The sequence below is a fragment of the Antechinus flavipes genome, chromosome 4, assembly GCF_016432865.1.
Source record: "Antechinus flavipes isolate AdamAnt ecotype Samford, QLD, Australia chromosome 4, AdamAnt_v2, whole genome shotgun sequence".
Classification (NCBI taxonomy): Eukaryota; Metazoa; Chordata; class Mammalia; order Dasyuromorphia; family Dasyuridae; genus Antechinus; species Antechinus flavipes.
Genome location: NC_067401.1, coordinates 131998704 through 132070792, shown reverse-complemented (window position 1 = coordinate 132070792; position 72089 = coordinate 131998704). Strand labels below are relative to the sequence as shown.

The 72089-nt window shown below is 39.8% G+C and overlaps 2 protein-coding genes across 3 annotated transcripts; both read right to left on the bottom strand.

Moving 5' to 3' along the window:
* Nucleotides 1-15360: 15360 nt before the first annotated feature.
* Nucleotides 15361-22682, bottom strand: KRT9 (keratin 9). Its single transcript, XM_051992098.1, has 8 exons — nucleotides 21439-22682; nucleotides 20149-20231; nucleotides 19401-19557; nucleotides 18870-19031; nucleotides 17622-17747; nucleotides 17159-17382; nucleotides 16095-16663; nucleotides 15361-15652 (listed from the first exon to the last, which is right to left on the bottom strand). Exons 1-7 carry the CDS (start codon nucleotides 22147-22149, stop codon nucleotides 16117-16119), a joined length of 2010 nt encoding a protein of 669 aa, XP_051848058.1. The 5' UTR covers nucleotides 22150-22682; the 3' UTR covers nucleotides 15361-15652; nucleotides 16095-16116.
* Nucleotides 22683-41898: 19216 nt separating this feature from the next.
* Nucleotides 41899-71273, bottom strand: LOC127560150 (keratin, type I cytoskeletal 14). 2 transcript variants are annotated; one of them, XM_051994501.1, is made up of 9 exons: nucleotides 70936-71224; nucleotides 46912-47186; nucleotides 45535-45617; nucleotides 44696-44852; nucleotides 43888-44049; nucleotides 43647-43772; nucleotides 43313-43533; nucleotides 43154-43197; nucleotides 41899-42187 (listed from the first exon to the last, which is right to left on the bottom strand). In XM_051994501.1, exons 1-9 carry the CDS (start codon nucleotides 71207-71209, stop codon nucleotides 42090-42092), a joined length of 1440 nt encoding a protein of 479 aa, XP_051850461.1. In that variant the 5' UTR covers nucleotides 71210-71224; the 3' UTR covers nucleotides 41899-42089. The 2 variants fall into 2 exon arrangements, with proteins under 2 accessions (XP_051850461.1, XP_051850462.1); XM_051994502.1 differs by lacking the exons at nucleotides 41899-42187; nucleotides 43154-43197; nucleotides 43313-43533; ... (3 more) ...; nucleotides 45535-45617; nucleotides 46912-47186 and adding exons at nucleotides 66372-66681; nucleotides 67263-67312; nucleotides 67429-67649; ... (2 more) ...; nucleotides 69456-69612; nucleotides 69781-69863 and having other exon boundaries at nucleotides 70661-71273.
* Between the last annotated feature and the right edge of the window lie 816 nt (nucleotides 71274-72089).

Here is a 72089-nt window from a genome sequence, read left to right as displayed (position 1 = left end):
CATTTCTCTCCTACCCTCCAGCAAAGTTCAGGGCAGCACCATACTACCTGGCCCCACCTTCCCCCAGCAGCTACATTCCAGACCCCCAGATGCTGAACACCAACCCAAAAGTCTCCTGCATTTAAATTGCAAAATTAATGGATAATATACTGATCTTTGGGAGCAAGAAAAATTCGCTTCAAATTCCATCTTATTAATTGTGTAACTACACAACTGTGTAACAGTGTAATTTTGGGGGAGACACTAAACATATGCCTCAGTTTCCCCATTTATAAAGTGAGGAGATTGGATTCAATGGTCTCTAAATTCCCTTCCATTTTAAAATCTATAGCCCTATGAAACCCCATTCATCTCTCCCCATCTCAGTGCCCCTTATCCTTCCTTTGCCCCTGGCACCAATATGGCTTAGTAGGATTTCTTAATACCACTTCTGGCCTACTGTTCCCCATCCCTGGGGAGAAGAGAAAGGGAGAAATTGGGCCAAGCTGGACTCAGGCTAGCCATAGGAAGGGACAAAGGCCTGCTGAATCTAGCATAGAGCTGCCTCCTACCCTCTGTGGGGGCAGGGAAGGAGAAAACAGAGTGTACCTGGTACTTCCTGGCCCTGTTTCCAAGAGCCTGTTTCCAATACTCTGCTGGGCCTCCACCAGTGACTCATCCCTCAAACAGTCCCAGGAACCCTCCCCCATTCCACATAATCAAGGATTTTTGCTGGTCGACCTTACTCTCCCCTCCACCAGACAATATCCACCCCACTAGCCCAAAGCTCTGTCTTCTTAGCTTCCTCCTCTCCACCCCCCAACACAGGCTTTGATGTGTTTCTGCAAACAGTCCCCTCCTCCCCTACTGTCAGCCAGTCCTCGGGGAGCCAGGAAGCATTGGAATTCCCAGCCTAGGCTTCAAGTGGTTCTAGGACAATGAATTAGCCAAGAATTCCTGAAGGGTCCCTGCGCCGCGTTTGGGGGGCTGTGCCCAGTATTTGTTGCTGATGGACAGTGCCTAATGGACAGGTAGATGGATCCCTGTGTGACCACTATGCACATGATCTAGCCCCTCTCCACTAGGCTTGGTCCTAGAGCAGTGGTTCTCAAACTTTTGTTTTCAGTATCTTTATCCTATTAAAAATTATTGAGGATCTCTCCAAAGCGGTTTTGTTTACCTGGGTTATAGTTATAGACATTTACCATATTGGAAATAAAAACTATTTTTGAATTTGTAGACCCTCTAAAAGGGTTTCAGAGATCCCCAGGATTCTCTAGACCATACTTTGAGAATCACTGTCCTAGAACAATAGACAGTTACTCTTTTGGCCCTCCTTCTGCTTTCACTGGCTCACTCCACCATCAGGGAAGTTAAGATCCATTTCCCTGGGAGTAAACACTAAACAAGAAATATACTCAGACTCCGGGAACAGTGTAGGAACAATTCAGTAGCCACAGCATCCCCTGGAGGCCATTTAGGGAATCACCACCAAGCCGCTGGACAGAGCTCCTTTGTTCTGATTCATTGCTTCCCTCACAAGGCAGACGGACTGGCTTGGGGATGAGAGCATTAAGGATTTTACCCAGTGCTGGTCTAGCCCTGGAGTCCAACCTTGTTGTCGTTCCACCTTCATTTTCAGAGAAACTGGAGACCTCACAATATTGCAATCTGATCAGCTATAGCTGAACAATATTGTGATATTCAACATTGTTCTTCAACACTGAACATCACAATAGGTTGATCAGAACAATACAAGTTTGCAAGTTACTACTACAGATTGGGCACAAGTAGATCATCAGAAAATTTAGATTTTTTTGCATAGCTCAACCCAGCCTGTTGCTTCCTCCTCGGATCCTGGGTCATCAAAGACTCATGGAGAAATTGGAATTCTGGGCTAGGAGATGTAGTTTATCTTTTTTTATATATTTTCCTTTTATTAAAAAAATTATGGATACCTTTTGCTTTTGTACTGTATTCATTCCAGAATTCAAGTAAGCCTTCCTTTATAATTTTTTTTTAGAAAAACAGTTTGGCATTCCATTTTTTTCTTTTTTATTATCAAGAATAACTTTTTAGAAGAGAAAGAACATAGGAATGCATTGGAAAAGCAAAGTGATGTAAAAATGAAATAAATCAATGTAATTTTTTTAAAAGAAAAAAGTTCAAAAAACTAATCAACATATTATATATGGCAGCTTATGCCACATTCTACACCCATAATTCTCTATTTCTTCAATGAAAGGAGAGAGGGAACTTTTTCTTATATCTTCTTAGTTATTATAATTACATAGTACCCAGTTCCATTTTGATGCCTACACTTTTGTAGTCATTATTAATACTGTTTTCCTGGATCTGCTGACTCTATTTCTGTAACAATTCACAAAAGTCTTTCCTTGTCTCTCTGAAGTCTTCATATTCATCATTATAATAGATTGTAAATTAATTAATAATATAAACAGATAAATAGCTCATTACATTCAAATGTCATGATCTTCACTTTGTTTCCAGTTCTTTGTGATCACAAAAAAAAAAAACTTCAATTAATATTTTGATTTTCCAGTGACTTGACCTTCTTGATGTATATGTCCAGAAGTAAGATGTCTAAGTCAAAAGAAACAGACATTTTGTCACTATTTTTCAATGAAGGCTCAACTAGAAGTATATAAATCTATCAATGATTGAATCATTGATTAAATGTGTCCTATATATAGGCATTATGCTAAATACTGGGAATACAAATTCAAAAATGAAATAACCCATTCCCCAAGGAGTTTACATTGTATTGGAGGATATAATGAGTACATACATAAGCATATAAATATATATATACATATATATCAAACAAATAAAAGATAGTTAATTTATAAGGAGAAAATGCAATAGAAGTTGAGACAGGGTAGAATCAGTTGAGGCTTCGTGGAAAAGTTGGTGTTTCAATTGAGCCTAGAAGGAATGGAGAGATCTTGTGAGGTAGAAATAAGTTAGTTTCCAGGCATAGAGAAAAGCAAATGCAGTGTATTATATGCTTATATAACAACAGACCCTCTAGGCCCATGGGTCTGTGCTTAGATGGCCATGAGGTTTAGTCCTGGAAAAGCCAGGCCTCTGAAAAAAAGAAATCGGACTTTTTCTTGCATTTTCTGACTCTTTAGGCCCTAAAACTCAAGGGAATATTAATTACAACTAAGTCTTAATGAGTACAAATAAAGGATCTTCTGAAATGTTTGAATTATTCAAATTTGCATGGCATTTTTCCCTTTAGCCAGAATCAATTATTATATTTTACATAATTATAACTTTGAAAAGTGCAAATTCAAATACATGTGACTATTCCAAAGGATTAATTATTTACATTAATTGGGACTTATCCATAAAACTTAGGTTTAGCTCAACTGTAGGGTTTCCCAAGAAAAGATTAAAGAGATACTCAATGTGCTGTGTAGATCAGATACAGGATAGCTATTTATTTCTTCCAAACACAAAAAAAAATTAAAAACACAAGACTCAAAAGCATTGTTTAATAAAATCTTAAATACACTATAGTAATCTATAATTCTTAGAAGATTCTCCTGGGAAATTGGTACTTAGAACATTAAAACATCAAGAATGTCTTAATTCCCCCATGAAACTCTCCCCCATAGGGAATCCAGGTCAGGGCTTGAGCTTATCCTTTTATCCTCCCTATCAGTGATCAACCAGTTGGGGAGAGCACCTTCCAAAACACAGTCAGCACTGACTAAGGGAACTAGTTAGATCTAGATATCCTAGATCCAACTCTCTCTCTCGGAGTTACAAAATCTCCCCAAGTGAGAAACATCCATATCAACATCGCTGTTTAATCATCTTTTCTCAAAGCAGAAGAGATAGCCAAGGAATTCAAGTGTTCACTGCAAACATCAAGCAAAAGTGTAAAATTCTGCTGAAAGTTGTTTGTTCATGATACTGAGCAAAATAAGCAGAACCTGAAAAACATTGTACAAAGCAACTATGACAGACTTGGTTCTTCTCAGCAATTCAGTGATCCAAGGCAATCCCAATAAACTTTGAATGGAAAATGACATTTGCATTTAGAACTATGGAGACTGAATGTAAATCAACATATGCTATGTTCACTGTTTTTTCTTCTGTTTTTTTTTTTTAAACTCGTGGTTTCTCCCTTTTGTTCTGATTTTTCTCTCCCAGAATAATTCATATGGAAATACGTAAAAACACATGTATAACCCAAAAAATGTTGTTTTACACATAACTTAGAGGGAAAAAAATTTTAAATGGGGAGGGAGAAAAAAGAAAGTTCTTTGTACATATCTTTTAACTACTTCTCTGTTGTTCATGGTAGAAGCCTAAGATTTGTCACCATTCCAATGGCAACAAGGATACACATATATGATGTGTACACATGCAGGTGCACGTGCACACACACACACACACACACACACACACAGTAAACTTACTCCTTCAGCTTTCTGGGAATAAAGCCAAAAAATCTGTCAAATCTTGTACTTTTCAGCAAAAAATAGGCCAAGAATAGAATAAACATCAGTCAGATTCTTTCTCCTGAGGCCCTCGCTTGCTTTCTGATACCCCAGGGCGCGGGCCTCCCATGTCATTCTCACAAAAGCTTGCTTGAGCAGTAATACCAGTCTCTAATTATCAAGATGAGAATGAGAAAACCCTGAGCTATCATGAAACCTTAGAATATTTCATGATATGGCCACAAGGGGGCAATGCAGCCACAGCAGTGGAGGGAATCAGGATCAATAACAGCAGCTTGGTGGAAAAAGTCCACCTGCCTTTATCACGGCTAGCCAATCACACTTGACCATGGAGATATTTGAAGCACACTGTATTAATGAAACCTTCATTCAGACTCTGAGTACTGGAAGAAGAAAGAGAATGAGAAGGAGAAGAAGGAAGGGGAGATGGAGGGAGGAGGAAGAGGAGGAGGAGGTGAAGGAGGAGAAGAAGAAAGAAGAGAAGGAGAAAAAGGAGGAGAAGGAAGGGGAGATGAAGGGAGGAGGAAGGGGAGGTGAAGGAGTAGAAAGAAGAGAAGGAGAAAAAGGAGAAAAAGGAAGGGGAGGAAGAGAAGGAGGAGAAGGAAATGGGAAGAAGAGGAAGAGTAGGAAGAAAATAATGAGGAGAAAGAAGAATAGGAAGAGGTGGGGGAAGAGGAGGAAAAGGAGGAGGAGGGAAAGGATGGGGAGGAAGAAGAGAAGGAGAAAGAGAATGAGAAAAAGGAAGGAGAGAGGGAAGGGGAAGAAGAAGAAAAGGAGGAGGAAGAGAAGGAAGAGAAGAATGAGGAGAAAGAAGAAGAGGAGAAGGAGAACCAGAAGAAGGAAGAGAAGAAAGAGAAGGAGGTGAAGAAGGAGAAGGAAGAGGAGAAGGAGAAAAAGGAGGAGGAGGAGGAAGAGGAGGAAAAGGAAGAGGAAGGTTATAAGCACTTTACAAATATTGTCTCACAATAACTTATCCTCCTTTTACAGTTGAGGAAACTGAACAAGGGTTAAATGAGCTACCTTAGTGTCACAATCAATAACTCTGAAACTGGATTTGAATTCAGATCTTTCTGACTCTGGATCCAGCATTCTCTTTAATTCATGACTCCTGGTCCTGTCTCCAAGACCAAACAGAACAAATCTAATTCCTTCTCCATATGCCAGTCTTTAAACATTTGAGACCATTAACTTGCCCATCCCTAACCTCCCCATTTTCTCTTCTCCAGGCTAAAGTGAGCAATTCCTTCGGTTGCTCCTATAATATGGAGTTAAAATCCTTCACTATCCTGGGTGCTCTCCTGTGGAGAGATAACTCTCTAGCTTATTAACATCTTTTTTAACTTGTAAACAGAATCTAAAACAGAAGACAAGACTTGAGATGTGACCTAGCCACAGCAAAGCTAATAAAGGGGAAAGTCTCCTTATTCATAAAGTTCTACCTTTCTTTCTACAGCGATATTTGCTCTTTTTTTGACTACTACATCACATTGTGGACCCATATCAAACTTACTACCCTCAAAAAATCCAGTGTGTCTTTTTTTTTACAAACTACTATTAATCATTCTGTATTTGTAAAATTGATCATTTGAACCTAAGTGCTAGACTTTATATTTAACTTCACTTAATTTTATTTTATTAGATCCAGCCCAGAGCTTTAATCTGCCAAGATATTTTTGGATCCTGACTCTATCCATCCAGGGTATTATGTCTCCCCTTCAGTTTTGTATCATATGGAAATTTGACACATCTGGGATCTATGCCTTTATCTAAATCACAGAAAAAAAAATGTTAAATAGCACAGAAATAGTCTTGGAAGGGGGGATACCTCCCTAGAGAGCTCTTGCTAGATTGATATTGAACCATTCTATTCTTTAAGACTTCACAAGTCAAAAAACTCTTAACCCATCTAACTATGTTTTAGCAAATGTCTTGCTATATATCTACTTAATTGACCTAATCTATTCATTTAGGGAAGGCAGGCAGGAAGGCAAGAAGGCAGGAAGGAAGGAAGGTAGGAAGGCAGGAAGGCAGGAAGGCAGGAAGGCAGGAAGGCAGGAAGGCAGGAAGGCAGGAAGGCAGGAAGGCAGGAAGGAAGGAAGGAAGGAAGGAAGGAAAGAAGGAAGGAAGGAAGGAAGGAAGGAGGGAGGGAGGGAAGGAGGGAGGGAGGGGGCAATAGTTAGACAGACATGATCTGTTCATGATGAATCTGTGCTAACTTTTTATAATTACTACTTTGTTTTTAGATGCTCATTAACCATCTCTATCTTTTTTAATTACATTGATATGTTTTGTTTGCACATTACAAATATACATAGATTGCTTCCCACTCCATTAGTGGTCTCTCATAACAAAGTAAAACAATTAAACAAAACTAACAATACAGTTACCTCATCTGAAAGTGTATATGATATTCCACATCTGTAGCACTACTCCATATCTCTCTTTTTTCAATTAAAAGAAATTTTTCATCCAACTATTTTGGAGAGCAATTTGGAACTATGCTCAAAAAGTTATCAAACTGTCCCTACCCTTTGATCCAGTAGTATTTCTACTGGGCTTATATTCCAAAGAGATCTTAAAGGAGGGAAAGGGACCCACATGTGCAAAAATGTTTATGGCAGTCCTTTTTTGTAGTGGCAAGAAACTGGAAACTGAATGGATGTACATCAATTGGAGAATGGCTAAATAAATTATGGTATATGAATGAATATTATGGAATATTATTGTTCTGTAAGAAATGATTTCAGGATGATTTCAAAGAAGCCTGGAGAGACTTATATGAACTAATGCTAAGTGAAATGAACAGAACCAGGAGATCATTATACATGGCAACAACAAGACTATATGATGATCAATTCTGATGAATAAGGCTCTCTTCAATAATGAGATGATTCAAACCAGTTCCAATGAAGAGAGCCATCTACACCCAGAGAGAGGACTGTGGGAACTTAGTGTGGTTCATAACATAGCATTTTCACTCTTTTTGTTGTTGTTTGCTTGCATTTTACTTTGCTTCTTTTTTTTTCTTATGTGGCATGATAATTGCATAAATATGTATATATATTGGATTTAACATATATTTCTACCATATTTAACATATATAACTTTATATTTATATATATATAACTTTAATTTAAAATATTTATATATATATATATAAAACTTTAATTTAAAAAAGGATTAAAAAATAAAATCCTTTAATATATACTTTAACATATTTAACATGTATTGGACTACCAGCCATCTAGAGGAAGGGATGGGAGGAAGAAGAGTAAAAGTTAGAACAGAAGGTTTTTCAAGGGTCAATGTTAAAAACAACACATATGTTTTGTAAATAAAAAGCTATAATAATAAAAAATATTTTAAAAAATAAAATCCTTATTTCTAAAGAAAGAAAGAAAGAAAAGGAAAAAATTTCTCTCCTTCCCACCTTATTGCAGGGGCAGAGTTAGGTGGGGCATTGTTTAATGATTTCAACCACATCTGATTCTTCATGATCCCATTTGGGGTTTTCTTGGCAAAGATATTGGAATGTTTTACCATTTCCTTCTTCAGCTCATTTTACAGATGAGAAAACTAAGGCAAGCAGGGCTAAGTGACTTGCCTAGAGTCACACAGCTAGTAAGTGTCTTAGTACAGATTTCAACTCAGGTCTTCCTGAATATAGGCCCAGTGCTCTGTTCAATGTGCCACCTAGCCTACTGGAAAAGAGGGAAAGAGAAAAGATGAAATATGTTACCTACTTCCTCATAGAAAGGTGATGGAATCAAATACAGATAGAGGCTTTTTAACATGGAAAGTTTGGGAATTTGTTTTGTTTAACTATATATGTTTGACTGTGCATACCCTTTGATCCAACAGTGTTTCTATTGGGCTTATACCCCAAAGAGATACTAAAAAAGGGAAGGGGACCTGTATGTGCCAAAATGTTTGTAGCAGCCCTGTTTGTAGTGGCTAGAAACTGGAAAATGAATGGATGCCCATCAATTGGAGAATGGCTGGGTAAATTGTGGTATATGAATGTTATGGAATATTATTGCTCTGTAAGGAATGACCAGCAGGATGAATACAGAGAGGCTTGGAGAGACCTACATGGACTGATGCTAAGTGAGATGAGCAGAACCAGGAGATCATTATACACTTCGACAACGATACTGTATGAGGATGTATTCTGATGGAAGTGGATTTCTCTGACAAAGAGACTTAACTGAGTTTCATTGGAGAAATGATGGACAGAAACAGCTACACCCAAAGAAGGAATACTGGGAAATGAATGTGAACTATTTGCATTTTTGATTTTCTTCCCGAGTTATTTTTACCTTCTGAATCCAATTCTCCCTGTGCAACAAGAGAACTGTTTGGTTCTGCAAATATGTATTGTATCTAGGATATACTGCAACATGTTTAGCATATATAGGACTGCTTGCCATCCTGAGGGGGGGGTGGAGGGAGGGAGGGGAAAAAACGAAACATAAGTGATTGCAAGGGATAATGTCGTGTAGAAATTATCCTGGCATGGATTCTGTCAATGCGAAGTTATTATTAAATAAAATAAAATTTATTATAAAAAAAAAAAAAAAAAAAAAAAAAAAGAAAATGGCTGGGTAAATTGTGGTATATGAATGTTATGGAATATTATTGTTCTGTAAGAAATGACCAGCAGGATGAATACAGAGAGGATTGGAGAGACTTACATGAACTGATGCTAAGTGAAATGAGCAGAACCAGGAGATCATTATATATCTCAACAATGATACTGTATGAGGATGTATTCTGATGGAAGTGGATTTCTTCGATAAAGAGAGTTAATTCAGTTTCAATTGATCAAGGATAGACAGAAGCAGCTACACCCAAAGAAAGAACACTGAGAAATGAAGGTAAACTGCTTGCATTTTTGTCTTTCTTCCCGGGTTATTTCTACCTTCTGGATCCAATTCTTCCTGTGCAACAAGTGAACTGTTCGGTTCTGCACACATATATTGTATCTAGGATACACTACGACATATTTAACTTGTATAGGACTGCTCGCCATCTGGGGGAGGGGGTGGAGGGAGGGAGGGGAAAAGTCGGAACAGGAGTGCAAGGGATAATGTTGTAAAAAAAATTACCCAGACATGGGCTCTGTCAATAAAAAGTTATTAAAAAAAAAAAAAAAAAAAAAAAAAAAAAAAAAAAAAAAAAAAAAACTATATATGTTTGAAAAGGGAATTTTCTTTCTGGAATAGGGGAGAGTGCATATTTGAACATTTGTTTTAAAATTTTTTTTTAAAGACAAGTTTCTTGTAACAAATATACCTGCTCAAGCAAAATAAATTTCTTAATTCACTGTATATAAAAATATATATGTCTCACTCAGCTCCATAAATCTTTCAGCTCTCAGTCAGTAAGCACATCATTGGTTTCATCACTGGTCCTCTGGCATTATGAAGGTCATTGTATTAATCATAATTCTTATAGCTTTCAGGATTGTTTGTTTTCACAATGTCACTAATTATTTCTTCAATTAACTATTCAAGAATTTTCTCGGGAAGGCCAACTCACTGGTCAGTTGTCTGCAAGCCTATTGTCTTTCAGCACCAGAAGATATCGTACTCCTGGGCCAGATAATGTGAATCCATAAAGGGAAGCTAGCTACTCTTTTACTATCTCCTTACTTCTTCTGAGTTTCAACTCCTGAATTGGCTATTTTTATTCTGTCTTTACTAACGAAAAGATCATTTTTCTTGACGCAGAAAACAGAGTGGGTGGGGAAGAGACAGAGAGACAGAGAAAAACAGAAACAGAGAGAGAGGGAAAAGACAGAGACAGAAACAGAGGGGGAGAGAGATAAAGAGATAGAGAGTCTGGGAGCAACAGAGAGAGAGAAGAGAGACAGTCAGAGACACAGAGAAATAGAAACACAGAGAGAGACAAAGAGAGACAGAGACAGACAGACACAGAGAGAGGAGAAATGAAAGTCAGAGACAAAAGAAGGAGGAACAGAAATAGAGAGAGAGACAAATGAAAGGAGAGGGAAACAGAAACATTTTCATCAAATGTAAAATAAGTTTCTCCCTCTCTCATTCACTTCTTTTTCTGTCTAATATTTGGATTCCTTGAGGTATATCTGGGGTCACAGATTTAGAGCAGGAAGGGACTTCAAAGGACCTCTAATCCAATCAATTCATTTGACAAATGAGAAAACTGAGGTTCAGAAATCAGGGGTCCTCAAACTTTTTAAATAGGGAGTCAGTTCACTGTCCCTCAAACTGTTGGAGGGCATGACTATAGTAAAAACAAAAATTTTATTTTGTGGGCCTTTAAATAAAGAAACTTCATAGCCTGGGTGAGGGGGATAATCATCCTCAGCTGCTACATCTGGCCCGCGGGATTTGAGGACCCCTGGAAGTGATTGGTTCAAGCTCACCCAGCTCTAAGAGACAAATCCCTAGGTTCTTGATGCTAATTTCTTCTTGTTTTCCCAGGAATTTTTCCAGTTTTCCAGTTTGGTCCTGAAATTTGGTTCTAATTGTTTTATCTGCTTTGATATAAGAAAGTTGGCATGAGAAAAATGGGAAAAGCTTGCCTAGAGATCCAGGCATTTAGCTGGAGCTTTGTGTGGTCATAGCTATGTGGGATGTAGAAGATCCTTATGCAAAATGACTACTCAGAGTCACTCAGTAGAAAGGTTGTTTATTAAATCTCCTGAGGATGAGCCATCCCATCACAAGATAAGGGAAAGAGAAAGCTTGTGGTAGGAGGGCCAAAGAAGTTGTAAAGATACACAACTTTTATACAAGAGATTACATCACAAGTAAGAGAGTATGGTGGGGGGGGGGGGGAGGGGGGAGGGGGGAGAGGCAGGGAACATCTAAGTGGTTGTTGCTATCCGGAGAGATTGAAATGGAAGGTTTCTGTTTCCCTGAAATCACCTGATTTCTAGGAAATCAGAAAATCAGGCCTTTAGGCTTCAGATAATTAAACAGACAGTAGTCAAGCTAATAGACTAAATATCGATAAATGTCAGATACTGATAAATGTCATCAGCTCAGGTTAAGTAAATATGTTTATAGCTGACCAAGGCTCAAGTAAATATGGGCCTGCATATATTACACAGATCATAGGGGAAACACAGAAATAATGAAAATAAAATATAGAAAAAGAATTCAGATTCCTGTAAGTTCTTCTTCACCTTATCTCTCTATTCCACACAATCTTCACTTAGTTAATTCCTTACAGACACAACTAAATGACTAAATGAGATGTGAAGATAACCCAGTACTAGCCCCAGGAGTCTTTAAAAAAAAAGCTTCACTCCATGGCACACCCTTCACTTTATACTCACTCCTATAGTGTGAAGGGACTGATAGGTCTTAGAGCTCTAGCTAAGAGGCTGTTCAGGCTCAGGACTACTTTCTGGTACATTAAACCAGGCTAAGTCTTCTCACAGCAGCCCTCTAGACCTATAATAGCTATATTAATTATTCTTCTTAGAGTTGGACACAACTGAAACATCAAAACAACAAAATCACTCTATCTTCAGTCTGTTCCCTCTCTAATCCATTCTTTATTTCTCTGTCTTATTTATCCCTATATCACCTCCGTACCAAAATCCTTCAGTGGCTTTCTATTGCCTCCTGAATAAAACCCAAATCCCTAGCTTTGGCATTCAAAGTCCTTCCACAATCTTGATACAACCTACCTTTCAAGTCTTATGATATAACTAACCCATTGTGTACTTTAATTTCAGCCTACTAAGCATGTTAAAACAACTAGATGGCATAGTGCCATCAGGCAATTCTAAGTTCAAATCTAGCCTTAGACTAATTGTGTCTCTCTGAGTAAGTTACTTAACCTTTCTCAGTCTGTATCCTCAACTGTAAAATAAGAATAACAGCATCTACCTTGCAATGTTGTTGGCAGAATCAAATAAGAAAATATTTATAAGGTGTTGATCACAATGCTCAGTATACAGTAAATGCTCAATAATTGTACCTTTCTATACTAAGCTACTCTCTGGCCTCCATTATAACTCTGCTCTACCTTCTCCTTGCCTTTGTTCTACCATCCTCCATGTGTGAATTGTCATCTCCATCTATGGATCTTTTCTCGAAGGCTAAAACTCAGTTACCATCTCCTCCATGAAACCTTCCCCCTCAAAGTTATCACAGTCTCCTCAAATTCTTCAGAATATTTTGTCCCTTTTCTGTGTATTTATCTTAGCTTGTCTGAGAGTCACTTATGTTCATCTTTCTATCTCCCCCAGCCCCACTGCCGCTAATAAAAAGTAATCTTTTAGTAGATACAGTTTCACATCTCTCATAATCACCTTGTATCTAACAGCATCTATCAAGCAGTAGAAACTTAATAAATGTTTTGTGTTTAAGGAAATACTTCAAATGGGGATAATTAACATCAAAGGCAAACCAGCTGTTTACTGCTCATTGAATCCTTCACCTTTGGAAAGTATCTGGAATCTCTCTGCTAACTTTTTTCTATGCAAGCCCTTCAAGTGTGATTTATCTTTTGTTAATACCTCCATTCCATCCCTCATTCAGGAGGAGAGAGCCTTTCAGAGAAGACCAGTGAACTTGCCTGAAACACCTTCTTTGAGGGTTCTTTACCAAACTTTCCCCACAACTTAAATATTAAAACTCATTTACCTGAGATTAAATTCAGTTGCTCCCTTGGGAGGTTTATTTTTTAATATTTTATTTTTCCCCAGTTACATGTCAAGAAAAATTTTAACATTTGTTTTAAAATTTTTGAGTTCCAAATTTTCTCTCTCCCTCTCTCACCTCTTTCCCTGAGACAAGAAGCAATTTGATATAGGTTATACATATTCAATCATACAAAACATATTACCATATTAGGCATTATTGTGAAAGAAGAAATAGACTCTTGGAAAGTTTATAAAAGCTAACACATAATTACTATCAATAAATGTTTTCTTCTTTGGAGCAAACCCCCAGCCAGGAGAAAGCTCGACACTTTGGATTGAGATTTAAATATGATGATAGTTTCAGTCCCTTCCAGAACAGTGCTGTCTTTCAGGAATACATTTCCCAGGAGCATGATAGTAGAGCTAGTCTCTGAAGACTTCTGTCTACAGAGCTCTGTCTCCAAAACCCTATTACATAAGAATGAATGATTCTGAGACCATCCACTTCTAACCCTAACAGACACACAATTTCTGCTACTGGTAAGTACATTATGAGGTTCAAATGAGATAATGAAAGTAAAATACTTTATAAAGTTTTGTTTTTATTATAATTATTATTTTCATTATTATTAGACTGCACACATTAGGCCTCCAGCCTGATGATGATTTCATTCCCCTAACCTCCTATTATTGTCTTGCTGAGCTATTAGGAGAGTATGTTGGTAAATGTTTAACTACCAGGCTCTAGGAGAAGGGAGATGAGGCAATGTGCACCTACAGTTGTAAATTTAATCTGCATTAATACTTTCTTAAGTCTAGATAATCAACAAAAGAAAAAATCAAGCTTGGATTCAATGGTAATTGAGAATTTCTCAAATGTAAATACTCACAATGAACTTTTAACAATGGGATCCCCAAGCCTCAAGAACACCTTTGACACACAGCAAGAGATAAGAGCAGCTGAGGATTCCCGCTGCCTCACCATACCAGCCCTACCAGCCCTATCTCTGAAAATACAAATTGTCATGGGGAAGCCTCCCTCCCCTACATTCCTCTAAGCTCTGCATTCCTACTTCTAAACCATACATTCCTAAGGGGAATCAAAGATGGAATTCCAAAAGAACAGGATTGTTGCAACAGCAAACCTTTTCATTCTGTTTCCCTTCCCCTTTGCTTCTATTTCTTCCTGTAATGGAAAAGAGGCAGCTAAACCCAGGCAATTTTTTTGACCTCCATATTTTGACCTCTGCCCTATCCCTAAAGTGTAATCCTATCTCCCTTATGCCAGCTGCTTGCCTCTTCCCCCAGGTCTCTTACAATAAGAAGGTTAATTGAACCTCAGTTTCCCCATATGTAAAATGAGGGTTTTGGACTAAGTGACCAATCAGATCTAGATCTGGACATGTACTTTTCCCCACCTGTAGGTATCCCTATGTGTGCATAATGGGGATCTTTTTCTTATCCTTTTATTTGCTATTTGATTTGATAAATCTATCTGCTATTTGACTAAATGTCCTTTGTTCAAACTAATACGTTCTTTGGCTGGGCAGTGAAATTAAATACATTTTTGGTTTGCTCATGAGATATGGTTTCCAGTCATTGGATGACATTGGACAAGCTACCAGGCAATCAATGAATCCAGATGTGGTTTCCTGTAGGAGATTTATGGAGGGCCCACATTCAGATGCTAAAATTGCATTAATCCCAAAGGATTTAGGTTGAGTTGTATGCTTCCCACCACCACCACCATTTTTGCCCAAGAGAAATTGGTTTACAAGGGAATATCACGTGAGAATAGGGTAAGAAGGAAAGAAAATTAGTCACAAAAAAGATTTATACAGCCCAAGAAGGGGTATGTGGAAGGGGAGAAGGGAGAATCCCACCACTACTAGAGAAGAATGATGAATGTTCGTTATGTATCTGGCCCTCTGGTGACTTTTTGTGTCAGTTGATAAAGTCATCTCATCCCCCTTCATGGGCTAAGTACCTTCAGTCCATGTGCCTGATGAATCAAAGCAATGTAAGGAAACACACACACACACACACAAAGTATAATGCCCTGATCTCCCCAGTTTACTATGAGCTAGGAATGATTCTGGTTAGCCCTGAAGCATCTGGTTCTAGCTATGGCCCTTCTCTTTTCTCAGTTTTGCTCTTTTCTACCTTTCTAAGGATCATCCAATGAATAGGGTTACAGATTCCAACAAAGTACTCAGAAGCCAAGTTCTAGTTTGCAATAGAAAGCTTTATTAGGAAACAAAAGTTGGGCAGAGAGTAAAACATCTCACAATTCTGCACAGAAATGTGGGTCAAGGGGAGTTCAGGGTAAACAATGGAGCAGGCAGACAGGCAGACAAGGATCCCTCTGTGGGGATCCTCAGCCACCACAGGATACTATTCCCAATGTTCTCAGTATTGTCTGCTGGTCCTGAATTCCAAATGGAATGCTATTACCTCCTCCAGGGACTGCCCAGAAGTAGCTCAAATGGAGGTAAATGAGGAATTTCTCAAGGAGTTTAATATCTCTTCTGGGACACTGGAAAAGGATAGAAAGAAAATGGTTAAGGAAAAAGAAAAGAATTGTTCTGGGTTCTTCCAGGACCCAACAAGTGGCTATGAGGGCAGGGAGAGGGTAGGGGACTTCCGAGGAGGGAAGGAAGATGACCAGGAGAAGTTTAGAAGAGGCAAAGAGGTTCACAAAAGGTTGGTAGGCAGCAAGAAAGCTCACCAGGAGATCTAGTATTTAGAATCAAAAAGGACCTTGGAGATAATTTGGTCCAAGCATCATTTTACAAATGAGTCCCAGAAAGATGGAGTCATTTATCTAAGCACAGAGAGGGCAGAATGACTGGCTAGGAGACTTTCAGAAGTAGGATGCACAGAGGTTAGCAAAAAGATCACTTCACCCTGGCCCAACTAACTAGAAAGGGCACAAAACTTTTTTTTTAAGTCCTTTTAATTCTGGTAACCATTCTTACCTTATGAATCATCACTGCCAGTCTAGGATTGGAAAATGGAAGAGCCAGATTGGGAGGACTTGACACCTCCAGAGCCGCTACCACCTCTGCTTCCGCTGCCACTCTCGCCACCATATCCACCTCCACTTCCACCACTGCTGCCACCTTTGCTTCCACTTCCACTTCCGCTTCCTCCACCATACCCACTGCCACCTCTTCCTCCACTGCCACTTTCGCCACCATATCCACCTCCACTGCCTCCACTTCCACTTCCGCTTCCTCCGCCATACCCACTGCCACCTCTTCCTCCACTGCCACTCTCGCCACCATATCCACCTCCACTGCCTCCACTTCCACTTCCACCACCATATCCACCTCCACTGCCTCCACTTCCGCTTCCACCACCATATCCACCTCCACTGCCTCCGCTTCCGCTTCCACCACCATATCCACCTCCACTGCCTCCGCTTCCGCTTCCACCACCATATCCACCTCCACTGCCTCCACTTCCACCACCATAACCACTGCCCCCTCTGCCTCCACTGCCCCCTCTGCCTCCTTGTCTCCTTCCAGATCCAGAACCTGAGTCACTAAAGAGAAAAAGAGAAAATACTGGTGAGTTTATGAATGAGACCTTCCTGTAGGAGAGAACTAGAGCTATGTATGGCATGGTCCATGAGCCCCAGTGATTCTCCCTACCTACAAGTTTCTTGATTTTAGCATCATGGGAACTAGGGCTGAAGTGCATTCAATGGTCAGTTCTTCTCATATGGATGGAAAGGAGTCATAAATTGGGACCAGTTAGATGAGACTCCTCTCAGATGAAAAAGACACACTAAGATCTCTTAAGTTTTCTTCTAATGCTAAAGGCCATGAAATCTTTCAAACTATGGTTTTCTCTCCCAGTGTTATGTCCCGTTTTCCCCAGAGAGCCCATCTGACCAGAAACAATGAGTCTTGAAGGATGGGAACAAACCCCTAACACTTTATTCTTTCCAGCCACCTAGCATCCTGAGGATCTTCCTTTCTTAGGGATAGTAAGAGAGGGAGGAGTAAAGAAATAGAATTTGTTCTGAACCACATACAAATCTTGCTGTCCTTCCTCCAGTAGATTCCGGTAGGTAGCAATTTCTTTCTCTAGTCGTGTCTTGACATCCAGCAGGTTACTGTATTCCTGGTTCTGACATTCTATCTCTCCTCGAATCTCACTCAGCTGGGCTTCCATTTCACTGATCTGGGCCTGGATCTGGGCTAGCTGGCTACAGTATTGCCCCTTCATATCCTCCAGAGTCTTCTCCAGGGCAGATTTCTAGAAAATGGAAAGGAGCCCTAATTATCAGTGGGAAGGTGAGGTAGATAGGATGGTAGAGGGATTAATGGGAGGTCAGGGCAGCATCCATTGGGATTTCAGGACAAAAAAACAAGAGCCAAAGGCACTGTTTACACCTGGTTTGAAGATGAATGTGCTTAGCCACCTCCCCTGATATCTAAGGATTGGTCATTCCTCCTTCCCAAGTTCTCTCAGGGATTAGGTTTAAAACTACTTACCATGCTGAGTTGGGACTGTAATTCTATCTCCAGGCTCTGGAAGTTATGTCGGGCTTCAGTCAATTCCTTGTTGCTGCTCTCTATCTGTTGGCTGCTGGTTGTCACTTCCTGGCTTATTTGAGTCATCTGTAAAATCCAAAGTTTAATGGAAACCATTCTTCTCAGTCACTGACTTCAAGTCCAGGATTGTGCCAAGGCTAGAGTAACCATAGCTAGAGCTAAGACCAGACTGGAAAGCCACTGAAGGGAGAGAAGGAGGGAACATCTCTTCTGAGCTGTTTCCCGATTAAAATATCTAAAATTCTACAGGAAAGAAGCATAGTATAGAAAGGGAAGGAGAGCTAGCCATCCTAGGAATCAAGAAGACCTGGGTATAAGTTTCTCCTTGACACATATAACTGGCTGCATTGTCCTGAGCAAGTCACCTAGCAGGAAAGTCTTAAGACAATAATAATAATAATAATAATAATAATAATTTATGTGAATCATCCTAAATGTTTCAGTGCAGTTTTAAACTAATAAAGCTTAAGACAGTACTAAGGCTTATGGGAAACCTTGAAGAGCACTTTTTTCCCAAAGCACTTTATTTACATTAATGTCATTTGATCCTCAAAATAACCCTATGAATTAAGGGCTACAGTTATTGTTATTCCTATTTTGCAAATAAGGGTAATATGTATTATTATCTTAACATTTCCAACAAACTGGAGCTGAGAGAGGTTAAGTGATTAAGCATCAAGTGTTAATTAAGCTAACAATAATTAAATTGATAAATGTCAGAAACAAGATACAAACTCAGAACTTTCTGATTACAAGTCATGCTTGCTCTTTTAATTGCTCAGTTACAAAAGAGCTGCCTGTTACAAAAGAGGGATAGACTTTAGTTTCCCTTTAAAAAAAAAAAAAAGAAAGAAAATAAAAATAATCATGGTGGGAGGTACATAAAGAAGGGCAAGGGAGAGCGAGGAGAAGGAGGAAGAAGAAAAAAAGGAGGAAGATGAGAAGGAAAAAGAATAGGAGGAGCTAGCACTTATATAATCCTTTAAGTTTTGCAAAGCACTTTACATATGTTGTCTCATTTGAACCTCACAACAACTGTGGGAAATAAGTGCTACTATTATCCCCATTTTACAAAAGAGGAAACTGAGGGCAAAATCCTGCCCAGGTCCAGCCTCAGAAATGCCCAAGCACAATCCTGTCCAACTTTCTCAGCCTAGGTTTGACATTCCAGCATCATGGATCACTCACCTGGGACTCAAACCGACTCTCAATATCTTTGCGGTTCTTTGATACAAGATCCTCATATTTTTCACGCATTTCATTCAGGGTCTGGGTCAGATCCACACCAGGAGTAGCGTTCATTTCTACACTGACATCACCACTATTCTGTCCAGTTAATCCATTCATCTCCTGTAAGGAAAGAAGAAAGATCAGAAAGCAGGTTGAGTAGTTTGAAAAGGACAGAGAAACACTAATTGCCTTTCTTGCTCCTTTAACTCTTCCCATTTTTATCAATTATCAACAGAGAATATCATAGAACTGGAGAGTCAATGTTCAGTCATGTTAGCTAGGGCAGATCTCGGGAGGTTAGACTGAAGTCTATCTTCTCCACCTATTTTGTCTAAAAACTCTACCTGGGGGGAGAAAGATACCGAAACTCCTTGGTTTTGAGATTGTTGAGTCCTTCCTAGGTCAGTCTCCATGTTCTCCTATTCTTTCCCCTTTCCCATAAATCCTGCTTGCTTAGCTCATCATGCTTCTGGGAGCCAGAGAGCCTACCTCTTCATGGTTCTTCTTGAGGGATTGCATTTCATCCTGTAGAGTTTCATATTGCATCTCAAGGTCAGCCTTTTGCAAGGTCAGATCATCCAGTACAGAGCGCAATCCATTGCAATCTGCTTCCACTCCTTGTCTTAGGTTCATCTCCATCTCATACCTGCAGCACAGGTGGGGAAGGTGAGCAAAACAGGGCTCAAGTAGGTTAAAGTGGAGCAAAAAGGACAGAGACCTCCACTTCAAAGATTGGGGGACACTATGGAAAGAGGAGATTCCTGCTTCTTGGTGGCCTTCCCTTTCTAGAATCATCTCTGTTTTTTTTTTTAACCTTTAAAGAAAAATCCCAGAAGAAAAAAGATCATGTTGAGAGTCACATAAAGAAGGAAGAGGGAGAAAGAAGAAGAAGAGAAAGAGGAGTAGGATGAGTAGGAGGAAGAAGAATAAAAGAAAAGGGAAGAGGTAAAGAAAGAGGGAGAAAAGCAAGTACTTATACAATCCTTTAAGCTTTGCAAAACACTTTCCATGTTATCTCATTTGATCCTTACAACAACTCTGGGAGGTAGGTGCTATTATTATTCACCATTTTACAAATGAGGAAACTAAGGCTAAAACCAGTTAAATGACTTGTCCAGGGTCACATGGTTAATAAATGAAGTTGGATTTTAACTCAGGTCTTTTTGGTTCCAAATCCAACACTATCTATTACCCATCAAATTCCCCCATTGCAGAGAGAGGTGAACAAGAATCTCACTTCATTCTGAAGTCATCAAGTGTCATGCGGGTGTTGTCCAGATCCAGGATGACTTTGTTGTTGTCTAATGTCTCATTCTGAATCTGAGAAAGAGAGGGGGAGTTAAAGGTCCTTCCTTCCTCTTCTCCCCCATTATATCCCATTCCTGGAAGGGAATAAGAACCCTAGCAGAACTGGAGACTGAGGTCTACAGTTAGTCAAGAGAGTCCAATATCCTGGACTCCTTCTAGTGCTTTCACAGGAAAAGCTCAGGGTAATCAATACCACTAGCTTTCTGGGTTTTGTCTCCTATCTGTACCTGCTCCGGTGTTGCCCCTCAACATTAAAAGAGCCATGTATAGGTCTGGATCTGCTAACTCCTTAAAGGAGAGAAAGATCCTTTTTAAGATATATGTGAATGGAACATTTTCATACCTAGCTACTAAGCTATAGGCTCCAAGCTGCTTGTACAGCCCTCCTTGGATCATACCTATAAGTCCAAATTCATCAGAGTGGGCTTTTTGGTTCTGTTACATGGAAGTGAAGGAGGTGGAGTGAAAAGATAGACTCTGGTTTGTTTCTGAAAAAAAATTCAAGTTTCTGATAGATTAGCTTCCTGGCAATGGTAAATATGGTCATTGTCAAGCCATGGAGCCTTCTCCTATGTGTCAGGTATGAAGAAGAGTGATAAAGCCATGGTCTAAACCTGAATGGTCCAATCCCCTTTTCTTATATATAAACTGAGGCTCAGAACACATGACATTCCCCTTCCTACTTCTGCACTTTGCATTTGCTCTCCCACATGGAATGTATTCTTTGATCTCTACCTCTTATTTTCCTTCAGAACTCCATTCAAACATCATCTTCAACATAAAGTTTTTCCTGCTATTTTGAGCTGCTATGCTAGTCCCTTCACCTCCAAAGTTTCCCTTGTAACTTTGTAATATATTTTGCATGAATTTATGTCCTCCTCCAAAAGAATGCAAACTCCTTGAGGAGAAGATAAAGTTTTCTCCTTGAATTTGCATCTCTAGTACCTAACAGTATGACACAGTAGATGCTGAATAAATGCTTCTTGATTAATTAACAAGCAACAGATACTCTCTATAAAGGTCCCTAAAAAATTCTACCTTTCCCCTATACTTTCTGAAAGCACAATGCTCACTTATCCTTTTCTTTCTAGTGACCATCTTCTCAGAGAACTACTATGGCAGCTACCTACTGAAACCTTCACCTCTAGAGTTGTTAGTCTCCTTACCTCAAAGTGATACATGTGAGTGCAAAGAAAAGGAGACATCATTTCCCACTCACCTGGTCCTTGAGATCATTAATGGTGTCATAGAATTGAGAATAGTCCTTTCTGGCTGACTGAGGACCATGGGTGTCATACCAATTCCGAATCTTAGCCTCCAGGTCACCATTGCTATCCTCCAAGGAACGCACCTTGTCCAGGTAGGAAGCCAGTCGATCATTGAGGTTTTGCATAGTAACCTTCTCTCCACCATTCAAGAGACCATCACCTCCTCCTGCACCACCACCATACCCCCCCATGCCACTGCTCCCCATACCGCCTCCTAGGCCACCACCAAAACCCCCTGTGCCACTACCAAAACCCCCTGTGCTACCTCCAAAGCCCCCCATGCTACTGCTCCCCATGCCACCACCAAAGCCTCCATAAGAGCCACTGCTAAAGCCCCCAGAACTCCCACCATAGCCTTTGGACATACCATATCCACTACTTGAGTGACTTCCATAGCTAGAGCCCCCCATACCACCACCATAGCCACCCCCAAAACTGGAGCTGCTTCCACTCCGCATGCCACAGGATCCCCCACCACTGCCACCACCACTGCCATAATTGCTGCCAGAAGAAAATCTTCCTCCTCCTCCCATCCCAGAAGATCCATATCGGCTTGAAGAAGATCGCATGCTGTAGCTTCCCCCTCCAGAACCTCTCATGCTTCCTCCTCCCCCACCGCTGCGGGATTGCAAGGAGTAGGATGAACTTTGTCTACAACTCATGATGCCTGCCACTAAGCTTGTGGAATACTTCTGGAGCTGCTTCCAGAATGGAAAGTACAAAGCTGCGGTCCCCTGACTTTTTATTTATACCATCAATAGTAGGTGGCACCAGCAGGGTGTTTCCCCTTCCCATGTCTGCCTCCCTCTCCCTGCCAAAAACATTCAAGCACAGCAAAATAAGTTTGGGATGTGGGAGCCAGCTGGAGCCCCAGGCAGAGCGTCCTGTGTCAGCCCAGGCCCCTGGCTTAACCTACTCTATTCTATTGTGTGGGGTTAGCTGACAGATAGGCTGTCAGGGGCACCATAAATCATATCTGTTGCCAGGGTAAAATAGGGAGATGGAAAAGGAAAGGAAAAGTAGAAAGATGACCTAAATCCCGGGATTCCCTTTCACCCTGGTCTTGGAACAGAGTACACTTGAGATTCATGGTCTTGACTAAGAATTCCTATGGTCCCAAGACTGGCTCTCTGGGTTCATCAGCTCAGTTGCCATGCCAATTGCCCCTTGAAACAGATGCTTTTCCTCATCTTCCCATTGTCCGTAGTCTCTGTAGACACATTAAATAATTAGAGAGAAGGCTATCAGGAAACCCAACCCTCAGTGAGGAGAGATACAATTTATCCAGTTTCACTTTAGAAATGGTACAATTTTACTAAGGCTAATATTCTATATTGATCCTTGCCCTCTCTACCTCCCAGCATTGTTGGGGGTTGTCTTTGTAGAGTACTTTCAGTCACATCAGACTCCTTGTGGTCTCATTTGAGATTTTCTTGGCAAAGATACTGGAATGGTTTGTCATTTCCTTCTCCAGCTTATTTGACAGATGAGGAAACTGAGGCAAACATAAAGTTACGTGCTCAGGATCACACAGTATCTGAGGCTGGATTTCAACTCATGAAATAAGTCTATGTAATTCTAGTCCCAGTTCTCTATCCACTGAGCTGCTCCTTGTTGTGGGAAGCTCTGCCCAACATAACATAGCACCTGATTTAGAGGCAGAATATGGGTCTGAATCCTGACTTGGCTACTTACTCCATGTATGACCTTCAACAAGACACTCACTCTTCCTGAGCATCAATTTCATTGTCTGCAAAATAATATAATGATAATTATATCATTATATATGGTACTTTAAAGTTTGTAAAGTACTTTACAAATAAAATCTCCTTTAATCCTCAAAACCCCTCTGGGAAGTAGTACAAATAAAAGATAACTGATTTGTCCACTATCACACAGCATGTAAGTATCTGAGACTGGATTTGAACTTGGGTCTTCTTGACTCTGAATCCTACACTCTCTTCCTGGGTCCTCTTTAATAAGGGGCTAAGTTAGATAATCCTTTCCAACTCTTAATCCCATGATGTTTATGAAATGTCACTGGTTTTGCAAAACCTTTGAAAGAGATTATGAATAGGGGAAGCTGGATGGCATGGTAGATAAAATGGTAAGTAGCTTTGGAGTCAGCAGGAACTGAGTTCAAATCTGATTTCAGAAACTTAACACTCACTAGCTGTGTGCTCTGGGCATGACACTTAACTCCAATTGCCTTGCACAGAGAGAGGAGCAGAGAGGGAGAGAGGAAAGGGATGAATTCAATTCCTATGATATACTGATAAAAGTCATGCTGTTGTTCAATCATGTCTGACTCTTCATGACTCCATTTATGTTTTCTTGGCAAAAGGTAATTTGTCTTTTCTTTTTTTTTCTTTTTGAAACAATTAGAGTAAAGTGACATGTCCCTAGGCACACAACTAGTAAGTGTCTAAGATCACATTTGAACTCATTCCCTTCTGACTCCAAACTATTGGCTATACCACTACTACTCATTATTTTCTTCTCCAGCTTATTTTGAGGAAACTGAGGCAAATAGGGTTAATTGACTTGCCTAGCATCACATAGCTAGTAAGTGTCTGAGGCCAGATTTGAACTCAGAAAGATGAGTCTTCCTCACTTCAATCCTGGCACTCTATACTCCAAGATAAGTATATAAGAAGAGTATAAAGTATCAGGAGAGCTGATGAAGACATTATTCTCAATTGAGGAAATCAAGGCAGGTCTCATGGAGACCAGTGCAATATTTGCAAAAGCAAGATGGAACTCCTTATACTTTGGGCATGCTAGAATGCCAAGCATAGGAACCAGCATGAATAAAGTCACATGTTCTGCATTGGAATGGCCATTAGAAGAGTTTGATTAGAATCTACCAGTTAAGGCTGGAAAGGATCAAAAAGCTAGAAAGGGACCTCAGATGCCTTCTTGTCCCACTTCCTTAGTTTACAGTTGAAAAAACTGAAGCTCAATAAGTTGGAGTGGCTTGCCCAAGTCTCACACAAGTAAGCATCAGAAGCAAAATTTGAACTGAGGAGTTCTGACTTCCTGACACTATACTGGACTCCCCAAGGTAGGCCCAAACCAGAATGTCATTTCTACCTCCACTACATCTCCAAAAGGATACCTTTTCTTTATTCCCACAGCCATCTTCCTTAATTTAGATCCTTACCATCCATCTCTTGAAGTACTGTAAAATCCTCTCAATTTGTCTCTCTGCCTCAAAAAATCTCCCCATTTTCAAATTCCATTCTTTACACTAGCTACACAACTGATTTTCTTAAATTCAAGACTTTGTCACTCTTCTCCTCAAGAAACTACAATGACTACATATTTCCTGTATGATCAAATATAAACTTTTCATTTTCATATTTAAAGCCATTTATAACTTGATCCAACCTGTCTTTAGATTTATTGTGTGTGACTCCATACACACATAATGTGGCCCAGCCAAATTGTTCTTCTTAACATTCTTTATACATAATACTCTATCTCCCATCTCTGCTCAGATTTACACTGGCTATACTCCATGCTTAGAACACACCCTCTCCTCACCTCTGTCTCTCAGAATTTCTTGTTTTCTTTAAGGTTCAACTCAAGCATCACCTTCTAACTGAGTCCTGGTTCTCCCCCGAAGTTATCTTGTATCTATTTTTATATATCCACATGTATATGTTGGCCCTTCCCCATCTTTCCAACCTTCTCTGCTAGAGTGTAAACCCCCTAAAGGTAGGGTCAATTTTCATTTTTGTCCTTTTATCTTCAGAACTTATCACATTTCTAGAATAAATTGAAAACTTATTGATTAGTTGATTGATTGATTGAAAATTTTTGAAGGCCATACTAAGAAGTTTGATCTTTATTCATTAGGCAATAAAGTGCTATAGATGGTCATGAGCAATGGAGTAACATAATAAGAATGCATACCAGGAAGACCAGTCTGAGTCCAGGACTAATTGTCAATGACAAAAACTAGACTGGCTGGTACAGAGATTCTTGCCTCCACTAAAGTTCCTTGACTCAGTTGCAAACATGATTTTCCTAAAAAGACATCTGCTATAGTCATTCTCAACCCTTCTCAATAAACTCTCTATTATTCTGGGATTACTTACAAACTATAATTTACTACCTGGTCTTCACAAAACAGTCTAATACAACTTTTGTTACACATTTCTCCATTTTTATGGTTCACTAAAATTGTCTTGCTCTCTGTTCTTTACACACAACATTCCATTTTTTTAATGTTAGTGCCTTTCTACCAGATATCTCCCAAGCATAGAATCCAATCCCTCTTCACCTCCAGTTTTTGGAAACCCTAGTTTCTTTCAAGTCTCAGTTCAAATTCCACTTTCTATAAGGACTTTCATAAGGACCCCCAGCTGCTTGTGACTTCCTTACATGGTTGTCTTATATTTGTGTGTGGCGTGCCTATATACATGTATATCAATCAACCTCTATTAAAATATGCTTCTTGAGACTTACATAAACTGATGCTAAGTGAAATGAGCAGAACCAGGAGATCATTATACTCAGCAACAACAAAACTAAATGATAATCAATTCTGATGGACGTGGCTCTCTTCAGCAATGAGATGATTCAAACCAGTTCCAACTGTTCAGTAATGAAGAGAACCATCTACACCCAGAGAGAGGACTGTGGGAACTGAGTGTGGACCACAACATAGCATTTTCACTCTTTTTATTGATGCTTGCTTGCATTTTATTTTGCTTCTCTTTTTGTCTGGTTTGATTTGATTTTTCTTGTGCTGCAAGATAATTGTATAAATATGTATGCATACATTGGATTTAACATATATTTCTACCATGTTTAACATGTATTGGACTGCTTCCCATCTAGGGGAGGGTGTGGGGGAAGGGGGAATTGGAACACAAGGTTTTGCAAGGACTAATGTTGAAGAATTATCCATGCATATGTTTTGAAAAATAAAAAGCTTTAATAAAGAAAAAAAGTATGCTCCTTATGAACAGAAACTGTTTCATTTTACTCTTTTTTTAAATCCAGCACCTTGAACAGTACCTGGCACATAGTGGATGTCTAATAAATAGTTGTTGATTGACTGATGGTTTGAGTCAAAGGTAATTACAAAAATGACTCTGATTGTGTGTGCCACTGACAATTATCAGGATGTCAAGATGCAGAACAGGATTTGACAGTAAAGGAGGGAACACTCTATCCTGAGGTGCCCTGGGACATCCAGTTAAAGCTATATGTTGTAGAGAAAAATCGGTCCAGCTAGAGGTGTACTGAAACCAGATACAGGCAGTTTAGGAGAACTAATTGTTAAATTTTCAGCATGAGCATTTATACTTTGCAAATTGACCTTGGTGCTGTATGGATGTTAATCCATGCTAATATGAAATATGTGAAATCCATTTTGCATGAGTTCACATGGATAATGGGTATCATATTACTTGCCTTCTCAATGGATGAGGGAAGGAAGGGAGAGAATTTGAAACTCAAATATAGAACAAATGTTTAAAAGAATTTTAAAGGAAAAAAAGACATTATCCTTATTACTCGCAGCTCATCAACATCTTGATATTGTCTGCTCCTCAGATTAGAGGGCTGAAGTATCAAACAAAGTACTCTCTCCATTTAATAATGTATCCCAGATCAACCATTTCTTCATTCCTTACCTATCTGCCCTCCATCATGTCTCCATGAAGGATACCTACTTACTTTCTCTTCTCCAGCTTTTCTCTGTGTATTTGTCTTCTCCCATTGAACTTGTAAGCTTCTTTTATTTTTATGTGTGTGTTTTTAAACAGTTCTCATTTTTTAATTAAAACTTTTTATTTACAAAATACATGCATGGGTAATTTTTCAACATTGAATCTTGCAAAGCCTTCTGTTCCAAATTATTCCCTCCTTCCTCCCACTCCTTACCCCAGATGGAAAATAGTCCAATACATGTTAAATATGTTAAAATATAGGCTAAATCCAATATATGTATTCATATTTATGCAGTTATCTTGCTGCACAAGAAAAATCAGATCAAGAAGGGAAAAAACTAGGAAAGAAAACAAAATATAAGCAAACAACAACAGAAAGAATGAGACTGCTATGTTGTGGTCCACACTCAGCTCCCACTGTCCTCTCTCTGGATGTAAATGACTCTATCAGATGTATCAAATCATTGAACAATTGGAATTATTTTGAATCATCTCATTGTTGAAAAGAGCCACGTCCATCAGAATTGATCATCATATAGTCTTGCTGTTGTCATGTGTAATGATGCCCTGGTTTTGCTCATTTTACTCAGCATCAGTTCATGTAAGTCTCTCCAGGCCTCTCTGAAATCATCCGTTGGTTGTTTCTTACAGAAAAATAACATTCCATTACATTCATATACCATAACTTATTCAGCCATTCTCCAATTGATGAGCATCCACTCAGTTTCCAGTTTCTTGCCACTACAAAAAGGGCTGCCACAAACATTTTTGCACATGTGGGTCCTTTTCCCTTCTTTAAGATCTCCTTGGTCTTTAGGCCCAGTAGAAACACTGTTGGATCAAAGGGTATGCACAGTTTGATAACTTTTTGAGCATAGTTCCAGATTGCTCTCCAGAATGGCTGGATCTATTCACAGTTCCACCAACAATGTATCAGTGTCCCAGTTTTCCCACATCCCTCCAACATTTCTCATTATCTTTTTCTGTCATCTTAGCCAATCTGACAGGTATGTAGTGGTATCTTAGAATTGTCTTAATTTGCATTTCTTTGATCAATAGTGATTCAGAGTACCTTTTCATATGACTTGTAAGCTTCTTAAAAACAGATTTTTTTTTTATTTGTAACACTTAGCACAGCATCTAGGATACAGTAGTTACTTAATAAATATTTATTTATTCCCACATTCTATGATGTAATCAAACAGGTCTTTTCTTTATTCTTCACATACAACACTCAATCTCCTGCCTCCATGCCTTTGTACTTTCTGTCTCCCTCACCTGGAATTCATTTATTTCTCATCTCTGTCTCACAGAATGCCCCTTCTCATTTAAAATAAAGTTTAAGCTCCATCATCTACACAAAGCCTTTTCCTGATTCTGACTACCCCTACTGTTAGTGTCCTTCTCCAATCAACGTGTATGTTTATTTTTACTTTAAATAAGTTATTTGACCTCTCTGAGCCAATTTCATTCCTCTACGCAGCATTGGGATTGGATTCTATTCTGGTCACATTTTGAGATTCTAAGGAACATAGACATGACTTTATACTAATGTGATCTAACCACAGAGTTTATTGTATCATTTACAAGTCACAAGGATTGTAACCTTATAGAAACCCATATAGAAAGTATTCAAAAAGACATGTACACTCCTGCCTCACCACCCTCCTGAATTCCTAATCTAGCCTGATTCATAAAAGTGCTGTTACATACTCATGTAGTGATATCACAGACAACAAACTCAGTTCAAGGCAAACAACTAATTCTGGATAGCACACAATTGTCAGGGACTAGAGATTTAACAATGGGATAACAAAGAGTGCTGGATGCATCAGTCTATGACAGGGTTCCTTTACCTAGAGACCATGAACTCAATTTTTTAAAAAATATGTTAAATAACTGTATTTTAATATATTTACATATGTTATTGTCCAGCCATGTCTAACTCTTCACGACCCCATTTGGGTCTTTCTTGGCAAAAATACTAGAATGGCTGACCATCTCCTTCTCCAGCTTATTTTACAGATGAGGAAACTTAAGCAAGCAGGGTTAAGTGACTTGTCCAGGATCCCATAGCTAGCAAGTGTCTGAAGATAGATTTGAACTCATGATAATAGTCTTTCCGACTCCAGGCCTGGTACTCTATCCACTGTGCCTTCTAACTATCCTTATATTTATAGAGAGAATTAATATTTTTAATGTGATTTCCTTTGCAATCCTATGGGTTTTTTTCATTTAAAAATATCATTCTGAGAAGGGATCTATAGGTTTCATCATTGCCAAAAGGTCCACAATGCAACAACAACAACAAAAAAAGAATTCAAAATCCCAGTTAGCCAACAAGACTTCAGTCGAGTTGGGGTAGGTCAAAAAAAGCAATGCATAAGAACAAAGAATTCTTTTGTCAGGGGCTTCACTGATGGATATCAGCCATTTCTACTTCCATGTTCTCTCTTCTCTAGGTGAAAGATCATGAGATCATAAATTTACGTCTGGAAGAATCCTCACTGACCATTGGGGCCAACTCTTTCATCCTATAGGCCAGGAAAAGACCAAGAGAATTTAAGTGGTTGCCAAGAGAAGTCAAGAAGCTTGCCCAAACCTATATCCTAAAGAGATCTTAAAGGAAGGAAAGGGACCTACGTGTACAAAAATTTTTGTAGCAGCCCTTTTCATAGTGGCTAGAAACTGAAAAATGAGTGGATGTCCATCAGTTGGAGAATGACTGAATAAGTTATGGATGTTATAGAATATTATTGTTCTATATGAAATGATCAGCAGGATGATTTCAGAGAGGACTGAGAGACCTACATGAATTGATACTAGGTGAAATGAGCAGAACCAGGAGATCATTATACATGTCAACAAGAAAACTATACGATGAACAATTCTGGTGGATGTGACTGTTTCTAACAATAAGATGATTGAGGCCAGTTCCAGTGATCTTGTATTGAAAAGTGCCATCTACACCCAGAGAGAGAACTGAGAACTGAGTGTGGTTTATAACATAGCATTTCACTCTTTTTGTTGTTGTTTGCTTGCATTTTATTTTGCTTCTCTTTTTTTCTGATTTGATTTGCTTTTTCTTGTGCAGCAAGATAATTGTATAAATATGTTTACATATATTGTATTTAACATATATTTTAACATGTATAACATATATAGGATTACTTGCCATCTAGGAGAGGGGGTGGGAAGAGGGAGGGGAAATTTTGGAGCACAAGGTTTTGCAAGGGTCAATGTTGAAAAATTATCCCTATATATGTTTTGAAAATAAAAAGCTTTAATTTAAAAAAGAAGAAGAAGCAGCTTACCCACACTCTCAGAGGTAGAACCAAGCAGAATCAAGATTTGAATACAGAGCTTCTTATTTCTACTAATTTATCTAGCACTTTATACAGTGCCTAGGACATAAGTCCTATATAAATGCTTATTGATCCAACTTAACTCTGTTGTCTCCTGATCTAACAAGTTTGCCTAAGACTAAATGATCTCTAAATTTCCTTCAGGATCTAAGTTCTAAGGTTATATTTTCCTGTGTGAGAATCAAGGGACAAAAGAAGCAATGGAGAAGGGAGAAGATGATGGTAAAAAGGCACCATCTAGCCTTTCAATGCCAATTATCCTCTGTCTGCTCTGCTAACCCCTTCCTTAAGAGACTATCTGCCTCAGCTAATTGTGAGAATTAGTTAGGTGCCTTGAGTCAATGGCCTTTGGGTTGGGAAGTGCAACGTATTGAGTCATCTCTCCAAGGCATTCAGGCCCCTCCCCTCCCATTAGTGGGCAGGATTGTTGCCCTTCTCCCATGCCCTCCTGCCCTATGGCATGGGGCATGGCAGTGACTGCACCAAGCCTATCATCATCCATTCTTTCTCCATTCCTGCTTCAGGGCCACTCACACAATGGGCTCCGGCTCTCAAACCAGTCAGCTTTTTTTTTTAATGGCTCAGAGAAGGTTGTGAAAGAGGTGAGTGAAAAGGTGAGGAATGGTGAGTAATAAAGGAACTAGGAGGTAAGACAGCCATGTTCAAGAGTTCCTGTCAATTCTATTCTATTCCATGAGCAAGTATAAGGTACCTACTATGTGCAAGACACTGGGGACAGAAATAGAAAAAAAGAAGAAAGCAGTCCATACTGTCGAGGGTTTTATATTCTACTGGGAAAATAACACATACACAGTTATGTAGATACAAGATATATTCAAAGTAATTTGAGGGTAAGGAAGAATCCTATCCATATCTGGTGGATCAAGAGAATCCTCTTGTAACAAACAGCATTGAGCTGAAAAACTTAAAGATCAAAGGAAGCCTACCTTGGCAGCTGAGTAAAGGATGGACATAGTGGAGAGAGACCTGTGGCAGAGAAATCACTAGAAGGTTATCACAATAATTCAGGAGTGAGATGGTAAGAGCCTTCCCTGGGATAGTAATAGTGTCAGAGGAGAGATGGGGGCATAGATAAGTGATATTACAGAGGCAGAAAAGACAGAAATTAGAAACCAATTGGATATGATTAGGTGACTGGGAGGGTGGTAGTACCCTCAAAAGTAATAATGTGCCCTAATGTGTCTATTTCTCCTTTAAACTAGGATCCCTTCAAGAACAAAGGTTTGAATTCTAAGGGGCTGAGGGAGATGTAGAACATTCCAGGCATGTGCAAAGATATGGAAGGAGGAATGGAATACCACATGGAGAGAATAGCAAGCAGATCAGTTTGGCTGGAACAAAGAATGTATGAAGTCATGTGAAATCAGTTTTGGAAGGGTTTGGAGGCAGAGAATGAAGATTTCTAAATGCCTAATTTACGGAATCTGTACTTTCTCCCAAAGGCAATAGATAGCCACTGACATTTCTTGAATAGGGAAATACGGTGGACATTGCAGACAAACCTCAGGCCACAAATATTAGCTCACATTGTATTGTTCCTGTCTCGACTTTCCAAAGTCAGAATTAGGCTCTGTGTGTGTGTGTGTGTGTGTGTGTGTGTGTGTGTGTGTGTTTTCAAGAAAGAGAGCGAGAGAGACAGAGACAGAGACAGAGACAATCACAGACATGAAAGCCAGAAAGATACAGAGTCACAGAGACAGTGAGAGAGCCTGAGCTTTTTTCCTCTTCTATTCTCACCCTCTCCATCTCAAACTCTATTCTCTATACTTCTACCCATCCATTCTTTCTAGATTTTTGTTCTTTCTTCCTCCACTTCCCCATTGCTTTTGTTTCTTTCTTCATGCCTTTTTCTCCGTAGTCTTCTCTCTCCTCCATTCTTTTTTCCTTCCTCATCCTTCTATTCTTATTTTCCCCTCAGACTCCTTTCTTCTCTCCCTGCCTTGGTTGTCTCCCCCTCTATTCCCCTCCTCTCTTCATTGTCCTATTCTATTCTCCCTTTCTGGGTTCTCCCTTTTCTCTCTCTTTCTATTCCTCTCTCTTTTGCCACCTGTTATTTCTAACTCTTCTCTCCTCTTATTCTCTCTTCTTCTTTCTCCCTCTCTTCTCTCTTCCCTATCTCTCCCCTTCTGATGTTTTCCCTTTGACTTTCATTATCTAAGAGATAAGATTCCCTCTCTCTTGATCTCAAATGCCCTTTTTCTCTGTCCTTTTTTCCTCTCTTTGTGCACCTGAATTAGCATTTTGAATTGTTCATACTAAAGAAACTGCACTGTTTCCTAAAGCTAGCCAAGTACCACTGTGAGAGTCCCAGAGCCAACAGGGTACAACAAGCAAAGGGAAGATAACATATAGTCCAGATTCTTCCCTTCTCCATTCTCCATAAAAAAATATACTGACTTCAGGACCTCTACCTTCTTCAGACCCTTCTTGGCTGGCAAACACAATGAGCTGAGTGAGAGAATATATGAGTTTCTGAATCTGATACATCATGGGACTGACTAGGTTGCCAGTTGCCCCCAGCACCAATTAATTAGGATCAGTCATTGATGCCATCACCAGTCAGCTGATCCTTGGGTTTTGAAAGTGCAAACTCATTAACTCATAACAGATGGTGGAGCTGCTCCCTAAGGTGTTACCAGATTAGACTCTTTTAGAGAGGGTGAAGATCCAAAGGGCAAAGAAAGCCCCTAAGATTTTTAGATGAGCTCCCCCCAGTTCAGAACAGACTCCAACTTGAGCCTTGCCCTCAATTTCTCAGTATCTATCACATCAACCTGGATATAGAAGAGAAAGTAAGGGAAGCAGAGATCCAAAATGATAAACCTCAGAGAGACCATCATGAAGCACAACCTATTCCCATATTAAGAATACCCTCTATGTCAGCCCCAAAAGGGGAACACCTGACCTCCATTTGAATAACTCTATTGACAGAAATCTCCTTATCTCTCAAGGCAATACATTTTATTTGCAGACAGCTCTAATTGTTAGGATGAAATCTGCCTCTAATGAGGTATACATTTTTAGATACAGCCCATGCAAAAATATGTTTTGCTTGACTATGCACATTTATTGCAAGGTTTTCTTTTTCTTATTTTTTTTAATTAATGGTATGAGAGGGAAAGAAAATGAATTTTTTTCCCCAAAAAGTTGAAATCTGCTTCCCTATGACTTTTATCCCTTAGCTTTTGTTCTGCCGTTGAAAGCCAATAAGAATTAATCTAATCCCATTTACACATGGAAATCTTTAAATATTTAAAGTGTTATGTTTATTATAAAGTAAAGTGTTATGTTATTAAAGTGGCATGTTACCCCATTCCCCAAATCAGGAGTCCTGGATGCCATCAACTGATTAGCTATGCAACCAGGGACTAGTTTCTCTTTGGGTTTAAATTTCCTTATCTATAAATCATAGAGATTAAAATATGTAAGTCAAGTTCACTTGTATGGAGCATAGCTGGGTGCAGTCATCATGTGAGATCCTGAAGGACATGCAAATGTAACAGAAAAGGAGCTTTAGATATTATTGCAGAACTGCTTGCCATGACCACCATCTTCATATCTTTCCTTTTGGCATTTCCATTACTTTCATGAGGTCTCTACAGGCCGTGGGGTCCCATAGGATCAAATGAGATAATATTTGTAAAATGCTTAACAAATGCTGGGCATAAAGTAGGTGTTTCATAAATGCTTGGATTTTTTCTTGGTATTTTTAATAGGGGATCAAAATATAGAAAAGAAGGTAAACTGATTTCCCCAGTATCAAAAAATACTCAGCAAATGCAAATGCAAGAAGAAGAGAAATTTTGGAAACACTTTTTGGCAAGGTGATAGTAATGGAAAAATAAAGATTGCTGTATAGCAGTGAGAAACCAGTTAATAAGTCTGTGGTGAATGCAGGTGGCACAATAATGGCACTTTCTTTATTATTATTCAATAGTATATGAGTAGGAGCAGAGGCAATAGAGATAATAAGGATAATTATTTATTGGAGAGAGGGAAGTATTATAAAAGTCTTCACACTATAGATAATAGAGCTAACCCAAGGTTGAAATTTGACCAGATGTGATTGGCAATAGAACAATGTGCCAACTCTCACCTCATTACCTTTGCACAGAATGTCCCTGATGACTAAAGCATACTCCCTCCACCTCTGCCCCCTCCCCAAAATCTCTAACTCACTTCAAGGATCAGTTCAAGAGTTACCTCCTAAAGGACATAATTTTAGAAAGAAGAGGTGACCAGTCAGTTGGTCATCTCCTTTTTCTAAAATTACTTTGTATTTATTTGTCTGTATGTGTATTGTCTCCCTCAAATAGAAGGTAAGTTCCTTGACATTAGGAACTACAGTTTTGTCTTTGTATACACACTACCTAATATAATTGCTTGCAAGTATTGTTATTGTTCAGGTATTTTTCAATTATATCTAACTCTCTATGATCCCCTTTTGGGGTTTTCTTGGCAAAGATACTGGAGTGGTTTGCCACTTCCTTCTCCAGCTCATTTTACAGATAAGGAAACTGAGGCAAACAGGATGGAGTGCCCAGGGTCCCATAACTAGGCAGTGTCTGAACCAGATTTGAACTTGCAAACATGAGTCTTCCTGACTCCAGGCCTTCATTCTAACCACCACACCACCTACCTGCTCCATTCCTTGCAAACAATTCCTTGCAAGTTTAATAAATATTTGCTGAATTTGAATTTAAACTTTAGGGAAACACCATAGATTGAGAATCAATTGTATATATCCTTGAAGAAAGATATAACCCCACTAAAGGGAAAAGTATCTTGACTATCTAAAAGGACTGTCCTAATAATTCTTTTGTTTGTTATATATAATAAGCCATTTCTATGTGTCATGCCTTGTTAGCCCTGGTTGCTTAAAGGGACACTGGAATCCCATGATTCAGTAGATAGAACACTAGTGACTAGAATAAAAAAAATCCTGGGTTCAAATCTCATCGCGATACTTATGAGTTATAAGATTCTGGGTAGATCCCTCAATCTCCTGTGCCTCAGTTTCTTCATCTGTAATATGTTGGAGTTGAACTCAGTGGCCTCTCAGATCCTTTCTAGCTCTATATCTATGATCCTATATCTGTGACAGGAGAGAAGTCAATATGAGCCAAACTTAAGTGTTCCTGAGACCTAAATCCAGGATGTGACAAAACAAAAGCCATATATAATATTTATTAGAGGGAAGCCTCCATATTGAATTTAGGTCCATCTAAGTCTTTACTTCTTTGGTGATAGGTTACAAGATATTGAGCCAGCCCCTTTGGAAATTGTTTTTTGTCTTAATGGGATGTTACTTACTGTTTTCAAGATAAGTACTTTAGAGAGATATAAAAAATTTTTTTTCTGAATTAGAGAGGCTAAGGATAATTTCTAACTGGGGGGAGGAGGAAATTATAAAACCCTTCAAGGAGTAAAGGGTAATTAAATTGGGCTTAAGAGGCTGGATAAAAATTCAACAGGGCAGATCTATGGGGTAGGGAGGAAAGAAAATGGAAATTCAAACTCCCTCCTAGTTTTAAGGTTCTGTGGCTCTATGAACATGAGAGAAAGAAAGATGACCACCCTTCTCAAGTTACCTAGGACAAGGGACACCCAGACAATAAATGGGCCTGACCCAGCCATCTGCCTTGACTCAAAACCTTGTAAACCAATGTTCTGGCCACTAGACAGCACTGTTGAGTTGCTTGCTTAGAGTCGGTTCTTAATTTTTTTTTTTTTTTTTTTTGATTTCGTTGTCATTTGGGTGTAAATTTATAGGAAAGGGAGACAAAGGGGAAGATTTGGTTCTGCTGAGGTCCAAGTTGTTCCTCACCTAGCTCTCTTCAGCAATCCCACCTTCTATAAGCAATGAATTTAGATCCAGAGGACCAGAGCTCAAATCCCATCTCTAATGATTACTACCTGTGTAGACTTTAGTAAATCATTAAATCTCTCTTTGGAATCTTAATTTTCTCACCTCAGAATTAGGGGTTTAGGCCAGACTGCCTCTAATGTCCATACTGCTGAAAATTATGATCCTCTAACATCCTAAATCACAGATTAGAATCTGGGAACAATTGAAGATATTTGAGAAGAAAGTCATGGGTGTTAAGAAGACTATCTTAAGAAAAAAAAAAAAGAAGACTATTTTAGGATTGATGTAAAAGGGGAATTGGAAAGAAGGAGAAAATGGAAGCAAGGACACTAATAGGGACACTTTCCAAACACAGTCCAGGCGTAAGGTGAACTTAATAAGACCCACTGCTAAGGCTCCTTAGTCATGCAGCTTTCTCTTCTTGCTGAACTTCAGAGAAGATGATTTGAAATATGGATTCCATCCTGCCTGACTCTGGAGGGCATGGTTCAGTCCTCTAAAGAGCACTGGTACATCCAGCCATTCTGGAGAGCAATTTGGAACTATGCTCAAAAAGTTATCAAACTGTGCACACCCTTTGATCCAGCAGTGTTTCTACTGGGCTTATACCCCAAAGAGATACTAAAGAAGGGAAAGGAACATGTATGTGCCAAAATGTTTGTGGCAGCCCTGTTTGTAGTGACTAGAAGCTGGAAAATGAATGGATGCCCATAAATTGGAGAATGGTTGAGCAAATTGTGGCATATGAATGTTATGGAATAGTATTGTTCTGTAAGAAATGACCAGCAGGATGAATACAGAGAGGACTGGAGAGACTTACATGAACTGATGCTAAGTGAAATGAGCAGAACCAGGAAATCATTATATACCTCAACAACGATACTGTTTGAGGATGTTTTCTGATGGAAGTGGATTTCTTCAATAAAGAGAGCTAATTCAGTTTCAATTGATCAAGGATAGATAGAAGCAGCTACACTCAAAGAAAGAACACTGGGAAATGAATATAAACTGCTTGCATTTCTGTTTTTCTTATCGGGTTATTTATACCTTCTGAATCCAATTCTCCCTGTGCAACAAGAGAAAAAGAGAACAAGTTCTGCACACATATATTGTATCTAGGATATATTGTAACCTATTTAACATATAAAGGACTGCTTGCCATCTTGGGGAGGGGGTAGAGGGAGGGAGGGGAAAATCGAAACAGAAGTGAGTGCAAGGGATAATGCTGTAAAAAATTACCCTGGCATGGGTTCTGTCAATAAAAAGTTTAAAAAATAAATAAATAAATAAAAAGCACTGGTGCTTGTGGCCCAGCAACTTGGGAAAGGCTGCCCTTTTTGTTCTTCTTCAGGATAAAGGAGCGCTTGTAAAGGATGCTAGAAATGAGGGAAGGGAAGGGAGGCCTTCCATGCTCACACATGCTTCTCAGCACAACCCATAAAGCTAGCCTAGTTCATCACCCAGCCTTATTCTTGGGTATATGGTAGACTGAGTATATGTACCAAAGAGTACAATGTCCTTACCACCTCTAAACAAATAGGTCTTTGTCTTATGGAAACTGAGACATAGAGACATATCTATATTTACTCAGCTTATCAGAGCAGAAACAAGACTTAAGTCTTGGTTAAGACAATTTTTTTTTCTTTTCTCATTTTGGTTTTAAGTTTAAAATTAATTTTCAAAAATTTTAAAAATTTAAAGTTTTACCTCTTGACTCACCTCTTGAATTTCTTTCTTCCTTTTTTCCTTCCTTCCTTCCTCTTTCTCTCTTCCTCTCTTCTTTCTCTCCTTCCATATCTCTCTCTCTCTCTCTCTCTCTTTCTCTCAGACAAAGAGGCATTGGATAAAGCATTGGACTTAAGAATCAGGAAGAACTGAGTTTGAATTCGGTTCCATTACTAATTGTGTGAGCATGGGCCAGGCACTTAAGCTCTCCAAAGCTGTTTGATCAAATGGAAAATGGGAGTCATAAATAGCCGCTATTTCCCTGAGGTTGTTCTAAGATTCAGATGACTTTAACTTTAAAAATTATACTTTAAACTTTAAACATTATACAAATGCCAAAGGAAGTTTTTTTTTATTCCAAGATTACTTCTGGAGAGACAATTCAATTCAACCACAAATCTAAAAAAACCCTCCTATGTGCAAGGAATCGTGCTGGAGTTTGGGGGTACAAAGATTGTTTTTAAATGACACACTCCCTAATCTCAGGGAATGTTTAGTAGCTATTCAAATAGATGTGGTGCACAATAGAATAGGAAAAGTACAAAGAAAATCTGAGGAGGGGGATGCTCGCTGGAAAACTTTATAGAGAGATCAGCACCCAAGCTGGGACTTGCAGCAAGAAGTTTAATAGACAGAACTATGAAGGTAGTAGACTCTCAGGAAAAAGCATCAGGAATAGCTGGTGTTCTAAATTGGCTAGAATAGAATACATGAAGCTGAGTTGTTGTTGCTAAGCTGTTTCAGTCCTATCTGACTCCCTATAACCTCATTTGGGGTTTCCTTGGCAAAGATATTAGAGTGGTTTGCCAATTCTTTCTCCAGCTCATTTTACAGATGAGGAAACTGAGGCAAACAGTGAATTATCCCGGGTCATATAGCTAGTAAGTATCTGAGTTCAGCTTTAACTCAGATCCTCCTAATTCCAGGCCTGGCACTCTATTCACTGTACCACCTAGCTGCTTATGAAATTGAATACAATGAAATAAATTCTGGAAAGAGAAGTGAGAATAACACCAAAGAGTGCCTTAAATACCAAAGTAAAAAGAATATATTTTAGTCTCTCAGTATGGGGAAGCCACTGAAAACATTTGAATAGGGAAGTAACATCATTGGACTTGTTAGTCCAATTTGGATGATTAATATTGGTGTGAAGGAGGAACTGAGATAGCTACTACTATTCTTAGATGATATAGTCAAAATACTTCATATAAACTTTCTCCTAAGGAGTTCACTATTTCCCACAAGTACACATAGCATTCATGGAAGGCATAGACCTTAATAGTAGTGAACCACAAGTATAAACATATTGTATTAGAAACGACTGTGGGACATTCACAGTCCCAATAAGTAAGTGTTGGGGGCTAAAGTTCAGAGGACATGCAAGAGAGATAAATAAAAACAGATCTGAGAGTAACTACATAGTGATAATTGAGCCTATATGAACTGTTGAGATCACTGAAAGGACAGAAAAAGAGAGAGAGAAACAGAGAAACAAAGACAGAGAGATAGAGACAGAGAGAGGGGGAGACAGAGATAGATTCAGACAGACAGAGACAGATAGAAGGGAAAAGAGAAACAGAGATTCAGAGAGAGAGAGAGAGAGAGAGAGAGAGAGAGAGAGAGAGAGAGAGAGAGAAGAGAGAGAGAGAGAGAGAGAGAGAGAGAGGAGAGGATCCAGGACAGAGCTTTGGGGGATATCCTTGGGCAGGAAGATATGACAACATGGTACAATCAATGACAACACAACAGAAAAGACCAAAGGTAGCCAGACAGGAGGAGAACCAGGAAAGACAAGCATCAGGAAAACCAGTATAGGAAAGAATTACTATCAGATGCTGGAGAGATTTCAAGACATATGAGGACTGAGAAAAAGCCACTGGATTAAGCAATTAAGAAAACATTGGTAACTCTAGAAAAAGCAGTTTTCCACAATGAGTTCTGAAACTGGATAAGAATGAATTAAGAAACAAAAGTGCAATGAGAAACTTAAGTCAACAAACATAAATAGCTTTGGGGAGATATTCATATTAAATATGAAATTATACCTGTATCAACAATGTATCAATGCAATATTTTTTCAATATAAAAAGACACTATTTGCTTGACTTTTCTCGAAAACTCTCCCTGCTCCTTTCACATCCTAGAAAAGTTTCACACTTCTAGACTCCCTGTACCAACATTTATTTGACTCATCAAAATTTTTAATTCTCAAAGTGATCCATGGTTCAAATTAGTTTGGGGGATGCTAATAGAGATGATATTTAGTGTGTTATATTCCCTATCTCATTATTGAATTTCTTAATTAATCATAAATCAAAGGATCATAGATGTAGAGCTAAAAGGTACATCTCACCAACCCCCTCCTTTTATAGATTAGGAAATTCTGATCCAGACAGATTAAGTGACTTGCCTAAAGTCACACAGCAAGTAAGTGCCTGAAATAGCACTTGAATTCTGGGCTTCCTAAAACCCAATCTTCTCTCCATTTCACCACAGCTTCCCCTTAAGATATTCCATAAATATAAAATTTAAATTAAATTAGTTTTCATTTAAGATTAATATTAAATATTTTAATTATGCAATTTAATAAGAAAATTTCTTAAATATTATTTTCCTCTTCTGGAGGTCCAATGTGGACTGCCCTTTGGAAATTAGTTTTCTAGAATATACTACCTGAACCTGTTTTTAGACCTCCCTGAACAAAAACCTCATCATACCCCCATACTCACCTTATCCAGAAAAAAAGAAGAAAACTTCCTTCCAATGGCTGATAGGGTATCCCCTCAAACAGAGTGTACTATCCAAGGGCTCAAGTTCCTGCTTTGTTCTTACAAGTGAGAAGACACAGAAACCCAGAAAAAGGCACTGACGATAAGAGCTAACATTTATATAGAACTTTAAGGTTTGCAAAGTGATTTTCACACCAACTCTATGAGCAACGATCATTTTCCTCATTTCACAGATGAGGGAACTGAGGTTGGGAGTGTTTAAGTGACTTGCCCAGAGTTACATAGTTAGGACATACAGTCAGAAATTGGAGAGGGAAGCTAGAATTAAACTCAGTTGCCATTATCTTCCAGCATCTATGGTTACTGTGGATGGAGCAGATCTGAGAGAAGCTTGTAGGACTTTCTGAATTGAACAGTGTGGAAAATTCTGTGTAAAAATTTAATGGAATTCCCAAAGGATCCATGATGAAAAATATTATCTATCTCCATGGAGAGAACTGATTAACTCTGAGTACAGATCGAAGCATACTTTTTAAAGTTTATTTTTCTTGGGTTGTATGTGTGTCTTTTCTTTTGCTACATCGCTAATATGGAAATATATTTGGCAAGGTTTCACATGTATAATTGATATCAAACTGTTTTTCTTCTCAAGAGGAAGGGAGGGACAGGAGAAAGAAGGAGAATTTGGAACACAAAAATTTTTTAAATAAATGTCATTTTTAAAAATGTTATTGAGAAATAATTTTTTTTTCATTTCTGGTTTTTTGTAATTAGGGGAATTCTAGATTTGAACTCCAGTTTTTCTAACTCCAAGTTGAGCGCTCTAGCTCATTTTAGCTATTTAGCTAGGAAGAATCCTCCTCTTCTCTGCATCACCTGTTTCCTAAGCTCTTTCTTTCATGCCAGTAAAGTGACAGTTCCAAGGCTATCATTCACTTTAGCTCTTCACTTTTTATCATGTCAGCCCTTTCCCAGGTATTTCCTCACTGCATTACCAATAATCAGGAGGAGACAACAATTTGCATCAAGAAAAAGAAGCTTTATTGATTTGCCCAAAGTCAAAGGGCAGCACAGCACTTGGGAGATAGGGGAGGGTAAGCTGGAAGTGAATTAAACTTGGTGGCCATTGTCCACTTCCCAGCCTGGCAGGGGATGGAGCAGGTCTGAGTATAGGCTGTGGGCTTCTCTGGTCTGGTCAGCATGGAGAACTCAGTTCTTGGTGCGAATGACCTGCTCATGGCTGGATACCACTTTGCCATCATGGACATCTAACACTTTGGAATACACCTGACGGCTAGTGGAGGAAACTGCAGAGGTGGAAAAAGAGAAGGAAAAAATGCTCATCAGAGAAACAGTCAATCATGACTACAGAAAACTGATGAGGAAACATGCCTTCCTCTCCCTTCAAGGATGTGGTGGACTAAGATATTGAATGTAGTATATATGGTCAGAGATGGACAATGTGCTGATTTGTTTTACTTAAGTGTACTTCTAGGTTACAAAGGAATGCCCTATTAGGTGAGGGCAATATTGAGTAAAGATAGCATAAAAGCATCAATAAAACTTTTTTTTAAAGAAAAGGGGAAGCTGTTGCTGAGGAAATGGCTATGGTATCTTAGAATGGTCAGTGGCTATCTTGGAAATCAGATGTAAGGAAATTAAATTCAATGTTCCTGAGGAATCTCCTTTCTTTCTGTTCCATTGCCATTCCTCCTTTTTTTACTCCCTCAACTTGTTTTTACTAATGGTACCATTGTCAGAACCAATTCTAAGTCACACCTTTTTAAATTACAACATACTGACTTTTGTTTCCTAATTGTCCATTCCATCTCTCTGATCAGACTCAGCTTTGCCTTAGGGCAGAGAATATACCCCTTTCAGTACCCAAAACATAGAGCTCTGTTTTAATGGTGGATGAAAACAATGCTCTGTCCATGGTGCTGATTATCTGGACCATTGATCCTTTCAAGGAACACAGGATTGTCCCCTCCTTCCTGACCATCAGAGAACCATTTAGGAAACACTCTCTCCTAGTTGAGGTCCAAAATGATTTCCAAGTCTCAGAAAATGGAAGGGTGTCCTTCCTACAAAATGATGGGTCACCAAAGAGAAAGGGGTAGGTCTTATGGCATGCAAGAAGACATAACTGAGCTTTTAAGTTGTTCCTAAGCTGCATTCCAACCCTATTAGTGCTCTTATTGACACCCTTTCCAATGAAGAAAAAGAATACAAGTCCCCTTAGGGACAAAAAAAATGCCAAAGCTACATCTTACCATCTCTGGAAGATTGAGAGCCAGAAGAAAACTGGGAAGCAAGACTGCAATGAAAAGAAAAATCCATTAGATACATGGTATCAGGAGTGAAAGGAGATGAGGGATGAATGTGTCATTGAAACATCACTGTAGGAGTGAAGAGGGACTTGGATCACTCACTGGGCATCCTCTCCCTCCAGAAGGCGGCGGTAAGTGGCAATCTCCTGCTCCAGACGGGTCTTCACATCCAGGAGGACCTTATATTCTTGGTTCTGCTGTTCCATCTCACAGCGGAGTTGAGCCAGTTGTTCCTCAACATTGGTGATGAGTCCCTGGATCTGGCTCAACTGGAGACAGTAGCGGCCTTTGGTCTCCTCCAAACTGTTTTCCAAGGAGGCTTTCTATAGAAGGAAAAGACAAGTCTGGTTACTGAGGCTGGCCACTCACCTCCCTTCTGGATATTGGATTTGCCCACCAATTTCAGGCCTCAAACCCAGATCTCCAAATCACCTACCATGCTGAGCTGTGACTGCAGTTCAATCTCAAGACTCTGAACGCTGCGTCGGAGCTCAGAGATCTCACTCTTTCCACTCTGTACCATCTCAGTATTGGAAGCTACCTCTCGGTTCAGCTCTTCAGTCTAAAATAATGGAAAATGAAACCTTCTTAAGGACATACCTGATGCTGGGATCTCTTTACATCATTCTAAGAAAAGATCTTTGGTCCCCTCCCCAAGTCACCCCAATCACACCCACCTTGCTAAAGAACCACTCCTCAGCATCCTTGCGGTTCTTCTCTGCCATTCTCTCATACTGTTCACGCATCTCAGCCAGAGTTCGGCTCAGATCCACACCAGGTGCTGCATCCATCTCCACATTAACATCTCCACCCACTTGGCCTCTCAGAGAATTCATTTCCTAGAAGTAAAAAAAAAAGCCTGAAATCACAAATCTCCAGACAGACAACATCAAAGGTCTGGGGTCACCATCTCTCTCTCTTCTAATTACTCCCTTCCCACTGTCTCAAATTCTTATGTCCCCTCAAAATCTCCCTAATCCAGAGGCAGAAGAGCGAAGTGGAGATGGCATTGTCTTTTTAGGAGTCCTGGATTCAAATCCTGAGTCCAGATCTCATGTGTGCTACGCAAGTGATCTTAGGTAGGTCTGTCATCCTTCATGGTCCTCAGTTTCCTCAAATGTAGAATGAGAGGATTAAATGATATGACTTCCTGATGCCCCTTTCAGCTCTAGAACTAGAATCATGTGCTTCTCAGAAAGTCTTTTTCTTTTGAGGCAATGGGTGTAGTGCCTTGCCCAGGTTCACACAGCTAGCAAATGTCTTAGGCTGGATATGAACTCAAGTCCTCCTTACAATCAGAACCAGTACTCCATGCACTACTCCACCTGGCTGCCCCCACTCGCAGAGTCTAGATAAGTAATAGCCCTCCTTCACTTTTATACTTGAAAATGGCACAAGAAAAATTCAGATGGGTTATCCTGAAGCTTCAATAGGCTGATTTGAGAATTCCCTACAGCTTGATCTCTTCTTTCTTCCTTGACTTACTTCCTCATGGTTCTTCTTAAGGTAAGCCAGTTCCTCCTTCAGGCTTTCAATCTGCATCTCCAAATCAGCCCTGGACAGGGTCAACTCATCCAGCACTCTGCGCAGGCCATTGATATCAGCCTCCACACTCATACGCAGGTTCAGCTCAGTCTCATACCTGTGGTGGTCCAAGAAAGAAAGAATGAAACCCTTCACTTAGCCACAATGTATATATTGTCCCCTATTCTATCCTTTCTAATACTGAAACATTCTCATCCTAGGCTTCCTATGTTAAATGACTAGGAATGAATCATCAACCTAAAAATGAGAGTGGGTGGATAAAGATGACTATTGATAGTTCAGCAAGCCTGTTGCTACTCAGTAATACCTAGGTGATAATTATGAACTGAGTTGGTAGGCTCTGTGGTATTTACAACTTTAACCAAATTCTTGATTTTTCCTTCTTATGCTTGAAAGGGATAAGGATAAACATGTATCTGTGATTTCAATGATACAAGGAACTCCCTATGTGTAACTTAAAGTCTTAAAGAGTTAGTTCTTTGGAATACTGAGAAGTTAAGTGATTTGACCTGAATCACACAGCAAATATGTTTCTTTGGAATATAGGTGACAAATATAGGCCCCCGAAAATAATTATCCCACTTCCATATAATCTCCCAAGAGTGGAGAATTTATTCATGGTTTTTTAAAATTTAATTTAAGTTTAAATTAGGTTTGGGAAATATAGAAAGATAATATGATATAATATCTGTCCTCTTGGAATTTATAGTATTCTGCATAATTTATAGCCTCTACTGTGATAAGGTTGGATTTTCCACATTCAATATCAATGGACTTACTTGGTTCTGAAGTCATCAGCAGCCAGACGAGCATTGTCGACCTGCAGGAGAATTCTGGCATTTTCCACACGTGCTTCAAGGATCTGATACAGAAACCAAATGTCATTAATCACACATTCACAGAAGTCAGCACTACAGACTACACGTCTCCTATTAATACAAGTTGCCAAAGTTTTTCTTTCCTCATCCCAAATTCCCTAGAATATACACTCTGAGAGACCAAGAGAAATTTTCCAGGCAAGCCAGTTCTGTCCATTGTTCCAGGACTTGGAAGCCTTTACCTGCTCATTTTCCAGGTGAACTAAGACTGGGTTGTGAATAAAAGATTTCACTGCAGAAACCAACCATTCCCAATAGAATGTAAGCTCCTTGAGGGCAAGGGACTGCTTCCAATTTCTTTTGTTTTTATGTCTTCAGGGTCTACCACATCATCTCATATCATAGGTACTTAATAAGTGCTTGCTGCATTAACTGTATTGAATCCAAGGCTATGGTAGAGAGAAGGGGAAGTATTGGACAGGTTTAGAAGCCTCATTTGGGGAGGGTACTCAAAAAGAGAAGGCAGGGATATAAGAAAACTGAGCAAAACTTGGGTATGGTAACTGTTGCCCCTAAGCTTGGGCAGAGAAAAGAGGAGATTCAAACCTCTCTCACCACCAACACTACCATCACACACAGAGAGAGAAAAAAGAGAGAAACAGAAAGAGGGAGGAGAGAGACAGACAGACACAGATAGAAACAGAGACACAGAGACAGAGACAGAGATAAAGACAGAGACAGAAAGACAGAGACAGACATAGAGATAGAGACAAAGGAATTTCACAATAAGGGCAGACAGTATAGGACTAAGAGGGAGAGGGGGAGGAAGATAATAAAGAAGGGAGGAGAGGGGAGGGGAATAGGCAGCTCTTTTTGCGGCTGTCTGCGGTTCACTCTATGTCTCCTCCCTAGATCTAGGAGATGGTGCTATGTCTGCCTATCGGTGGAAAGTGCCAAGACTTTGAGCAGTACCTGCCAGATTAAATGAATGAACTAATAAGTACTTTAGGTACCTTGCTTGATCCCGTTACAATCCTGTTCTTCAGACCTAGTCTCAATCCCTTTTCATCTTTACAAGATTCACTAACAAAAAGGAGCTAAAGTTTTTGTTGATAGATTTAGAACTGAAAGAGACCATAGAGATCATCAAGCCAATCTACTAAATTTAGAGATGAGTAAAGTGAGATTCATAGAGCTGAAGTCACACAAGTCGTTCCTAAACTAAACAAGAGCCATCTCATCTGACACTGCAGAATTGAGTGGGACCTAAAGGCTTTAATTCCCAAAGGGAACAATTGTAGAATACCCTGTTCCAATTACCATTTGCCTGGGGCTTACCTTGTTTTTGAGATCCTCAATGGTGTTGAAGTAAGGGGTGTAGTCCTTGTCCTCAGTTGGCCTCTGCCTCTGGTACCAGTCCCGGATCTTCACCTCCAAATCAGTGTTGGCCTCCTCCAGGGCCCTCACCTTGTCCAGGTAGCTGGCCAGACGGTCATTGAGGTTCTGCATGGTCACCTTCTCCCCGCCAGCCAGGAGGCCGTCCATACCACCATAGCCACCACCATAGCCACCACCAAAGCCACCACCCAGGCCTCCACCAAAACCAGCTCCACCTCCATAGCCTCCACCAAAGCCACTGCCTAGGGCTCCTCCAAAGCTGCTGCTGCTGCTGAAGCCCCCGCCATAGCCCCCTCCCAGGCCACAGGCCCCTCCAGAGGAGAAGCGGGAAGTTGTCACTGACATGCCCCCAAAGCCTGAGCCTCCATAGACACTAGAAGCTCTGCCGGAGCCTCCACCCAGAATGGAGACACGGCTGGAGCCACCGCCAAGCCCACAGGAGCCCTTCATGGAACTGGAAGAAGTGAACTGTCTGCTGCAGGTGGTCATGATGTCGAGAGAGAGCTGGTGTTCAAAGAGACAGATAGCTCAGAAAAGGTGCTCAGAGAGGCTTAGAGAGAATGTGAGCTGCTGCCTCAGGGACCCTGGGTCTTCCTTTTATAGGTTCACGGGAGGGTGGAGCTAGGCACTTTCCATTCCCTTTGGCTGCCAACCCCACCTTCCCACCCCAGCCCCAGGTCTGCACCAACAGGCTCCCTTAACTGCCCCACCTCTGTTATGCCTCTGTCATATTTTTCTGGAAACTCACCGCTAGTTCAGAGTGGTTTGGGGAGTGGGTTTTGTGTTTTTTTTTTTCCTGTGGCTTTCTTATTCTGCCAGGTGTGATTCATACTGGGGAGGTGCGGGACTGCAGGCTATGCTTTCCCATCACTTCTGGGAATCCATAGGAATTCTTGCACCTGAGTCCAACTCCGTATCTCAGCAGTGGAGATGGCAGCTGGACATACTTGTAAAGATAATGACTTGTCATTTTCCAATTAACTGTATGGGTCTGTAAGGGATAAATACCCTCCTGAATAGTAAGAGCATTTTTTCTGAAGCTGGGCATTTGCTGCTCAAGGATTCCAGGACAATGGGTATTCAGCTTCCCTCGAAAGGGCAAAGCAAACCAGCCAACCATCTCCCCACAAGCCTTAAGAATTCAAACGCTACAGCCTGCTGGAGGAATGGCTTATGTCTTTTCTGAGGTCCAGAGAATGGGCATTATATCTATTCTTAGGTCGTGTAGGGATCTGGCTCTCTTTCCTCTCAGGGGGAGTAGGTGCTTCCAGAGATTCTCCCTATGGCCTGGGAAGTTTGTGTCCATGGACTTTAGGGCTCACCTATTGGCTTTTTTCCTCAAGGGCACAGAATAGCATATCTCTGCTCTCTAGTATGACATAGTAATGGAAAGTAAGAAAAATGTCTCTGCCCCCCATTCCACTCCTCCAATACTGGTCCCTCAGACTTTTTCCCCTCATCTTATTGTGTTTGAAGGGATATTCTCATGGTAGTCATCCATTCCAGAGGCACAAATGAAATTCACCCCAACTTGATTTCATACAATCTCCATTTATAGGGAAAATTGAGGCAGGAGGCAAAACTGCCACAAATAGAGACAAAGAGCTCTTGACTTAAGATATAACAGTCTATGCCAATGGTAGACAGTTTTGGTTTTTTTTTGTTTATTGGCCCTAGAGACATTATTTATTGATCTCTCTAAACCCTCACAGAAGCTCTGGTATATTTAACCCTAATGTGGCAGATCCAGAAATATCACCAGACTAGCTTATTATATCTTCACCCTATTCCCAAAGTCTGATCTGACCATATATAGATGGGTAGAAAGTACAGATTTCTGGAGTCTGGAAATTATAGTAGGAGACCAGGACACCTAGAGAAAGGAAGTAGGAAAGGTTGGGACCTTGAGGAGCCTAGGGGCTTAGAAGATGCTAAGTGGTCACTATGGCTGATGACATGTTTAGCATGGCTAAATTAAGATAATTCCAATGTAGTGTTTCTGCTACAGAAATCAGGGCAGTATTCCAAGAGTTGGTGATAGAGAATTTCTTTCTTGAACTCTTCTAAATCCAGATTCTCATAGCCACAAGAATGGAAAGAACTGGGTACAGCCCCTCCAACTAGCCCTCTCCTTTGCTGTCCTCCAGAGTCTCCATCATGGTCTCTCCCCTCCTTCCTCTCCTTCTTCATTTCTTCAGGGTCCCTGGCAGGCATGTTGGGAGGAATGTGGTCGTGTCTGGGGCTGTCAGCAACTTCCCATTTCCCCAGACAGGCCCCAACAGCACAGTCCCTGCTGAAAGGCTGAACTGACTCTTCCTGGATCAACTATTTGCAAAGGGAAGGATCTAACTCCCTTTTTTATATCACCACCAGCAACCACCTCCCTCATTCTATCTGTGAAGTACATAAGAAGGGGAGGGCCAATGATTCCAATCCCTGGAAACCCCCATCCTTTTTATTAAGTTTTATTAGGTTTAAGAACTCAGAAAGGAGATGCTGAGGCCCCAGCCCATGTCTACAGGGCTAGTCCCCCAGTTCTGCAGGCACTTAGGGTTTGGGAGGATGTGAGTAACCTGGCATCCTGCCCACCCCACCCTTCACTGACAGAGGCACTTAATCTCCCTCCAGAAAATAGATTCCCCCACCCCCAGGGCCAACTCAGCAGTTTCCCCCACTGAAAAACACCTGGAATTTTGGGCTAAGAAACAGTTCCTTTCTGGGAGACACGTCTTCTTTGGCTTCCAGAGACCTGGGCTCACTCAAGGTAAATACCATATAAAAGGAAACTGGAGGAATGTGTATGAGTGCAGAACCTAAGAACCTTAGGCATTGTCCAGGACAGACCTCAGACACTAAATCCAAGAATAGACCCCCAAGGAGGATCAAAGACACAAGGACAGACCTTAGGCACTCAACCCTGAAACTGATAACAGGCACTGAACTCCAAAACAGCCCCAGAGACACAGACCCCAAAAAACAGACCCAAAGCACCAGACCCCCAAAACAGAGTCAAGGTACAGACCCCAAAAACAGACTCTAGGCATTGGACCCAAGGACAGATCCCTGGCATTGACCCTAATGATCACATCCAAAAAAAACCTTGACCCAGAATCCAAATGATCCATATCCCCAAAACAATCAGATCTAGCTAAAGAAGTTCCAATTTTTGGTATCCCTCCTCCAGAGTCTGAGTTCCCCTAGCATTCAGTATCTGATCACAAAATCTCATAGGAATATCTGTGTGCTCACACTGTCACTTTCTCCTGGGAAGTACTACAATTGTCTCCAGTCTGGAATAGTAACAATGTGATTCTTTCTCCCCAGCTTGTCTCTGTGAGAGAGTAGGAGACAAGTGGGAGGTACTGTTAAGCCTGATGTACTCTTAGTTGCCAACCACAATCAGACCCAGCCAAGTGAGTAAAGAGGGCACAGTTTGGCAATCAACATTGGGCAGTGAATAAGCAGAGTATGCTAGGACTGGGGCACAGAACTGGGGGAATATCCACAGGAAAGAATACACAGTCCCTACTCTCAAGGCACTGCCAGCATTCTCTGCCTCTAGTCTAGGGATGGGGAACCTTTTTTCTGTCAAAGCCATTTTGGATATTTATAACATCATTCATGGGTCATACAAAATTATCAGCTTATAAAAATACTCTAGTCCAGTAGGAAAATCAAATCATAGATTTACAACTGGAAAGACACCTTGAAGACTTAAAGTCTAATCCCTTTATTTTAAAGATGCAAAAATTCAGGCCCCAAGAGGTTGTGATTTGCCTAAGGTCACACAAGGATCTGGGTTCTTTACCTCCAAATCTATGCCTTCTGCCACTTCAGAGAGGGGAAAGATTCAGCCAAAGAACATAGAGCAAGTCTAAGGCAGAGGAACCAGACCTCTGATCTCTCATGGATTATAGGGCTCTCTTCCAGCCTATGAAATGAAGTTCTCTCTGTTCTTTCTTCTGCAGCCTCCATATTTCTCTCTGGAACCTGGATGACTCTGCCCATTAGTCTTGCTACACTGTGTTACTCTGTGCAGACTGAAATTCCTGGTTACCAGTCACTTACCAGTGTTCTCTTGGGAAAATGGCCCAGGAAGGAGTCCTGAGTTTATGTCAGCTTTTCTTCCACCAGGAATGGGAGGAGACCAAAAGGGCAAGGCTTAGAGAAGAACCAAGAATGCAGCCCAAGACAACAAAGGACAGGGAAGCATCCATCCAAACCCTGAGGATCCTTGCTTACTTTTGCTTCCTTTTCTGTCAAATAAAATGCCTTCTGTGGGCAAAGACATGCTGGCTTCCAGAAATCTGAGCTCACTGAGGGAAAATTCTGTGTAGAAAGGAGACATGTATGAATGCTGAACCTAAGAATAGTCCTCCGGAACTTTCCAGGAACAGACCTCAGGTCCCCAGAACAGATGCCCCCAGGAGGGTCAAAGATGCAAGGACAGACCTCAGACACCCTGCTCTGATTCTAACACTAGGCATTAGAAAGAAAAAAACATCAGACACAGTCTGGCTTCATGTCATTCCCTTGCTTAACAGCCTTTGGGGTTCTCTGTACCTGCAAGACAAAATCCAAGCTCAGCCCAGCATTCAGCACCTTTCACACTGAGTTCACCTGACCTAGCCAACACTGCCTCCCACTACTCCCCAATCAGAATAGAGGTAATGTGGCACAGAAGAAAAGACAATGGGTTTGAAGAATGAGGACTTGTTTTCTACTCCCACTTCTGAAGCTTCATACTTATGTGACCTTGGGTAAGTAAGTCACTCAGTTTCCTCTTTTTTTGCAAGGCAATAAGAGGTTAAGTCCTTGTAGGGTCACACAGTCAGTAAGTATTAAATGTCTGAGGCCAGATTTTCAGGTCTTCCTTACTTCAGAGCCCGTGCTCTATCCATCTAGCTGCCCCAACTTCCTCATTTGTTTAAAAAAAAAAAAATAGACTAGTAATTTGTAAAGGCTTGCAATGCTAAACTTTCTAATCCCGCAGGCATTCAATATGTCATTGTTACCTAACTGTTTCATGTGTCCCTCTCATTTCCTTATCTGGACTATAAACTACATCTGTGTACCCTTCTCTGCACCTGGCACGGGGCTTTGTGAAGCTGGCATTCACTGGCATACTTATTGATGTGATTGTTTTTCCTGTTCTGCAACATAATGGTTGTGGATTAGATAGTCATTAGAATTTTATTTAATCTGATTTCTTTATCCTCCCACACAAATGGGAAATACCTGAATCTTGTGTTTTTTAAGTGACTTGATGCCTATTTGGCATAGATAATCATTAGAGCAATGGGTCATGGAAGATAGAAACCAATTTTTGAGTCAAGAAGCTGTGGGTTCAGATCGTGCTTCTGGACCTTATTCACTGGGCAAGTCAACTTCCCTGTCCAAGCCTCATTTCCTCATCTGTAAAAATGGGATATAACTCTGGTGGATAGAAGGGAATGGTCTTGGTACTGAGAAAGCCTGAGGTCAGATACCACCATTGATATGCTCTATGTATTTGATCACCAGCAAGTTATTTACCCCATGCTTCAGGTAAAACAGCATCGACTCTTTCTCTGATGATTGAAATGTACTCCCCTTTCAGCCCTGACCCTTAGAATTCTGGTCTCCAAGATTCAGTCCAAGCTCTGCCTTCTTTCCTCATCCCAACTAGTGGCACCATGGAGAGAATGCTGTACTTCGAAGCAGAAAGACTTGAGTCTTAGACATTTAATGGCTGTGATATTGTTCTTCAGTAATTTTTTCAGTAGTGTCTGACTCTCTGTCAAGATACTGAAGTGGTTTCCTATTTCCTTCTCCAAGTCATTTTAAAAATTAGGAACTAATGCAGCCATGAATAAATTACTTACTTGGGATCACACATCTAGTATGTGTCTGAGATAGGATTTGAACTCAAGTTATCCACTGAATCAATAGCTAGATAATCATACTCTAATCACTTAACCATTAACTAATTCCATTTTCTCAACCGGGGCAAATAAGAGCACCCCAGGTTTATTTTGAGAAAAGAATGAGATAATATTTGTAAAACACTTAGCACTGTTCCAGGAATACAGTGGACACTCAAGTGTTTTCTTCCCTCCTTCCTAGTCCTTTAAATATGTACAGTTATCCTCACTGAGAGAATGTCCGTGCCACAAGGTCAGAAACTGTTTTACATTTTTCCTTGTATCCCCAGTACTTCAAAGAATTCCTGGCATATAGAAAAGATTTAATAAATTCCTACTGATTGATCACTTCCCCACATGTTCTAATCAGAATATTTCTTAGCAATTTTGGGAAATAGTTTCACTCAATGAGTGGGAAAGTCCCTGATAAAGGGGTGTCTGATGAACACTGATTGATAAATTAGTTGACAAATTGTAAATAAGTGGTTCATTTGCTACTGGTAGAGAGAGTTTTCACACTGGGAGTTAATTCCCCAACTCCAATGAAATCATAGATCAGGATCAAAAAAAAAAAAAAAAAAGGACCTAACTCAGATTGTTATGAGGTTCAAAAAAGACATGATAGGTAAAGGCATATGAAAACTTTAAAGGCCCATATAAATGTTAGTTATTGTTTCTACTTAATAAAGATTAATTGAGTGAATGAAAGCTGTAGAAGATATAATTTTTGTGAATAGAGCACTAGGTCTAGAGTCAGGAAGACCTGAGTTCAACTCTAACATGAAATACTTACTAATTCTGTGACCTTGAGCAAGTCACTTACCTCTGTTTGTCTTAGTTACCTTAACTGCAAAATGAGGATTATAAAAACACCTACCTCCTAGGGTTATTGTGAGGATTTTTTTTGAGACTTTTAAAAGACTTTTTAAAAGAGTCTATTACATGCTAAGTGTGATAATTATAGACTCTTTTTTAAAAACAATAATTTATTTTTACCCAGTTACAGGTAAAGTCAATTTTTAACAATTTTGAGTCCTAAATGTTTTCCCTCTTAGCAATTTTATATAGATTATATATGTGCAATCACGCAAAATATATTTCCATGTTAGTCATGTTGTGATTTGGAACACAGAGTGTTATAAAATGAATATTGAAAACTATATTAACATGTATTTGCAAAAATAAAATACTTTTTTGAGAATAAAAAGGAAAGGGGGGGGAATCATGTTGTGAAAGAAGACCAAAAGGAAAAAAACACCCAAAAAGTAGAAAATAATATGCTTCAATCTGCATTCAGATTCTATCAGTTATTTCTCTGGAAAAAATGGCATTTTTTCATCATGAATCCTTTGGAATTATCTTCGATTATTGTATAGCTGAGAGTATCTAAATCATTCAGTTGATCATCATGCAATATTGCTATTACTCTACATTACTCCTAGTTCTGCTCACACCATCAGTTTGCATCAGTTCGTGTAAGTCTTTCCAGGTTTTTCTCAAATTAGCCTGCTCATCATTTCTTACAGCACAATAGTTTTCCATTACAATCATATATACCACTATTTTTTGTGATGAAATAGTATTGTTCTATGGGAATAATAATCAGGATGCTCTTAGGGGAAAAAATTCTGGAAAGTCTTCCATGAACTCAAGCAAAGTGAAATGTATGTACTGTATACAAAGTAATAGCAATGTTCTGGGAAGACCAGATATAAATGACTTTGCTACTCTCAGCAGTACAATGAGCCATGACTACTCTGAAGGAGTTACAATAAAAAATTCTATCCAGTATATAGAGAACTCAGTTCTCTACATACTTGAGAAATGAGGCCTTTTCTAGAGACACTTACATTAAAATGTATTTTCTGCTTTCCTTCTAATCTTATTTGCATTGGTTTTATTTGTACAAAAGCTTTTTAATTTGATATAATCAAAATTATCTATTTCACATGTAGCAATGCCGTCTTTCTCTTATTTGATTACAAATTCTTCCCTTCTTTCATAGCACAGGCATTTTACTTATGGTATCATCCTTTATGTCTAAAACAGGTAATCATTTTCACTTTACCTTGGTATACTGTGCAAGATATTAGTGTATACCTAGTTTCTACTATGCTGTTTCCCAGTTTTCCCAGTAGCATATCTGAATAAATGTTTTTTTCTTCCCCTTTCATTTCTCATGGAATCTCCAGTGAAAAAGGGGAGACAGTGCTATGTCCTTATAGAATTCTCAGTCTAATGGGGGAGACACAAGTCCAACCCTTAGAGAGATCCCAGTCTAATAGGAACATAAATGAAACAGACAGAAAGACAGAAAAATAAGTGCCAAGTGAAAACTAATGGTAAATGCAGAGGGGACAGTCAAAGAACTCTCAGAATGGGGTGGGGTTCCTTAGAAAATACTTATGGGAAAAGGTGTGTTCTAAGTCAGGTTTTGAAATTGAAAAGGGACATAAGTAGGTGGAGATGAAGGGAGAAGACATATCCACTTCCCAGTCAGGGGTGTGTTGTGTGTGAATTCACCAAGGCAATGAGGTGTTCAGGACACAGTCAGCAGATAAGATTGACTAAACTACAGAAAGTAGCAGGAAGTAACAACTGGTGAGCTTGGTGAGACCTGAAGTATGTATATGGCCAGGAGAAAGGGATGGGTGGAATCCAGAAGAAAGAAAAGATATTAAAATGCTTCCCCACATTTGTTCATACCTCCTAATGTCTACAATCCATTCCATCAGTCTTGGAGATTTGGGGGGAGGAAGAGGAAGAAGAGAAAGACAAAAAGGGGAAAGTAAGAAAGAAAGGAAGAAGAGAGGGGAAAGGAAGAAAGAAAAAGGAAAGAATGGAAAGGGAGATAAAAGAAGAGAAAAGGGAAAGAGGAAGGAGAAAGGGGAAGGAAAAAGAAGAAATAAGATTTAAAAAAGACTGAAGAAAATGAAAAGGAAGAGGAAAATGGTAAGGGGAAAAAGAAAACAAAATAGGAAAAGGAAAGGGAAAGGGGGAAAGAAGGAGGGAAAGGGAGAAATACTAAAAGTCTCTCTACTATGCCACCTAGAAAGGAAGCAGAGAAGAAGAAGCAAAAGAGGAACCAAACCTATGGCTACTCACATCATCACTCTACTTAATCCAGCTTGAAGAACATTTTCTATTATTTGAATGATCTGAGTGACTCTAGAAATATATCATCCTCTGGCATTTTTGTTCTTTATTATGCCCCTAGACTGTTACTGCTGCTAGTATTTGAGCACTGACCTCTCTTCAGAATCAAGCATGACTGAATTTTAAGCAAGGATCCAATAATAACCAGGGGAAGGGAAAAGTTTACATCATCTTAACAGCAACATGATACAACATGTATTCAGGAGCCTGATGTAGTAGAAAGATTGCTAGATGTTGGGTTTAAATCTCTTCTGATATGGAAAGTGATTATGTGACCATGGGAAAATCACATGATTTTTCTGAGCCTCAACATCCTCAATCAGAAAAATGGGGATAATAACACTTAAGCTGCTTCTTTCAGAGCTATTGTTAGGAAAGTAGTCTATGAACTTTGAAAAAAATTAATATGAATTAATATTACAGAATGAGAAAGCAAGAAACCTACAATGCTCGAAATTAACAGAACTAAACTGCTCCAGGATGCTAGGCCACCATTTTTGACTCGGAAATATAATAACAATAACAACAAAAAAAATACTAATATTTATGTAGTGTATACTATGTATCAAGCACTATGCTAATGTTTCCTCATTTGATCCTCACAATAACCCTGGAAGATGGGTGCTATTATTAAACTCATTTCACAAGTGAGGAAACTGAGGCAAATGAGAATCAAGTACCTGCCTAGGGTCACATAGACTTATGTCAACTTCAATGACTCTGGAGGAAAAAGGAAGGCTGATGATTCTGCACAGCCCTCCCTCACTTAAATCCAATTCACATACAATGCAAGACATCAACCTCAAGATGCTATTGGTCTTTTTTGAGAAGAAAAAACAGCAGCAATAGCTGGCAAGTATCTGAGGTTAGATTTGAACTCAGTTCCATCCTGACTCCAGAATCTGTCCTCCGTTCTCTATGGCACCATCTAGAAGCCTCAAGGACTCTTCATCCCCCATACCCATTGCTGGGTTGAGGATTACTTAAAGGAACAGGGGCTGCTTCAGCATAGAGAACATGATGATTATGAACAGAAGGCTACAGGGGCATGAAAACTGCCTTCAAGTATTTTAAAGACCATCTCACATTGAGAGAATAGACTTGTTCTGCTTGGTCACAGAGGGCAAAACGAGGAACAATGGGGCAAACTGAGGCTTGATGCTAGGGAAAAAAAAAAAAAAGAACTATCCAAATGGGAATGAGCTGCCTTACAATAATAATATCTAGCATTTACATAGTACTATAAAACTTGCAAAGCACTTTACATGTTTTTCATTTGATTTTTCATAACAACTCCATGAAACAAGTGTTATTATTTATTCTTTTTTACAGATGAGATGAGATTCTGTGATTTTATGATTTTTGACTTTGCACATTCCAAGCAAATCTTAGTTTCAATGAGCATTTTCTTTCTTAATAGTTTCTGTATATATAGATGACATAATTTGGCTCCTTGGTAAGATCAAAATTAGTGGCCCACTCTTAGCTAATCTATAATAATAGTTATCATGCTGTATATATTATATCCTTCATAATTATTATATATTACAGCATATATTCTATAATTATTTTATATAATAACATCTATTCTGTGAATGTTACATATAACATCTCTTCCATAATTATCTATAATAATATATATAAATGTTACATATATTACATATATTATATTGTGTATAATAACATATATATTCCATAATCATTTTAGATAATGTTGTGACTATAATTATTATAATATAACATACATTATATGTTCTCATGTATTATAACATATATTCTATATTCTGTTATTATATAATAATGCATTATATATTATAATTATTCTCTTTAATAGCATATGTTCTATAATTATATATTCCATAATTGCATCTGTATCAGGACACTGAACCCAGATGACTCTAAAGAGGAAATAGAGACAGATGTCCTTGCACAGTCTTCCCTCACTTAAATCCAATTCACTTATATGTCATGGCATCATTTCCCTGATGTCATGGTCTTCTTCGAGAATGAAGGACAAACAACAACTGATATATAATATATATTATACAGCTATTATTATCATTATTTTCAGCATTCACATTTATTTTATTATCATCATTCTTCCTATTTACATTGATGCGGTTTGTTTTTCAACTTCTACTTATGTCACTTTGCATCAGTTAGTATGTCTCCCCATGCTTCTCTGAATTCATCGCATTCATGGTTACTTATAAACAGCAATAATATTCTATTACCTTCATATACCATAACTTGTTTGACTACTCCCCAAAACATAGGAATCTATTTCAGTTCTTTATTTTTATAGAAAGGCAGTGGAAGGATAGAGTGCTGAGCCTGGAGTCAGGAAAACTCATCTTAGCAAGTTCAAATCCAGCCTTAGATACTTACTGTGTAATCCTGAACAAGTTATTTAATTCTGTTTGCCTCAGTTCCTTATGGCAAACTATGTTAGTATCTTTGCTAAGAAAACCCCAAAATGAGGTCAGAGAGTCGAACATAATTCAACTCAACAAGAGAAACAACTCAGCAACATAAATACAGAATGTATGAGATCTTTCTTTTTATCATTAATGCCCTTAGGTTATATGCTTCCTTAAAAGAATGTGGACATTTTGGTCATTTTCTTAGTATAACTCCAAATTGTTTTCCAGAATTATTAAATCAATCCATAACCTCACCAATTATGCATTGGTGTGCCCTTCTTATTACAAACTCTTCAGTATTGACTGTTGCCATGTCTATCACCACTGCTAATTTGCAAGATGTGATATAAAACTTCAAAGTTATTTTGATTTGCATTCTTATTATTATTAATGATTTAGAGCATTCTTGCATATGTTTGTATAATGAGAGTCTGGTGTCCTGTGCAGAGTTCACTAATTTGCTAAGACACAAATATTTCAAATATCTCTTTCAAAAATCTATTACAAGTTCTGTTCATTATGTTCCTACTCAATAGTTACTGAGAAATAACCCAGCTTGAGTCTCATCTCCCATTAAGATGCTTATCTCCTGCAATCAGTGTGATACAAAGGAAAAATGTAATCAGACTACAGTTTAGGGCTTTTTATAGCAAGAAATATAAAGATTAAAAAATGGTATTAAAATTCCAAAACTGCCCCCTAGGGGGACTAGCTGCTTTTCTTACTTCCAGACTGATTCCTAAATTTTCAATATCTCAAAGATACTATGTTGAGCAATCTTCTCTCTCCTTCACCCTCATCCTGTGACACATAGCAGTCAGGGAGGTACCATGGGAAATTGTGAATGTACTGATGACAACTTCAAAGAGATGCTGAGCCCCACTTGAACTTCAGCAGAGTTGAAGATTGGAAGGGATAAAAGATGGAGGCATTAAAGTAAAGAGGAGAATTTTTCAGATCTAAAAGAAACATTCCACACCTTAGAAAGAGACTCAAGATTAAATAGCTCAATTGCATAGGAAGGGCCAGACTCCTAATTATTTTCCCTATATTTATTCACTCTGTTCCCAGTCCAACTTCCATGTAGTCATCAAGTTGATTCCAAAATACAATCATTCCTAAAATTTGCATACCACTTTAAAAAAATATTTTTTTCTAAACTTAATGCCCCAAGATTATTTTTTATTTTATTTTCAAAACATGTGCACGAATAATTTTTCAGCATTGACCCTTGTATAGTTTCAAATTTTCCTCTCCTTCCTCCCACCTCCTCCCCTAGATGGCAAGCAATCCAATATATGTTAAACATGTTAAAATATATGTTAAATCCAATATTTGTAAACATATTTATACAATTATCTTGCTGCACAAAAAAATCAGATCAAAAAGTAAAGTAAATGAGTAAGAAAACAAAATGCAAGTGAACAACAACAAAAAGAGTGAGAATGTTATGAAATGATCCACATTCAGTTCCCACAGTCCTTTCTCTGGGGTAGATGGTTCTCTTCATCACAAGATCATTGGAACTGTTAATGTCCCAAAATTAAAGCAACTCTGAGGTACCACCTCACATTTAAAATGACAGGAAAATAAAATGATAAATGTTGTAGGGGATATGGGAAAGATGAAACACTAAAGGTTGTTAGTGGAGTTGTAAATTGATCCAGCCATTCTCCAGAGTAATTTGGAACTATATCCAAAGGGCAATAAAACTGTGCCTCTCCTTTGATCCAACAGTGTCACTACTGGTTCTGTATCCCCAAGAGATAATAAAAGAGGGAAAAAGACCCTCATGTACAAAAATGTTTATAGTAGCTCTTTTTTTTTTTTTTGGTGACTAGGAATTAGAAATTGAGTGGGTACCTATCAACTGAGGAATGGCTGGATAAATAAAGTTATATGAATGTAATGGAACACTATTGTTCTATAAGAAATGAGCAAGCTGATTTCAGAAAAGCTTGGGAATATTTACATGAACTGATGCTGAGTAAAGTGAGCAGAACATTTTACACAGTAACAGCAAGATAATGTGATGATCAGCTCTGATAGAGTTAGCACTTCTCAACAATATTGTGATCCAAGACAAAACCTGTTGGTTGGGATGGGAAATGCCATCTGCAATTAGAGGAAGAACTGGAGACTGAATGTAGACTCATACTATTTTCATATTTTTGTTTATTTGTTTGCTTGCTTTTTCTTTCTCATGTTTTTTTTCTTTTTGTTCTGATTTTTATTTTTCACAATGTGACTAATATAGAAATATATTCAAAATAATTGTATGTGAGCAATCTTTATCAGATTTTCTGCTGTCTGGAGGGGTGATGGAGGAAGGGGGAGGGAAAACATTTGGAACTGAAAATCTTACAAAAATGAATGTTGAAAACTATTGTTACATGTTACTGGAAAAATAAAATGTCATTTAAAAAAATAAAAATAAATAATTAAAAAAAATCATAATGCCCCAAAATGGACATTTCCATATGTAAAATAAAACAAAAAACTTGCATTATATATGAAACCATAAATCTCTTTTCCATACACTTAAGTTTTTAAGTATATAATAAATTCAAGCTATTCCTTTTAAAACTCTCTTGTTTGGTTAGGCTGCCTTCTGAACTTCACTTAATACCCCTCTGTATAAAATATTTCAATGTCCTTTTTTTCTTTTCTTCTTTTTTTGGGGGAATGAGGTAAGAATTACTTCTAGCTCCATTTCTTACAAACACACACACACACACACACACACACACTCCAATCATAATTTAAAAGTGGAGGGGGGACCTGTAACAAAAATTCATCTGTTGCCATTAAGATAAAATATAAGCTTCTCTATTTGACATTTGAAGTCCTTTAGAATCTGGTTCAGAGACCAGTATTCCAAATTGATGATACATTACTCTCCCTCATACACTGTACACTCTAGACCAACTGGCCAAATGTTGTTACTCAAATGTAATTTTCACGCTTTTGCTTCTCCTCCATGCCTGTAACATTCATGGAGAGTATTCCATCCAGGGCACTAGCTCTGGAATTACATGGACTGAGTTCTGAGAGGAGGGATGGGAAGCACAAAAAAAGAGAATAAGATTTTTTACCATATTCCATTCTTCCTTATTTTCTTAGCCTGAAGCCCCAGGGAAAATTTCTTAAACAGAATTTTTTGGTTGTTTTTAGAAAATCATACCCTTACCTGCAGGTGCTCTGCTCATAGAAATATAAATATTCTTCACTTAAACCCAAAAGATATCTTAGGGTTTACTAGTTAGATTTCTTTTTTTTAAGGACCATATCTTAAACCCAAATCACTCTGGCTCTCATTGACTGATCAATAATAAGTCCCAGCCCAACCCTCATTTGGCCATTGTTTGGGTTCTGATGGTTCAGAGTGAGTATAAGTGAAAATAGCAATTGTTTCTGTTTTGGCCAGAAACTCTAAAGGTCTTCCCCTCCCAGATTGATTTTTTTTAACTAGGTTAAAAAAAAAACTATTCCCTGCCCTATTTCTTATATAGCTTTAATCACTAAATGAGCATTGCCTCAAACAAACTAGAAAAGACCATGATTTGAAAAGACCAAGGTCTCTCCCTGCACCTGGGACCACCTCCAGTTGTCCTGATCTATATCTTCCCACTGGACCCAGATGGTTCCAGAGAAGAAAATGAAGCTGGTGATTTTACCTAGCCCTGCCTCATTACCCAAGTCATGGTCCTCTTCAAGAACAAAAGACAAAGAACAACAATGTTTAGACATGTCCAATTCTTCATGGGGTTTTCTTGACAAAGATAATGGAATGATTTGCCATTTTCTCCTCTAGTGGATTAAGGCAGAATTACACAGCTAATAAGCATATGAGACAAGATTTGAACTCAGATCTTCCTGACTTCAGGTGCTCTATTCACTGAATCACACTCTTAAATAGAACTTAGTTATAATTAATGGCTAGGTCTCTCCAAAAACAATTAACAGATTTCCTTTCTCATAAAGTTTCTATATATACAGAGTAATAAATAACAGGTATAGAGTAGCTATTTATTTCCTCTACCAGAAAAGAAATACTTAAATACAAAAGATAAAAGAGAGTATATTGATAGATACTTCAAATATGAAGAATGCTCATTTCAGTCATTTCCAATTCTTTGTGAGGGGTCACAAAGGTGAGGGGTTTTCTTGGCAGAGATACTATAGTAGTTTGCCATTTCCTTTTCCATTTTATTTTACAGATGAGGAAACTGAGGCAGAGTGAAGTGACTTGCTCAGGGTCACACAACTAGTGTCTGAGGCACTCAGATCTTCCTGACTTCAGGGTCAGTGCTCTCTCTAGGTGTATGGTAAGTGTCTGAGCCAAATTTAAACTCAGGAAGATGAGTCTATTATAGCCTATTATACTATTGCTTCATTCTGGAAGATAGAAAAGACTTCCAGTAAACTTATTGAATTAGTGAACAATTGTTTTACATTGATCTCAGATATGTGCTGCCTGAACAGCAACAGAAGTCTGCATATTTTGGTCAGACTCTTTTAACTCATTGCCCTCGCGGTGGTCATCTTCTTTAAGAAAAGAAAGAAATCTTCTTTAAGCTACAGAAAGCACCTCCCACTGGCCAAGGAGCCCATGAAGCTCTCAATGACTTTGGACCTCTTGAGCTCAGGAAGTAGCCACCAAAGTTACTCAAGATCAATGTTCAGTCACCTACGTTCAAGGGAAGGATTACAAAACAAATGGAGCAGCTAGGGTGCTGAGTGTAATGCAATCTCAAACTCTTTTGGAAAACACATTCTCACTGATATGTTTGCATAACCACAATAGTTGCTGCCAGGGAGGGGAAAGGGTAGAGAAATCCCTTATTTTCAATTAAAAACCCAAGGGTAAACTATAGAAAGATAAAGATAGATAGACAGACAGACAGACAAGATAGACAGACTCTTTTGGAAAACACATACTCACTGATATGTTTATGTAACCACAATAGTTGCTGCCAGGGAGGGGATAGGGCAAATAAATCCCTTCCTTCCCACTAAAAATCCAAGGGTAAACTACAGAAAAATAGATAAACACTTCCTAGCTGTGTGACCCTGGGCAAATATTTAACCCCAATTTCAGCAAAAAAAAAAAGAAAGAAAGAAAGATAGACAGACAAACAGACAAACAGAATACTCTCAGTCTCAGATTGAATTCTACATAACTTTAGGTCTTCAGATTTAGTTTGATTCACAATCGTCTCTATGCCTCCCTCCCAGGTCCAAAATATAAAAAGGTATTTTCCAAATACTTTTTATCAAATACCAGAAACTCTCTAAGCCAATTTAGAATGGCCTACCTGGGCATTTTACATCAAGTTCATTCCTACAATAATCTTACAAGCCTTATAAGGCTCACTCTTAGCTAATCAGAAAGTCTCCTGATCATAGAGGCTTCTATGTCTACCCACATTTCAAAGTAATCTCTTTGGGAGCATGATCTAAAATCACAGAATTCTTATATTGGAAGGGAGCTCAGTGGTTTTCTAGTACAAACAATACTTGAACAAAAAAATTTCTCCATTTAATGCAAGTAGTGACAGGGAACTCACTAACTCCCCAAAGCAGTCCAGTGTATTTCTATATAGCTCTAATTATTAGAAAATTTTTCCTTGTGTACAGTCAAAAATTTTTCTCTGTTTCTTCCACTTTTTAACCATGATCCTCTCTTCAGATTTAATTACATCTTGCCACCTCTTTTAGAGAATCTGTACCTTTGGGCCATTTGCAAATGATAATCTGATTATTGAAAATATTTTACTTTTATTTCTATAAAATTATATGAAAATTTTGTGATTGTTTTTAATATATTTTGCATAATCAGCTTTTATCACTTCCATTTATCATATTTTTCCTATTTTTCATTATGGAGAAGAGAAAGAGGAGGAGAAGAAAAAGAGGAGGAGAGGGAAGAAAAGGAGGATGAGGAGGAGGAGAATCACTGTTACTATCAGTGATCTCAACCAACCCACCTCTAGCTCCCTTTTCTTTAACATAACCCAGCCCAAAATGGATTTTAGACAATATTTTATTGTGAATTTCACTTTAATATAATAAAAATCAATTAAATTTTTTGTGTTATTCAATCATTTTTCAATTGTATATGATTCTATGTAGCTCCATTTGAGATTTTCTTGGCAAAGATACTGTAGTGGTTTGCCATTTCCTTCTTCAGCTCATTTTTTATATGAGAAAACTGAGGCAAACAAGGTTAAATGACTTGCCCAGGGGCACACAGCTCGTAAGGGTCTGAGACTGGATTTGACCTCATGAAGATGACTGTTCCTGACTCTAGACCCTGAACTCTCTCCACTAGGCCACCTAGCCACCCCATTTAAACTTATATAACTATTAAATAAGCTTAAGGATCTTTAACGCGTAGATACCTAAAATAACGTGGTTGTTCTCTCCTGCAGAGTGGTCTCCCCACATTCACAATGGTATATGTAAATTTCCTTTTATCTAATATTTATCATTATGGTCACTTTTCTATTTCATCTCCACAATATGCTTTGTATACTGACCTTTTGTGTTATAACTATTTGTACATGCTCTTATCCTTTGACTAGATTATAAGCTCTTTGAGATCAGGCACAGGGTCTTAGCTAAACTTTGTATCTCCCCTAGGAGAGTTGTCTCTTTGCAGTGGACACTTGTTAAACATTTATTGAATGAATGACTGAATAAATTTAGAACAAACAAATGAATATCTTTCTCATTAGACTGGGCTCTCCCTAGAGTAAGATGATGTGTCTTTCTCACCAGACTGGATACTCTCAGAGGGTGGGGGCTGTATTTATTCTTTCCTTTGTATTTTGCAAGCACTGAACATAGTTTTCTGTGCAAAGGAGCTACTCAGTAAAGAATGAGGAATGAGTACAAACTGAATCATTGACTGATCAGTCTTGCTGTAATCTGAGTACGACACCTGAGAAAAGTCCTCTCCCTGCTCAGTTCTGGTCCTTAGAATGGGGAAGCCTGAGTCAGTCCCAGAAGACCTCACCCTCATTTGTAACTCGTGTGAGTTTGACAAGTCACCTCCTTTCTCTGGGCCTCAATTTCCCACAGAAAAATTGGAATGCTTATTGTCTAAGGTCACTCCCCACTCTAAATTCTATAATCCTATGCCTTTTCTAGGTCTTATTTGCATATGTTTAAAAAGAAAAAAAAAAGTGGACATGGGTCTAGATTTGCTCAGAAATCCTTTCTAGCTTTAACATTCACTAACTCTGCTATTTTACCCTTTATTTCAAAGCTAAGACCACTAAGGTAGGATTAATTTTCCTGAGATCTCTGCTTTAAGGAACCCTGAGGTTTGTTTCAGGGAGACAGTAGTAGAAAGGAAGGAACAGGCTCCTATCTGGTATTAGTCCATAATACACACATCATCATCATCATCATCATCATCATCATCATCAGAGCAGAAATCATGTCCCCTTCTGATGTCCTCCCAAAGGTCACTCCCACCTTGGTGAGTTTCCCTCCCCCTCTCACAGGTAGTTATTTTGCCCCAGAAATGAACTACCACCCCTACTAGGGATAGTTCTGCCCAAAGGTGATGGCCATTGGGTTCATCCATACAACTTCTTCCCACCAATAAACACTGAGTGATCAGATTGCTATTGTTCAGTCATGTTTGGCTCTTTGTGGCCCCATCTGGGGTTTCCTTGGCAGAGACACTAGAATGGTTTGCCATTTCCTTCTCCAGCTCATTTTACAGATAAGGAATTGAGGCAAACATGGTTAAGTCTTGCCCAGAATCATACTAGTGTCGGAGCCCAGATTTGAATTCAGGAAGATGTCTCTTCCTGACTTCAACTGTACCAACAGCTGACCAAACTGATATAAGCTGACCTTTGCCCACCATCCCTCCCTCCCATTCTCAATAATGAAAACCAAATTGAAGTTTGCAATAACCAGAAAGCCAGCTTTATTAGGAATCTACAGGAGGAAGGGATTGGGATATACTCTGGAAAAGTCGGGAATGCAATAAAGCAGCAGAAGTCCCCAGGCCGTGAACCTGAAAACCAACTCTTTCCACCATCAGGAGGGACAGTGGCTAGCTGGGCCAGGAGGAAGGACAGGAGACTAAGCCTGCAGTCCAGCTATGGCAGGGAGCACAGATTAGTGCTTGGAGCGCTGGCTTTGGCTGTGGGTGGTGGTCACAGTCTGTTCCTTGAGGATGGGACGGATCTGGCGGCCAGAGTGCCCTGCAGTGAGGGAGAAGGTAAAAAGTGAGAGGAGTCCATAAAGCCGGGAGTGAAGTAGGGGCTGGAGGGAAAATGTCATGCAGGGCTCCCTTCTCTCTTGCCAAATAAACTGAAGGACAGATTTATAAACCTTCCTCAGAGGCTCAGACTCCCTCATCTGGGCCTGTTTTCTCCTCCATAAAATGAGAGAGAAGGATAGAAGGGGAAAGAGAATTGGGCCTACAGTCAAGAGAATTCAGTTTGAGTCCCAGATCTGCCCTTTTTGAGACTCAGTTTCCTCTTTTGTAAAAGAGACTGGACCAGAATCAGAAGTTTTTCATCTGAGGTCCATGAACCTTTTTAATAAATACTTTTTGATATAACTGGTTTTATTTGATATCTTCAGTATTTTATGCTTTTAATTTTATGCATTATTCTGAGGAGGAAGTAGTAGGTTTCACCAGACTGCCCAAGGGATCTATAGCACAATTAAAGAATAAGAATCCCTGACCTCTAAGGACCCTTCCAGCTTAGATTTCCTAGAAGTCAATGGACTTTAAGAGGGAAATCCAGATGTGCAGATAAAACCCAGAGAACCTTACCTTCCTGAGAGGTGTGGGAGGACTGGCCAGATGTGTACTGGGAAGAAAGACTGAAAGCAAAGGGAAAAGTATGTGTTAGAATAAGGCATCATGAATAAAGGTAATTTAGCCTATATTGCAGGGGGGGGAGCAAGGAGATCAAGTTGAGAGGGACTGGACCACTCACTGGGCATCCTCTCCCTCCAGCAAGCGCCGGTAAGTGGCAATCTCCTGCTCCAACCGGGTCTTCACGTCCAGGAGGATCTTATACTCCTGGCTCTGTTGTTCCATCTCACACCGGAGCTGAGCTAGCTGCTCCTCAACGCTGCCAATGAGCCCCTGGATCTGGGACAGCTGGAGACAGTAGCGGCCTTTGGTTTCTTCCAGGTTGTTTTCCAAGGAGGCTTTCTGAGAGGGGGAGAGAGGAAAGAAGACAAGGAATTCAGCAACAGTGGGGTCACCCTTCCAGGAATCCAGAGACCACACTACTGATTCTAGTCCCAACTCGGTTCAGCCACCAATTGGCTGTGTGATCTGGAGTAAATGACCTCACTCCTCTAGGTCTTAGTTTTTTTCACCATCTTTAAAACGGAGCTAACAATGTTTACCCTGCTCTTTTAGCAGCATTATAAAAATAAAATTAAATAAGCAAAAAATATCTGAGGATATTGTCAGTATTATTGAAAATGGCTGTGATGAAGATAGAAAACTAAGTAATATGATGATAGAAAAAGGAAGGAAGGAAAGGAGGGAAGAATGGAAGAAGGAAGGAAAAAAGGAAGGAAGGAGGGAGGGAGGGAGGGAGGAAGGGAGGAAAGAAGGAAGGAAGAAAGGGAGGGAGGGAGAAAGGGAGGGAGGGAAGGAGGGAGGGAGGAAGGAAGGAAGGAAGGAAGGAAAGAAGGAAGGAAGAAGGAAGGAAGGAAAGAAAGAAGGAAAGAAGGAAGGAGAGAGAAAGGAAGGAAGGGAGGAAGGAAGGGAGAGAAGGAGAAAGAGAGGGAAAGAAAGAGGGAGGGAAAGAGAGAAAAAAAGAAAGAGGTAGAGAGAGAAGGAAGCTCAAGGTTAGGCTATTTCAAGATAACTAAAGATGTTCTGAGAGGCTGAAGCAACATACTTCCTCTCCTTCCCATCTTTCTTGTACCTTAAGGAAGGAAGAAAAGAAGGAAAGAAAGAAGGAAGAAAAAAGGAAGGAAGGAGGGATAGAGGGAGGAAAGAAGGAAAGGAAAGGAAAGAATCCAGAAGGATGAATGAATGAACAGATGGATGTTGGAGGATGAATGAATGAATGAAAAAATACTTATCAAGCACTTACTACATGAGTACAGAATTTGGTATCAGAAGATCTATTTACTACCAGAAACAAGACACTTCCTTTGAGGCTTGGGTAGTATATTTAGATAAGATTTCTCCCATAACTACCTTGAGAGAAAGAATTGTTTTTGTTTCCTATCTTTCTATACCCATTGCCTAGCACAGCAACTGACATTTGAAGAATGTTTGAGTTGATGTGAATCAAAATGAGCCCCCCCATCACTTCCAAAGAGGGTTGTACCCATCTGAGTTTGTTTCTTCCTCTACCAAGTTAAGCTCTGAGTGGGGGTAGATAATCTCTTAAATGACCTATGATGGGAACCCTGGCTCACCTACCATGCTGAGCTGGGATTGCAGTTCAATCTCCAGTCCCTGAAGGGTTCGGCGCAGTTCAGAGATTTCAGTCTTGCTGCTCTGGACCAGTTCGCTGTTGGAGGCTACTTCCCGGTTGAGCTCCTCTGTCTGCAATAGGAAGAAAATGGGCATGTTTGAGGGGGGAGCTTTTGAAGGGGGCTCATTCTCTCCCCGGAGGGCTCAAGAACTATGGACACTCACCTTGCTCAAGAACCAGGCCTCAGCATCCCGGCGATTCTTCTCTGCTATTTGCTCGTACTGATCACGCATGTCGGACAGCACTTGGCTGAGGTTGATGCCAGGGGCAGCATCCATCTCCACAGAGACATCACCACCGGTCTGGCCCCGGAGGGCGTTCATCTCCTAGAGATGATGAGAGGCTCCATTACTTGTGTCATGGGGGCAGCCAGGCTCCCCTTCTTTCTTGGCTGTTAACTGAATCTTCTCCCTTTCCCCACAACTCCCACACCCACCGAAGCTGATTCTCCTCAAGGAAAGATCTTCCCTGAGTCCCCATACTCCAACCCTTGGCCAGAGACCCAGAGACCTCACCTCTTCATGGTTCTTCTTCAGGTAGACCAATTCTTCCTTCAAGCTTTCAATCTGCATTTCCAGATCAGTCCTGGCAAGAGTCAACTCATCCAGGACCCTGCGCAGGCCATTAATGTCAGCCTCCACAGTCTGTCTCAGGGCCAACTCATGTTCATACCTGAAAGGGAGATGAGGGATAATCAGTAAGGGTCATTCACGCTGTGTCCAGCTCCTTCTGTTCTCTGTCCATCCCTAGTTTTAGATATTGCAGGAGCCATCATCTCTTACCACCCGACCTGTGTTCTCCCAGATACATTAACTCTATTGACTGTCATCTTCTACTCACTTGTTTCTGAAGTCATCAGCAGCCAGTCTAGCATTGTCAATCTGCAGCACAGTCTGAGCATTATCAGTTGTAGCTATTAGGATCTAAGTAGGAGAAAATAACCCAGCAAGACACGGTCAGCTTCGAGATCCACCCGTCTCCTCTGCTGACCTCCCATCCCAAACTCAGGAAAGATCTATTTGGCTACATACTGAAAATTCAGGAAGAGTTAGGGTACAATCCCCTCTAGATCAAGAAATGCTTGAGGCTAGGCTATTTCAGGATAACTAGAGATGTCCTGAGAGGCTTAATCAACACACGTCCTCCCCTTCCCACCTTTCTTGCAGCTTACTTATCATTTAAGCATAGGTATAGTAAGTGGAACTTGACATCAAGAAAATCTAGATTCAAACACCGCCCCCCCGCCATAATTTTAAGATGAAAACTTGAGAAATGACTTTCCCAGGGTCATCTGTAAAATAAAGGGTTTATACTAGCTGGCCTCTAGTCCATTTCAGTTCTAAATCTATGATCCTATGACTGGCAGAGATCTTCCTTCCCACTGGGAAAAGGTACAATTCCTAGTGTTCACAGCGGCCAGGTTATTTATTATCCCCTACTTGGAAGTCAAGACAAGATAATTGCAAGAACTGGATACAAAATGAGAGGTTCTGTGTTCAAATCTCAGTTCTGCCACTTTACTCTTCAGGGCATGTTACTTTATTTTTCTGGGCCTCAGTTTCCCCATCTGAAAAAGTGGCTACTGAGGACTCTTTTGCCTCTAAATTGATGAACCTATCATCTCTTATGGTTTCCTACTTTGTCCATTTATGTTCAGCTCCACTCCAGATCCCAGAGCTGAGATTAGTTAGAATAGAAAGGAGTACCAGGTGAAACCTACCTTGTTCTTGAGCTCCTCAATAGTCCTGAAGTAGGGGCTGTAGTCCTTGTCCTCAGTTGGCCTCTGCCTCTGGTACCAGTCCCGGATCTTCACCTCCAGGTCAGTGTTGGCCTCCTCCAGGGCCCTCACCTTGTCCAGGTAGCTGGCCAGACGGTCATTGAGGTTCTGCATGGTCACCTTCTCCCCGCCAGCCAGGAGGCCGTCCATACCACCATAGCCACCACCAAAGCCAGCACCCAGGCCCCCACCCAGACCCCCACCAAAACCAGCTCCACCTCCATAGCCTCCACCAAAGCCACTGCCTAGGGCTCCTCCGAAGCTGCTGCTGCTGCTGAAGCCCCCGCCATAGCCCCCTCCCAGGCCACAGGCTCCTCCAGAGGAGAAGCGGGAAGTTGTCACTGACATGCCCCCAAAGCCTGAGCCCCCATAAGCACTAGGAGCTCTGCAAGAGCCCCCACCCAGGATGGAAACACGGCTGGAGCCACCGCCAAGGCCACAGGAGCCCTTCATGGAACTGGAAGAGGTGAACTGTCTGCTGCAGGTAGTCATGGTGTCGAGAGAGAGCGGGTGTTCAGAGAGACAGATAGCTCAGAGAGGGTTGGAAAGGTTGAATGGTACTGTCTTCAGCTGCTAGAGCCTTTATATACCCAACTGGGGAGGCTGAGCCAGCTCTTGCTGACTCCCCATTACCTTGAGGATTTCAACACCCCTGAGGTCTCAGGCAACTCCCTGCTCCCAGATTATTCACCTCCTAGGTCTACTCCCAGGTTGGCCATGTTTTCCACTCAGTAACTCCCACCAGCTAAGGGTAGCATTAGGACGGAGAAAGAAAAAGCAACAGAAACACAGAGTCCTCCCTGACTCAGGCTCACAGCTCTAGTTTTCCGCGGCCCCAGGCTGAGAAACAGGGAAACTGTCCTCCCCTCCCCAGACTCCATTGTGGCAGATGGCGTCCTCTGGCTATGAGTCAGCTCCCATTAGAGCTCATTTCCCGTCCCTTTAGTTTCTATTTGAATTGATATGAGCCCATGGGGAAGGATTGATAGCTTCATCAACTCCATCCTGGGGCCATCTCTCTGCTGTTTCTGTCCCCTCAGTGCCAGTCCTATACTGAAGCCTAACAATGGTCCCTCTACCCCACTGGATCCTGACCATGAGGATGCATTCACTAACTACCTTCTCTATCTCACCCACTTCCCATCACAGAGTCCCCATTCTGGTAAAGAAAGTAGTTCCTGTTCTACTGACTCTCATTTCTATATTCTTACACAAGCCTCCATCCCATGTTCCTCAGATCCTCATTCTATACAATGTCCCCCCTTTTTTGCCTACCTTTATCCACATCTCCCCATACCTTATTCTGAATTCAGAAACTACCAGATGCCCTCTTGAATTAATTCCAACCCACTCTTCGTCCATCCATAACCAA

What these genes read in the sequence shown, in the direction of transcription:
- KRT9 (XM_051992098.1), bottom strand. Translation starts at nt 22,149, where the DNA reads ATGAGTTGTAGACAAAGTTCATCCTACTCCTTGCAATCCCGCAGCGGT. An exon ending in TCAAGAAGAACCATGAAGAG is followed by an intron (nt 19,032 to 19,400) that starts GTAGGCTCTCTG and finishes CTTTCCTTACAG; the next exon opens with GAGATGAATGGATTAACTGG. An exon ending in TACAGTCCCAACTCAGCATG is followed by an intron (nt 17,383 to 17,621) that starts GTAAGTAGTTTT and finishes TCCATTTTCTAG; the next exon opens with AAATCTGCCCTGGAGAAGAC.
- LOC127560150 (XM_051994501.1), bottom strand. Translation starts at nt 71,209, where the DNA reads ATGACTACCTGCAGCAGACAGTTCACCTCTTCCAGTTCCATGAAGGGC. An exon ending in TGCAGTCACAGCTCAGCATG is followed by an intron (nt 43,534 to 43,646) that starts GTAGGTGATTTG and finishes TTCCTTCTATAG; the next exon opens with AAAGCCTCCTTGGAAAACAG. An exon ending in CTCTCAATCTTCCAGAGATG is followed by an intron (nt 42,188 to 43,153) that starts GTAAGATGTAGC and finishes CCACCTCTGCAG; the next exon opens with TTTCCTCCACTAGCCGTCAG.